A 72089-nucleotide genomic window follows, 5' to 3' on the forward strand; every position below is an offset into this window, starting at 1 on the left:
AAGAAGGAACAACCCCTAAAAGACCCTTAACAGAGTGTGGTCCTGTTTGAGAGTGGGCTGGCAACAGCCTCAAAGAATGTGTAACTCTGCCAGAGGGTTTGGCAGAAACTTTTCTGGTCTTTGGTACCCTGTGTTCTTTTCCCTAGGGGAATAGGAGCTATCTTTACTTGGTTGGGTCTTTATCATAATCCTTGGGGGCTTCCCTGTACTCAGTTTCTCCTTTTTTAACCAATGGGCTCTTTGCATGGGACATGTAGAAAGAGATGACTAAAAGATTGTAGCCCAATCAGTGGACCTAACTACAAAGGGTGTCTCTTTTATCCTCACATAGTCAGTTTATAGTTACAAGGAGTGAATTAATTACACTCCTGTGGGTTCAAGCACCATCAGAACCAAGGAAAGATAAATGCACAGAGACTGGATTTAAAGGGACTTAGAGGTGGTAGAGATGTATAAAACATCCTTGAGGCAAGTTACCTGCACACAGGTTCAATTGGACGAAGTTGGAAAAGAGAAAAGATGGTTTCCTGTCAGAGGACCTTTGCCTCTCTTGCAGCTAAGAGCTGGTCTAACTGTTAGCACTACGAAAAGCTATTGCTTGCAGGAATTTTGGGTTAGGTACCCTTTGAGGGTCCACAAGCTGCCTTGAATGGTTCAGGGAAAGACATGGGGTGCTTTGAATCTGGGGATGTACTTGGTTAATTCCTCTTTGGGTGTCTTGAAGCTAAGGAAGAGGAAGAGTGAGGGAAAAAAAATCAGCACCAAGCCAAGCTGGAAAACTGAACAGAGGGTGAGGTCTACAGGTCCAGCTTCACTCATAGGACTGCGTTCCCACTTTGGGAAGATACTGAAGAGGGAAGAGAAGTTGATGAGCACTCCTTTATCACCTATGACATCCTAAACCACCGCCCAGAACAACTATCCTCAGAGTGTCCACACTGTATTAGCCCCAAGAACTGCTCTGGAGGTCACTTAGCGTTTACCAGACGAGACACCACTTCATAATGACATTCGCGGATGTCTGCATGGAAGGTCCTGGAATGAGGAACAAATGTTCCAGTATTTGGTACACATGTTTAAAGAGTATAGACCTAGCCTAGACTTCTCAAATTCTAGAGCTAGAACACAGGAACCTTAGCTGAAACACAGACTCCCGGGCCCAGTTTTGAGATTCTGGGTTAGCATACTGGAGTTGGAGTCGAGGGATCGGTACTTGTTAGCAAGTTACTCATTTGATTTGGATCGGTGGCTCTTAGACTACCCTGGCTGTTTTAGTCTCTCTCAAAGTTAGCATGTCAACAAATGAGAGGCTTTACCAGTAACATAAACAACACAGAATGTTCTTGTTTGTGACGTCATAGACATATTTATATATGAGCGCCTTCTATGGGAAAGAATACATATTTGTCTCCTTGTTATTGCTCTCTCATCAGTTCCTTTCTCATCTTCTGCCCGTTTGCTGTTGTTGTTGCACTAGGATTTGCCTTGGCATTCTTTGTCCCTTAATGTGACCCGGAATTAGAGCTATTGGAAGCAACAATACTACAAACTGCAGACCAACTTCTCCAGCAAAAGCTGGAGGGAAGCTGCCTGAGCTTTACATAGGTGGGGAGGGACAGGTGGGAGGGAATTTGCAAAATAGTCTTTTCCTTTCAAACTTCCTTTTGATTTTTCCTTCTAGATTTGAAGATGCTGCAAATTTCTTCCAGAGGCAAATTAATGGAGCCCCAAAGACCCACAACGTTTATTAGAAATGTGTACCACTGTTAAATATATTTTATATTACAGTACACACACATATACCAATTCACATACACATGCATGTGCACACACACATGCAGCATGTGTGTCTTTATGTACAAATGAATGGGAAATGGAATTAATCTCATTTTCTTTCTCATTACTTAAAATTCTATTGTGTCTACTAGTACATGGTGCTGTTACATTCTCTTTCCATTCAAGAATCTATTGTACATTGAGCGCATCCCCTTCATGCTTCTCACCTGCCCATTTCTCCTTCTCTTTCCATCCCTCTGGTCCTCTCTGCTTCTCTAGACAGTTTCTCTTCTGTTTCCTAATTTTTCCTTCCTTCTTCTTCAGACAGCAACTCCCTTGATCCATCCGTTGTCTGAGCTCATGAAGTATCTACACCTTGTTGAGAAGCTTTCACTGTCTCAAAGGTTGGTCATTTAGAAAAGTACTAAAATGTTCTTTGGGAAACATCCAACGGAAGAGCCGTGCTTGCCTCCTAACAGCCTGATCTCTGCGGTCCCACACTTGGCAAGTTTAGGCCTCTTTATCTGTTAAACTGAAATTCTAGCTGCCATCCAGTCATTCTCTTTGCCTCCTCCTCTTACCCTCAGCACTGATTTCCCCTGTCTTGAAGGGTAATAAAGGCATAGCTGTGGTGGGGGGAGGGTACACAGGTCCTTTGCCCTGCTTAGGCAGGTGTAACCCATATCAAAGGAAAGACAGACACTGCTGTATGCAACTGAAGTTGTGATTTTCAGTATTTGGAAATGAACTAAGAGACTTAAACACTCAAGGTTTCTCATAAGCAGCTTTTTAAAATTTATTTATTAATTTTATGTTATGTGTGAGTGTTTTGCTTGCAGGTGTGTCTCTCACTTCCCTGAATCTGGAGTTATGGATGGCTGTAGACTACCCACAGTAGGGTGGCTGGGAATCAAACCTGGGCCCTCTGTGAGAGCAGCCAGTGCTCTTATCCACTGAGTCATCTCTCCAGTCCCACAATCAGTTTTGTTTATCCAGCTAACACGTTTCAACTTCATTGCAACTGTTTTATTCTGTGCACTAAACTATGATTGTAATTTTGTTTGCTACTCTTAACTAAGTATTTTATATATCTTTAAAACTAGCAATGAAAGAAACCAACTTTCTGGATCACATTTTATTACCAGAGGGAAAAAGTCGCTTTATCCCTAATTCTGACACCTTTAAATCTCCATAAAGAAAACCAACAGGCTTGGGGATGTAGCTCAGTGGCAAAGCACTTGCCAAAAGCAAAAAGCACAATTCAACCCAGATTACATTCTTAACACTACCCAGCCTCTTCCCCACACATCTTACTAAAAATATCTTCCCTGGCATTTTTTTCTTCTTCTTCAACCATCAAGCACTTGGCAAATTAACTCTCCTCCAAGACATAGTCATTATATTTGTTTAATGGTAAAAATATGCAACTCTAGGTTTTTGTGCAGCTCTAAAGCAAAGAATTGGCCTTCCCTTAGTTATTTTGAATATGTCATCTACTGAATTTCAGAAAGAAAAGATCCATCAAAGACAACTGGGACCATGTCCCAAGGAAGACTCGCTCTGACTGAAGAGGGAAAACTATGAGCACTAAGAAAATAAACGCAGCAGGATCCTGAGGCACAGCAGACAGTGACAGAGAGACCGAGCTACACCAGAGTTCGTAAAGATGCACCAGAAAAGGAAGCCATTCGTTACCTCTCGAGCTTGCAGGGATTCCAACTTATTTGTTCTGAAAATTAACAAGGAAAAGGTGAAGTAGGCATTCAAATGAATTGCCTGATGACATGGTTGGTACTTCCATGCAGGTTCTGCGTGGCCAAAGTAGATCTCATCGTATGCATTGTAAGGCTTCAGTGAAATTTCCTATGATGAGACTTTTGCCTTGGGAACGATTCTGAGGCTAACCCTGCTTAGTTTAGTCTGCTTTTCCTGTAATTTTGTACAAATGAAATCACCCACCGCCGTGTCTTGTACTGACTTTCATTTTGCTTTTGCTACTTATCTGAGCAGGGATAGCTCATTTCTTTGATGCAGAGTAATACTCCATTGTACGGATTTATCATGACTTGCTCGCCCATTCACTGGCTTTTTTCCTGCAGCTGTTAAGATGACCTCACTCCTTGTTACAGTCACATGCTGATGACACGGACTGATTTTCAGATGTTAGACTAATTCTGTGTTCCCAGGGCCAACTCCCTGGTTATGTATTATCTTCTTAATGCTGTTGAATTTGATTTGCTAAATTTTTGTACATGTCTTTGTGCCTATGTTTATAAAGAGTGTTGATCTAAAATTTTCCCTCAACCCCACCACTGAGGTCCTTCACCAGGATGAAACTGACCCTTATAAAACAAATTCAGAAATGTATATTTTGCAATTCTTTATAGAACTTTGAGCAACATTACACTATACATGAAAGGTAACTTGGCAGGTGTTGTTTAAATGTATATACTTAAAATATAAATTTGTTCTTCCTTTTCCGATTTCTCCCTAATCCCCATAACAAACACACTATATCCATTTTCACACAGAATGGCCAAATTTGTATGCGACTTGTAATCGTAGATTAAAATAAATAATAATAACAACAATAATAACAAATCACAATTAGACCGAGGCATTTTTCTGTTTGTTAGAGGTGAGACCGAGAGCCCCAGAAACTGTAAGACTTCCTTAGCAAAGGTCCTTCCTATCCTGTACAGATCTGCACCATGAACACCCATTACAAGTTTTTATGAGTAACCAGTGTACAAGATACCCTGTGTTCCTACTTACATTATAAAGTCAACATGTCAGTACTTAACGTTTCTTTTCTACAAAGGTGCATTCTGCTCTAACCCAAAGAAGGCGCGTGAAGCAATGAAACTCTAAGATAGTGGCCTGAAGCCTACTAGTTCAACTGGGCATGCTCAGTCGCCAGGCAGATTATTTTTTTCTTTTCTTTTTTTCCCAGTGAAGTAGAAACTACAACTGCGCGTACTGGGTGAGCGGGGGTGGGCGTGCCCTCGTGGAATTTAGAACGTTCCCTCAGCCAATGGGGCCTCGCGACCGGCTGGCGGGGCTCGCCATTGGGGGACCAGGATGCGAGCGAGTGGAGCGCCGGGGGAGGAAGCGGAGGTGCAGGTCGGAGAGGCCGGGCTAGCCGAGCCCATTGCAGGAGCAGCTGCAGCAGCTAGGCAACATCCAGCGGCGTGCCAGGCGGCCCAGCCCGTTGCTTTACTTTTTGCTGCACCAACGTAGTCATTATGCCGAAGAGAAAGGTAAGTCCTGCTGAAAAAAATTGCCCGCAGGCCCTCGAGTGTGCTCGGAGCAAGCCCCCGGCGTTGGCGATGGACGTAGCGATGCGCCTAGTAACTCAGGCACCGGGCACCGCTGCTGCCCGCTCCTTTTGCAGATGCCTGTTGCAGACCTCGCTGTTCCCGCACCGAGCTCCGAGTGTTACTTTCCCTCCAGGGTCGTGTCCTCCCCTCTCCATCAACTCCTGGCTGGAATGGTTTCCACCTCTTGTCAACAGCAGCCAGGGCGAGTGTCCATCCCCCTCTCAGGACTTTCCTCTTGGCAAACTCCAGGTTGTTCTCAGGGTGGAGGGAAAACACCTGGAAGAGTCTCCCAGGTCAGGGAAATCAAAACCGGTGGGAAGAGTCTGAGGAGCCAGGCGGGGTCAGGAGTGTCCCCCGGGCCATGCCCAGTGCGAGCGATGCGGGCGGAAGGCCGGGAGAGGGAAAGCCATGTTTCTCTACGCCAGCCCTGCTGCGCCGTGGACCCGTATGTACCCACTCCGGTGTCGGTGTCAATCACCGGCCGCGAGGGCGGGCGGGGCAGTGCGCAGCGCGGGGTAGGCGGCGAGGAAGGGGGCTGGTGCCAAGCACACCGACCCTGGCCAAGGTCAGGGGCCACCAAGCGCTGACCGCTATCCCATCCACCACACCACGCTTGGACAGGCCTGGAACCGGGGTCATTTTAGTGTCTTTTCTGCCCCTTGTGGGTTGTGTCCCCTTCCGCGGAGGGACATCACAAGCCACACGTGGGGTCACACAGCTTCTCAGGGTGGGGCTTCGACTTGTCATTGGACTGGTAAAGGAAGGGCAGATTTTTTTTTAACCCCTCCCTGAGAGAACCGGTGTGTGAGAACTGATTCCTAAAAAAAAAAAAAAAAAGAAAGAAAAGAAAGAAAGAAAAGAAAAAAACAAAAGAAAACAAACAAACAAAAAACCTGCCCCAACGCCACCTGCCCAAAGGATCTAAGTCCACCAGTGTGGCCATTCAAGTTGGAACTTGATAATGCCCTGCTTTCCCCCAAGACTGCAATGATTTGTGTGTGTGGCTGCATTATTTAAAACTATCGAAGCCTTAAATTTTGGAAGGTTTTGCTTTCTTATACATTGTCACTGGAATTTGATTGTAAACGCTTCCACTCCTTTCAAATTTATTTTTATTACATTCATTTATTTTGTGTGTGTGCTGGGGACGCACCGGCACCCACATGACAGTAGTAGATTCTCTTCTGCCATGTGGCTTGTGGGTTGTGGGAATCGACAGCAAGAGTCTTTACTCCTTGAGCCATCTCCCCAAGCTCCAGGCATCTCCATTCTTTAAAAGAAAACCAATCATATTAATTAGAAGGTCATTCTTCGAGTTTAATGAGAACCTACCCTGTGTCTCATGCTGGGTGGAGTCCGGTGTGCATTATCTCATTGAATCCTCCTAACCACACAACTATTTTCGACTCACTGAGCAGGGTCTGAAGCCGGATTGCCCAACATTTCATGAGCCATGGGTTTATACTGGAGCTGCTATCCATGCAAAGGTATTATTGGCCACCATGGACAATTCTTCTCTTCATTTAGAGATGGGTAGGGGCCGGGAGAGTTTAGGAAATCGAGAGCCTGTAGTTGAAGAAGCTCGTGGCATGCTAAGAGTAGGAGCTCTTGAGTCTCGTTGTCCAAGCTTCATGTGATGGCAGCATTGTTTTTCCAGCACTGTTGGACTAGAATGATGTCACTGTTTGCAGCCTTTTATCTGAGGTTAGTGACGAGCTGGGAATTCTAGCGGAATCAGAGGAACTAATTATCGAGACATGAGTTACAGAGGAAGTTGAGGCTAACTCTTTTCCTGGGGATTACTAACACGGTTTGGTAAGCAGCAGGTCACATACACCGTTTATGAATAATGGCTCCTGGTTTGGGGGAACTCTTCCTTGATCAGGGGCCACTGCTGGTGAAACCGTCGCTCATATTTTCTGACACTATCCATCTCTAAAGGAAAAGGGAAGAAAAGAATGGAGGAGAAACTGGCTTCGTGTTTTACATCTTTGAAAGGCAGGAACCCTTTATGGAGTTAGCTAGTACTCAGTTCTTGAACTAGGGGCAAACGGGGTCCTTGATTAACAAGTCTTTTTAATGCTATCTGGAGGCCAAACACCTGATTTGCTACCTGAGTAGGAGCAGCCACAGATCACATGACTGTGCTAACCATCCCACCTAGTCATCAAGCCTTAGTGGAGTCTTGGAGTTCCTTGGAACTGACATTAGAAACCATTGTCCCCAGGTGAAGCCTGCACAGCTGTGCAAGAAAGGGACTAGAGACAATCCATGCATAGGCCTTAGAGGTCTATAAAGCCAGGTGATTGCTGAAGGATTTGCATACTATAATCACCATATTTCCTTGTCTAAAGAACTACCTATTCTGCTTTGTAAATTAAATTGTGTCTGCATACACATGCAGATATGCACACACACATACACATGCAGATGTGTGTGCGCGCACACACACACACACACATGTCACATGGGTGGGAGTGAGAGCCCAAAGTTGGCTACCTACCTCAATTCCTTTCAGTCTTTGACTGAGCCTCGACCTCGTTGATTTGGCTAGACTGACTCTCACTACCTCTCTAGCACTAGAACTATGCACATGCAGGCATCTGACTTTTATGTGTGTGCTGGGAATAAAACCCATGCTTGAGGGGCAGGCACTTGACTCACTGAGCCATCTCCCCAGCATGGTGATCAGGTTTAGAAGTCCCACATCATATTTTCCTTGCCATCTCTGCCCCATGTTTCACTGTTTCATAGAGATGTTACTTAGCAGACTTCTACATCCTGCAGATCAAAAAGTCAGTGAAAACATCTGAAGACCTAGCACTGTCTAAATATTGTAGGGACACAGTTTGTTCTCCAAGAGCTTATATTTAATTCAATGAAGTGATAAGATTAGCAGACAGAAAAAGAGTTAACTGACATTTGGGCTTATAGAGGTTACAGAATGTGCTGTTCAGATTGAAAGACCAAGGATAGATAAAAAGACAGGTTGAATTTGGGCTGGTTGGTCTTGAAAGTGTAGGTAGGACTCAAGGTAAAATTGAGCATCATTTTCTGTTAGCAGGAATTTGGCTGCCTCTTCTTATTATACCCTAACACAATTAGGCCTCAGCTATACAACTTCAAGGCCACAATAGCATCTATATTATTATAAACTATTCTTAAGATACTTCTTTGTAAGTTTTACACACACACACACACACACACACACACACACACACACACACACGTTTATTAATGGCATTAAACCAATTTTTAAATGACCTCAATTTATTTTGATTTAAGCAGTGCAACCCTTAACACTGTAATGTCTTTCTAATATTTAAATGAAGTTAAATATTTTTAAGATTTAATTTTAATAATTTAAATTATTAAATTATAATTGTATATTAAATTATACAATTATATCATTGTATAATAGTATTGTATTATACAATGGATGGTGAGTGAGCAAACTCTCATGGACTCAGGTGGTGGTGGGACAATGACTGACTGAGTTCTAGACTGTTCTGCCCTGACAGCCACAAATGCCAGCAGAGGTCATGTTGTGATCTCATGTTCTATACAGAAGCATTACCAGCAAGGCCTGGATTCAGTCCTGGCTTGGTCAACAAGCCCATTTTCACATCCTTTTTGTTTCCGATTCCTTAGCCCTACATTTGCTGTGTCTTCCACATCATGCCAGAAGTTGTCTAGTACAATATTGTCCACAAAGTGGACCTGATGTGCACAGTGATCTCTTTTCAGAAAGGAAAGTCTGTCTATTCCTCACCATATCAGCTGTAGGAGTTCCCCGGTGGCATTTTTCAGGTCATTTATGTGTATTATCGTATCATCTGCAAATAATAGCACTTTGACTTCTTTCTTTTCAATTTGTAGCTCCTTGATCTCTTTCAGTTGTCTTATTGCTCTAGCTAGGACTTCATGTACTATATTGAATAGTTATAGAGAGAGTGAACAACTTTGTTTTGTTCCTGATTTTGGTGAAATTGCTTTGAGTTTCTCCCCATTTATTTTGATGTTAGCTATAGGCTTGCTGTAGATTACCTTTATTATGTTCATGTTTGTCTCTTGTATCCCTACTCTCTCCGAGACTTTTGTCATGAATAGGTGCTGGATTTTGTCAAAGACCTTTTCTGCATCTAATGAGATGATCTTGTGGTTTGTGTCTTTCAGTTTGTTTATATGGTAGATTGCATTTATTGATTTTTTTGTATGTTGTAAACATATCCCTGTATTTCTGAGATAAAGCCTTCTTGATCATGAATGGTCTTTTTGATATGTTCTTGGATTTGGTTTGCAAGTATTTTGTTGAGTATTATTGCATCTATGTTCATAGGGGAAACTGGTCTGCAGTTCTCTTTGTTGAGTCTTTTTGTGGTTTGGACATCAGAGTAACTGTGGCCTCATAAAATGAATTGGGTAATCTTCCTTCTGTTTCTATTTTGTGGAATAATTTGAGGAGTATTGATGCTAACTCTTCTTTAAAAGTCTGATAGAACTCTGTGCTAAAACCATCTGGTACCAGACTTTTTTGATTGGGAGAGTTGTATGTAATGACTGTTTCTGTTTCACTAGGGGTTATATGTCTGTTTAAATTGTTCATCTGATCTTGATTTGACTTTGGTAAAATTGAGAAAATTATCAATTTCTTTTAAATTTCCGATTTTGTGGAGTACTGGTTTTTAAAGTATGTCTTTATGATTCTCTGTATTTCCTCGGTGTCTGTTGTTATGTCCTTTTTGTTTCTGATTTTATTAATTTGGATATTTTGTTAGTTTGGAAAAGGATTTGTCTCTTTTGCTGATTTTCTCAAAGAACCACTCTTTGTTTCATTGATTCTTTGTAGTGTCTTCTTTGTTTCTATTTTATTGGTTTCAGTCCTCAGTTTGGTTATTTCTTGCCATCTACTTCTCCTCTTGGGTGAGCTTGCTTCTTTTGGTTCTAGAGCTTTTAGGTGTTCTAATATGACATCTCTCCAAATGTGTGTGTGTGTGTGTGTGTGTGTGTGTGTGTGTGTGTGTAAGCATTTAGCTCTATGAATGACTTTCATTGTGTCCCCTAAGTTTGGGTATGCAATATATTCATTTTCATTGAATTCTAGAAAGTCTTTAATTTGTTTCTTATTTCTGTCTTGACCCATTTTTCATTCAGTAGACAGTTGTTCCTTTACAATGCATTTGTAAGCTTTTTGTTGTTGTTTATATACTGGTTTTTGTTTTAGTTTTGTTTTTGAGACAGGGTTTCTCTGTGTAGCTTTATAGCCTGTTCTGGAACTTGCTCTGTACACCAGACTAGCCTTGAACTCACAGAGAGCTGACTGTCTCTGCCTCCCAAATGATGGGACCAAAGGTGTGTGCCACCACTGCCCAACGATTTCCACTTTAATTCTTGGTGGTCTGGTAGAATAAAGGGGGTTATTTCAATTTTCTTGTATCTATTGAGATTTGCTTTGTATCCAAGTATGTAGTCAGTTTTGGAGAAAGTGCTAAAAAGAATGTATAGTCTTTTGTGTTTGGGTGAAATGCTCGATAAATATCTATTAAGTTCATTTGTTTTATGATGTCTGTAGGCTCCAGTATTTCTCTGTTTAGTTTTTGTCTCGATGACCTGTTGGCTATTTTCTCTATTTCTTTTACAAAAGTGGGTGCCCTTGTAATTGGGGCATAGAGGTTAAGAACTGTAATGTCATCTTAGTGGATTATGAAGTGTCCTTCCTAATCTCTTTTGATTAGTTTTGGTTTGAAGTCTATTTTACTAGATATTAAAATGGCTATACCAGCTTGCCTCTTAGGTTCATTTGCTTGGAATACTTTTTTTTTTTAAGAGTCTATTCAGGCTCTTCTGGCTTTTAGAGTCTCTATTGAGAAGTGTGGTGTAATTCTGATCAGTCTGCCTTTATATGTTCCTTGCTCTTTTCCCCTTGCAGCTAGCTCTTAGTATTCTTTCTCTGTTTTGTATGCTTAGTGTTTTGATTGTTATGTGGTGGAGAACTTTCTTTTCTGGTCCAATTTGTTTGTTATTCTGTATGCTTTTTATACCTTATAAGCATGTCCTTCTTTAGGTTAGGAAAATTTTCTTATGATTTTGTTGAAAATATTTTCTAGGCCTTTGAGCTGGGATTCTCCTCTATTCCTAATACTCTTAGGTTTGGTCTTTTCATTAGTGTTCCAGATTTCCTGGATGTTTTGTGTCAGGAATTCTTTAGATTTAACATTTTCTTTAACCAATGGTATCCATTTCTTCTATTGTATCTTCAGTGCCTGAGATTCTCTCTTCCATCTCTTGTATTCTCTTGGTGATGCTTACATTTGTAGTTCTGATTTGCTTACCTAGGTTTTCCATTTCCAGAATTCCCCCAGTTTGTGTTTTCTTTATTGCTTCTATTTCCATTTTCAGGTCTTGAATAGTTTTATTCATTTTCTTTAACTGTTTGTTTGTTTGTTTGTTTCTTGACTTTCTTTAAGGGATTTATTCATTTCCTCCCATTGTTTGTGTTTTCTTGGCTTTCTTCAAGGGATTTATTCATTTTATCAAGTTATTCATTTATGCTTTCCTGTGTTTCTTTAAGGGATTTATTCATTTCCTCTTTAAGTACCTCCATCCTCTTCATATAGTTGATTTTAAGGTCTTTTTCTTGCGCTTCAGCTTTGTTGGACTATTCAGGGCCTGCTGTGATAGGATAGGTGGGCTCTAGTGGAGACATCTTGCCTTGGCTGTTACTGATTGTGTTCTGAGGCTGGCATCTAGGCATCTGGTCTTGGGGTGATTCTAGGTCTCAGTGCTGATTTCTGGGTTTTTCTCTGTTGGGTGGGTGGATTTCCAGAGAATGTGGTGGTTGTATGTTGCGATTTTCCTGGCCTGCTAGACTGGTGTGTTCACAAGGAATGCCTGCTGGTGTTTGGGGCTAGGATGCAAGAATGAGTGGGGTAAGGAGGTCAGGAGGCGATGGTCTGTGGGACCACATGAGGTGTGGACAAGGAGGAAGGGAGGCTGCAGCTGCTATTCTGTTGTGGAGCTATGGATGACCCTAAGGACTGAGTCTGAGTGAAGAAAGAAAAGTGGAGAAGATCTGCCCATCCATCGTTAGGGCAGCTTACCTGGTCTTTTGGAAGGCACAGCTTGTGGTTGAGCAGTGGGTATCCACCCACGTAGAGGCCTGGGATGAAGTCCAGGGGGATCAGTAGGGTGTGGTTTGTGGAATCCACAGAAGGTGTGTGGTGAGAGCTGCAGCTGGCATTCTGTTGAAATACTAGGGTTGACCCTGAGAGGACTGGTCTGAGGGAACAGAGAGCTATTAAAATTTGAGGTTTTAATTTGAGGGGTTTTTTTTTTGTTTGTTTTTTGAGGTGTTTTTTTTTTCCTTTAATGGAAGGGCCCAATAGCATTGGACCTGGAATGAGAGAGGCATAATTAACAGTACTCAAGGTTTCAAAGTGTGTATTTCAAAAGACTGTCCCTTATTATAACAACAAAGATGGAGACTATAGATGAAATGTTGATAAATTTGTCTACATATGGATAAATATTTCAATGTGGGAAAATTACTAAAAATTTAAAATATGTGAATAAAAAAAAGGAAAAAATATCTGTACCAAGTAGCACTGAAAGGAAGAGGTTTGCTATCTTGAAGAGAGTGTCTCGCATGTCCTTATAGAGATGATAGATATTGTTATAGGAAAAACATGCTCAAATAAAAGTAGTCACTCTGAGGGCTGTAACTGCTCTTGCAGAGAACCTGAGTTCATTTCCTAGCACCAATGTCTGGCAGCTCACAACCACCTGTAATTCCAGCTCCGGGGAATCTGCTGCCTTCTTTTGGCCTCTATGGGCATCTGCATGTAACACGCACATACACACACACACACACACACAGTTTAAAAAATAAGTAAGTCTTTAAAAATATTTACATGTACTAGAAATCAGAGGTATGTATATGTTTGTAATTGACAAGATGTGGTTTTCTTTAAATGATCAGACTAAAAGAAGCAAGATTCCCTCCTGATGAAGCATTACAGATCCCTTATACAAAGATTTATTGAAATTGGCTTCCTTCCCATTCATCTGGAGGGCACAATTCAGTGACTCTTCAGTGAATTGCACAGCCATGCAACCGTTCCCACTATCCAGTTTCGAAGCTCAAAAAGATACCCTACAAAAAAGCATGCTAACTCCCACCGTCTTTTTTCTTCCTAGAGTTCACTTTTCTGGAAATTTCATATAAAAGACTTACAGTTTATAGTGTTTTGTTTCTGACTTGTGTCATATTTTTGAGGTTTCTATATGTGGTAGTATGTGCCATGCTCCATTGCTTTATTGTCTATTCATACTCCACTGTATGGATCTACTGCCTTCTTGCTCATCTCTTCAAAAGGTGAAAAACATTCAGATTGTCTCAACTTTTGTCCACTATAGATAATTCTGCATATATTTGTGTATAAGTCATTGCATGGATACATAATTTTTAATCATAATTTTTTTATCTTGGTATTATTTCAGAGAGTGGAAATGGAGTGTTCTTTTGCACACATACTTTGTACCATGCAGGTGTTTGCTTATGAATTTTAACTTAAAGCCTCATGAGCTTTAACTTACATTTCTATAGTCAGCGATGATGACCATCTATTCATGTGTGTGTGTGTTTTCCTGGAGTGCCTCAGATCAAAACCAGGGTCTTGCATATCTCATGTTCTGCTTCTGATCAGCAAAGCCTGTTCAGATGTTTTCGTCCATTCTTAAATTGGGTTGTGTCTCAGTTTGCTTTTTATTTCTATGCTAAAACCCCATGACCAAAAGCAGCTGGGAAGGAGGGTTACTTGGTTTTTAGGTCACAGTCCTTCATCAGGAGAAGCCAAGACAGGAGCTCATGGCAGGACTGAAGAAGAGACCACTGAGGAATTACTGGCGTTCTTCCCACAGCTTGCTGGCTTTTTAATACCCACATCAGTCATTAGTCAGTGTGGACTTGCCCCACAGACTTGTCTAGAAGCTAGTCTATGGAAGCGTCTTCTAACTTCAGGGTTCCTCTTCCCATATGGCTCTAGATTGTGTCAGGTTGACACACACACAAGCTCAGGTTGTTTGTCATCATATAGACTTGTAAGAATTTTTATGTATTCAAGTTCAATTTTTTATTTGGTTTGGTTTTTTTTTTTTTTCCAGAGAGGGATTCTCTGTGTAGTGTTGTGTGAGAGGACCTGCTTTTGGTCCCAGTTGCCCTGGTCCCAGCAGCCCTGCTAGCTTACACCCGAAATAATCACACAGAAATTGTATTAATTAAATTACTGCCTGGTCCATTACCTCTAGCCTCTTCTTGGCTAACTCTCACATCTTGATTTCTAATAATCTGTATCGCCACTTGACTGTGGCTTACCAGCATGAGTCTAACCAGTGTCCGTCTCCGGCAGGAGAACCACGGCATCTGCCACACTGTCCTTCTAACCCAGAATTCTGTTCTGTGATGGAGGAAGGTCATTGGCTAATAAAGGAACTGCCTTGGCCCATTTTATTGGTTAGAGCATAGGTAGGTGGAGTAAACAGAACAGAACGCTGGGAGGAAGAGGAAGTGAGCTCAGATTCCACAGCTCTCCTCTCCAGAGCAGACGCCTCAGAGAGACGCCATGCCCCAGCTCCGACCCAGGATGGACTTAGGCTAGAATCTTCCCGGTAAGACCGGTGCTCACAGATTGTTAGAGATGGATTGATTGGGATATCAGAATTAGCCAGTAAGGGCTAGAGCTAAAGGGCCAAGCAGTGATTAAAAGAATACAGTGTCCATGTAATTATTTCGGGGCATAAGCTAGCCGAGCAGGCGGCTGGGGTGTTGGGGACACAGCCCCACCGCTCATATTACTACAGTTCTGTCTTCCCTGCCTACCTGAGTTCCGCCCTGTCAACTAGGCCAAGGCAGTTTCCTTAATAACCAATGAAAGCAGCACAAATACAGAAGGACCTCCGACAGTGTAGCCCTGGCTATCCTGGAACTCTCTCCATAGACCAGGCTGACCTCAAACTCACAGGGAGCCTCCTGCATCTGCCTCCTGAGTGTTGGAATTAAAGGCATGTGCCACCACCGCATGGCTAAGAATTTTTATATATTCAAAATATAAGGTTTTTATCAGGTATGTGGTTCTTAGATATTTGCTACCACCTTAGGTTGTAAGGCTTGACAGTATACACCTTCCCCAGGGAGCTGTCTGGCGAACCCTGCCCTGACAGACACCTTTCCCCTGGAGTTGTCTGGCAAACCTTGTCCTCTTTATTTTTTTCAAGGTTGTTGTCTATCACCTTGTATCTAAATCAACATGGTTATTTGATTATGTTTTCAAATTAACTTTGTTTTGAAATCCTTCTAATTTTATAGAGCCATGAAATCCCTTATTCCCCCAGAGCACCGGACAGAGGTACTATATATGTTTCTTGAACAAGTGGATCAATTAATTGTTTTTAAGGGAGGAAAATAGATAAATTTAATTATTTCAGACTTGTGGGGGAAGATGCCTAATGGGATGCTCGTATTCATTGTTTGCTGGCCGTGTGATTTGGTGCGGTTTACCTAGCCCCTTCTTCCTTAGCATCTTTATCTTTATCATTTTCTAGGGCTCGGTTTCCTAGTGTGTAAGGCCAGGATAATAATATATTCTGCCTCACTGGGAATTAATTGAGCTGGTGAGAGTACTTTGCTGGCATGAAGGGGGGGCAGTCATCACTGAGATGGTGGTAGTACTAGTACAGTGTCAGGATGGGGGGACAGTCATCACTGAGATGCTGATAGTACTTAATACAGTGTCAGGATGGGGGGACAGTCATCACTGAGATGCTGATAGTACTTAATACAGTGTCAGGATGGGGGGACAGTCATCACTGAGATGCTGATAGTACTTAATACAGTGTCAGGATGGGGGGACAGTCATCACTGAGATGCTGATAGTACTTAATACAGTGTCAGGATGGGGGGACAGTCATCACTGAAATGGTAAGAGTACTTAGTACAGTGTCAGGATGGGGGAACAGTTATCACTGAGATGCTGATAGTACTTAATACAGTATCAGGATGGGGACAGTCATCACTGAGATGCTGATAGTACTTAATACAGTGTCAGGATGGGGGGACAGTCATCACTGAGATGCTGATAGTACTTAATACAGTGTCAGGATGGGGGGACAGTCATCACTGAAATGGTAAGAGTACTTAGTACAGTATCAGGATGGGGACAGTCATCACTGAGATGCTGATAGTACTTAATACAGTATCAGGATGGGGACAGTCATCACTGAAATGGTAAGAGTACTTAGTACAGTGTCAGGATGGGGGAACAGTTATCACTGAGATGCTGATAGTACTTAATACAGTATCAGGATGGGGACAGTCATCACTGAGATGCTGATAGTACTTAATACAGTGTCAGGATGGGGGGACAGTCATCACTGAAATGGTAAGAGTACTTAGTACAGTGTCAGGATGGGGGAACAGTTATCACTGAGATGCTGATAGTACTTAATACAGTATCAGGATGGGGACAGTCATCACTGAGATGCTGATAGTACTTAATACAGTGTCAGGATGGGGGGACAGTCATCACTGAAATGGTAAGAGTACTTAGTACAGTGTCAGGATGGGGGAACAGTTATCACTGAGATGGTGAGAGTACTTAGTAAAGTGTCAGGATGGGGGGACAGTTATCACTGAGATGGTGAGAGTACTTAACACAGTGCTGGCATAGCCAGAAGAGTCAAACATGGGTATCATCAAAATGATGAAAATTTAATTATTAATAAAACCATAATGAAATAATGGACATGTCATCAACCCCAGGCTTCCATTTGGGGGCGGGAAGGCCAAGTGGCAGCTGGAGTAGATAGGGAGCAAGCGGTTCTCTCATAGATGGCTGATTAACTGTAGTTAGTGGTGGATGTCCAATAACCAAATCACAAATGCCTGGGTCTAAGAACATACGCTTTAATCTTGGACGTTCTCCTATGATTGCCTTGTCTCACAGAAGAAAATTTCCAAAATATCTCTATATAATTAAGTTTATATTTAAATTTTTAATTTATAATTAAAAATCCCTTAGCAATCAGTTAAATAACCCTCTCCCCTCTATATTTCTCTCTTAAAATGCTGTGTTTGTTGACACCAAAGTTAAGTAGGTTCTGCTTTGCTGTAGGATGCAGTTTGGCAATGGTGACTGAGATAAATGCCATCTAGACAGTCTGCTTTCACAGTACTTAGTATGTTGAAATGTGCCGTTGGTCTCCTGAGTAATTTAAAAATCAGTGTTGAGCATAAACCAAATCAAAATGTTGAGTTTTTTTTTTCACCAGCTACTTATTTATTGTGCATTCCACTGTCTTGGAAGAGTTCAGTCCAATCTCTCTGTAGTTGATATTGAAGGTGTTTATTGAGTCCCAGCCTCTTACAGCTTATAGGCATGCTCAGGAGCCTTGTAGGCACATGCTTGGCCACACATGTAGCAAGTGGTGCATCCATTCAGAAAGGGGGAAACAGAGAAAACGATTTCTATCTTCAGAATGGGTTCCAACATTTAATATTTTAGGAGGAATTTATATCAGTAATTAACATGAGCATATGTATCACTGTTCAGATTTAAATAACTAACTAGCATTATTGGATGTTATATGTCTAGTTGTTCTAGATTTGAGCTATGTGTTTTGTGCTTTTTGGGCTCTTTAGTTGTGAAGCTGTGTTATTAGAATAAATACATAGAAGAGGTGCTGTACTGGAGTTTCATCAACAACACAAATGTTTACTGTGGCTGTGACATTCTGTGAGTCAGGTTCTTTTCTTTCACATTGCTTTTGTAAACATAAACCCCTCAACCACTCAGTCAGGTCCTTTCATCTCCCTTGAACACAGTGAAGCACCAAAGGCTGACATTTCCCCCAGGTCCTTGGGAACTGTGACTTCATTCCTACAGGTCTGGCTCCAGAGACTGTGACCTCAGCCACAGAAAGGCAGTATCAGATTCAATGAAGTGAGGGTCTCATCTGGGTCCCACAGCTAGACAATGTGAGGACCAACATTTTAACGTAGAAATTGGAAGTTTCTCACATCTGTTTATTTCCAATAACTTCAGCTTTTAAAATGAAAATGTACACTAAGGGGCCTAAAATGAAATGAGAATTAAATTGCATAAATAATTTATTGCTTATTTGTTTGAAATATTATAGTTACTAAATCCAGACTGTTGCCATCACTTCTAGGCACCAGTCATAGGAAGTTACTAGCCAAGTTGTGATTATCTCTGCCTGAGCGGAAGGCTTGCTCCAGAGTCCAGGCCTGAGCCTGGGGGAGAAAACACATCATCACCAAACCGAGATATTTCAGTAACTACTGGTCCATAAGTAGAGGTATACACAAGATAAACACTCACACACTTCCCCACCAGTGTATTGGTTTCTTTGAATATGGAAAAATATAAGTCTTTTTATTTTCTCATATTCTACAGTAAACTGATTTTGTATGTCCAAGATACACTGCTTGTGCCTTAGTTTGTTATATGTAGCTAGAAAGGTTTTTCGCTGTGGCTAGGAACATGAAAATACACTTGATTACTTTACACTGGAGTCAGAGATTGCAGTATGAAGTAAAGTACCATTACTTAGATGTTGGATTTAGAAAATGGAAAGGTATTTTTAGTTTTAGAACGCACCAAATAATAGTGAAATAGATTAATCTCTATGAAAATATGTTAGACCTAGATAGAACTGGATGGATTTTTATTCTAATTTTTCTGGATTACCATGGCAGTAATAACAAACATAAATTTAAAAATAGACAAAGTAATATTGCTTTTGAATTATGTAATTAAATGACCACACATACACAAAGAAATACAAACTTTATACTGAAACGTGGTTTTTTTTAAATCTTTTTTTCTTTCCTTTTGAGGTGTAAGTTATACTTAAAAAAAACACTTTATTTATTACTAATATTATTATGGGGAAATGCCACATCCTGTGTGTGGACCTCAGAGAACAATTTTATGTTGGTTCTCTCCACCTTTACATGGGCTCCGGAGACCAGATTTACATTCTCAGACTAGCCAGTTAAGCACCTTTACCCACGGAGCCATCTTGCAGGTCCCAGCCCCTTGCTGCTGCTGCTGCTGCTGCTGCTGCTGCTGCTGCTGCTGCTGATGATGATGATGATGATGATGATGATGATGATGATGATGATGATGATGGCGGTGGTGGTGGTGATAATGATGATGATGGTGGTGATGATGATGCCTCTGTTTCTGCTTCTGCTTTTGTTGCTTTTTCTTCCTCCTCCTTTTCTTCCCTTTCTCCTCCCCCCATGCTCCTCCTTCCACTCCTTCTTCTTCTTTGAAATCTTTATTTTTCACAATTATTTAAATTCTGTAGGGAGCCATGAATACTAGACCTTGTTTCTCATTTATGTACTAATGGGGTTTAATTAAGATCTGAGGGGTAACAAATCTGCTCACAACGGGAATCGTCTGTCCACGTGTCTTTAGTCTTCTCTGTATCCTTATTCTTCCTTGTTCTCTGGTTCTACATTTGTTCTTAGTTCTACATCATTCTACACTTTTCATAGTTCTACAAACATTCCCAGGCATACATATCCTTAAAACCAGCAATTCCCCAGCCCTAGCAGGTTCCAGGACCGGAATTATCTCGCCCCATAGGAAATCCGATAAGGGTTTTCACACTCACACACATGTAGACCCGTGGAAGTGGCTAGTACACATCCGGTGAACTTCTTAATGGAGAAAGTTAGTTAAGAAAGGAATTAAATCATCGGGGGATTCTTAGGAGGTAAGATTAGTGCACTATATTATTAGGTGATAGATAAAAAAAAGCTAAAAGATTTATTTTCAGTAAATTATGAATAGGGAACGGATTGTTTTTTATATTAGCACACCACTACTTTTCTCCCAGCAAGCATAGAGGCTACCAGGTAATCAGGCAACCTACATAGTCAGGGAGAAGCTGATGGTTCTTGATCAGATAGCACACCAGATGCTGCAGATTCTACGGGTCTAGGTCTGGAGTTAGACTTACTGCTCTAAGCTAAAATCCAGGCCTCTAAATTATCAGCTCCAGGCTATGCTGTTATCAGCCATTCTGATCGTGGGTGTTGTGGGTCTTTCTCTGGGTTGTAGTTAATTATCCCTTCTGCTGTCCTTGAGAGTCCTGAACTAAAGTCATCAGTGAAAGTGAGCATCAGGAGTTAAAAATCTTTGAAGTGGGGTAAAACCCGAGCAGCAGCTTGGGCGGGTAGTAATTTTGTGTCCTTGGAGATCTGTGAATGTCTTAAATGGGATTTTTTTTTGCCTAAACACTGACCCAATGCCTGCTGATGAAGATAATTGTAGGAAGGCAGATCTCTGCACTTACCTAAGAGAGAGGAACAAGGCCTGGGAGTGGGGAACTGTTCTAAACTAGGGAATTAATTCCCAAACACGTAACAGAAAGGGAGTCCAGCTACAGTGAAAAATCTACAGCAAAGGACAGCCACTCTATTCACAAAGCAATAACGTGAAAAAGCCTTGCCTTTGGATTTAGCCTTTACCAGATCCCTCGGTTCTGATGAGTCGCTCGTGAAAAGATGGCTGAGCAATTACTGTGTAATGTTGCAGCTTGTAGCAATACTAAAGACTTGAGGTGATCAGAATGTTTTAGAGGTGGCCTCTGGAGGAGCAGGGCAACATCCCCATTTAATGCCAGCACTCTGGCAGCAGATGCCTGAGACTACCAAGCTCAAGACCTGTAGGGTGTCATTGAAACAATAGCTCACAAAACAACAACAAAGCTCCCAACAAAACCCTTCTTTCCTCTCCAGTTCTGTGTGTGTGCAATATGTAGAGTTTTTAAACCACATGTTGCAGTCTGGTTTTGCTTTATTACCTCCTAACAGTACATTTAATTTTATTATTCTCGTTTAGCAATCATGTATAGATTTCATCATAGTTAACTGATATTTTTTTTAAAAAAACAAATAGAAGGTCATAATTGTTTGCTATTTTCTAGGAGTTGGTTCATGTCTGGGCAAAGGAGAAAATAGAATTAACTATCTAGTAACATCTCTGAGAGCCCTGGTGTAAGTGTTGAAAGATTGCCACTCTACCTGGACAAGGCTGCTTGACCTCTTGGAATCGTTCATCAGCTTTAAGATGGAAATAGTGAGGCTGCCCCTGTTTGGTTGGCAATGCTGAGAGGATCAAACTCAACAACAGAGCAAAAGCGTATCAAAGCTGTAAAGTGCTCTAAAATGACAGAGCCATGCTAGGGGTGTGGCTCAGTCAGCAGAATGCTTACCTGGTATGCATGAAGCCCTGTGTTCAATCCCCAGCACTGCATAAACTAGACACAGTGGCACATGTCTGTAATCCCAGCACTCTGGAAGTGGGGGTACAAGGATTAAAAGTTCAATGTCATCCCCAGCTACATAGGAGTTCAAGGCCAGCTTGCAATACAGGAGAGGCTACCTCAAAAACAAACAAACCAACTAAAAACAAACAAACAAACAAAAAGGGATGATTTACTGTTTTTTCTTTAGCTAGCATAGTGAGGTTTTAAAAAAGAAAAAGTTATTATCTATATATATGATCATTAATCTGAGCATTTGGAAGGTGGACCTAGGAGCATCATTAGTTCAAGGCCAGACTTGCAATACCATAAGTTCAAAGCCAGCCTGAGAGTCTCAAACAAAAACATGAACACCTCAACAGCTATGCTTTATTGGGGTACTGTTTGTTGTTATCTCAAGAAGCTGTGCCTGGAGGGCAGATGGAAATGTCTGTGATATATCACGTGTTCCTTGGTTAGGCTATATTTGAATTGTTTCCTTGAGAGCTCTTTGCTATCTGCATCCCAGGCCAGCAGCCATTTTGAATGCAGCTTCTTTGAACAATAAATATACTGTAGAGAATATGAGACCTGAGTCAGTCCACCTGCATTTTGGTCCCAGCGCTTTTACTTACCAGCAAGACTCCCAAACAGAATCATCGTGAACAAGTCACTTGGCCTCTGGCATCAAAGTCTCATCTGTAACATGGCTGTAATAGTGTTTCACCAGCCTCGTGAGACTGTGGTGAAAACCAAGCCATTTAATCATTGCTCTGGACTCCACCATCATCCTCTGCACTGCTGTCCTCATCTTTCCTGTGTGCTCGGTACCCCTGTAGTGTGTAGGACTTGTCTGCAGTGTAGCCAGCGAGTGAGCCCCTAAGTCAGGTCTCTCTTTGTTGTACTAGTGAATAAATGCATATGCAGCACGAACGTGAGCCAGCCTAGAATCCAGACTTCTAATTTAGGCAAGACCTTTCCCCACCATCCTGTATGCACAAAACTAGAAATATCAGAAAGGGTAACCTTGGACAAAGAGACCACAGATGAAAAAGCTGTAGAATATTCTAAGTTATTTCTTTTGTATCGAGTTATATATTTTTAAACTCATGAAATTGACTATGCATACATGAAAAAGGTATTTGTTTCTTTTTGGTTATCATTCATGTTTTGTTATTTATAAAATATTTTTACCTTTCAAGAGAGCTTAGAAGATGGGTGTTTACTTTAGTTCATCCAGGCTTCTGAACAGATGAACAGAGTTCTTTCTCAGCTACTTTGATCTTAACAGAACATTTAAGGAAGACATGCTATCCTGCTGTGACCTTAATCACTGTGGGTAGCTGAAGCACAGGCAGGGCAAGAGGTGGGTTTGATCATTAATGTTGTGAATGTGGTCCCTCAGTTCCGAGTGTAGAGTATTTCATGGTGACTGTACAAAGCAGCCCAGTGCAGGCTGGGAAGATAGCTCCATTATAAACTGCTTGCCCTGCAAGCACAAGACAGATTCCCCAGGACCCACGAAAATCCAGGCACACCACTGTGTGTCTGCAGTCCTGGTGTTCCTATGGGGAGATGGAGGCAGAAGCCAGGCACAAGCAGACCGTCTCAGACCAGGCAGAAGGCAAGGGCCAACCCCTGAGGTTGTCCCTTTGACTTTGATGTGTACCATGGCACATGTGCCCACATGCCCACACATACGACAGGTGCACATGCGCACACACACACACATGAAGATTGCAAATAAAATAAAAAAGAGTAAGGCTTGGGAGTGTCTCAAACTTGGAGCTACAGAATGAACAAAAACAACCACAACAGCGTTAAACATAAAGTCTTGTGGCTTTGAACAAAACTTCAGTGTATTTCATGTCATAGAAAATTATTTCAGTTTCAGGAATTTTCTTTTTACTTAAGAAATTGTTGTGCCAGTTTTATTGCTAGTACCCTCATTTGTGGGGGGAAATGGTCTGGTGTCAGTCTATGTAAGTGTTTGCTGAGGCGGACAGGGTGAGAGAGAGGCACCCGTCTGCCTTTCTCTTTGTCGCTTATTTCCATTTTAAAGCTCCAGAATGGCTTTCCACTGCATTCCAGTTCTATTGGCCCGATTTTCTTCCCGCGGTGAATTTAAGACAAAGAAAAGTGCAGGTTAATCTATAAAGAAAATTGGAATAATGAAATATTCTTTAAAGTATCGACCAGTACATTGGAGGAGCCACCCAGTCTACTCAGTGGGTGAGGAGACGTGATTAGTAGCCTATTTCTATTCCGTGTCTCCTCTCAGCTTTAACCTATGGGTACAGACAGCCTAGGGGGAAATGGTTTGGCGCATGAAGCGCTTGCTGCGCAAGCGTGAGGACCTGGGTTCTGGTCTTCAGCAGTCATGTAAAAAGCCAGTGCATGAGCATGGACTTGTAATCTCATAGCTGGGAGAAGCAGGGGGTGGTGCGGAGACCTCTCTAGCCATTTGATGAGCTCCAGGTTCAGTGAGAGAACTGGTCTCAAAAAATGAGGAGAGAGCAATACAGAAAGACACCTAACATCTGTCTCCAGCTCTGTCAGTGCCTGTATGCGTGCACGCGCGCGCCACAGGTCCGGCAATCCCTAATAAGAATTCTTAGCCTTCTTCTTCTGTGTAGCTCATGACCCTGCACCAGGAAACAGACCTTATTCTCTGTGGCTTCTCGCCACAGCCTCCGGAGCTTTCTCTGAATCACAGATCCTCAGTCTGATGCCATCTGCAACAGTTCCAAACACATGACGAAAGGGGAAAGGATTTCCTCATCTCCTCGGACCTCCTGACTTTGGTGGGCAAAAAGTGGTTCACTAACAGGGTGGTCGCCACCATTTATGCTCCGTGAAGGTCAGCGTTGCCTGTTGGGTGGGTGGTCTGTGGACCAGAAGCAGCAAGTTTCTTGGCTTTTCTGCTGGAAGGATTTATGGAATGCGCAATGTATTCCCTGCATTGTACTTGCGTGAATGCTCGTCAGACCCCAGACTCCTTTTGAGACCCTTGGTCAGTGGCTAATGGTAGCCATGCTCCCTCTGCCAGCTCCTCATACCCCAGCTGGAGAGGAATTCCTAATCCAGTTCCTTCCTTTACGACAGTGAAGAAATGATATATGTTGAACAGGAAAGCTGCCAATGTATGAACCAGACTGATAGCATGTATTAGAAAAACAAAAATGCTAGCCGTCACCAGGGATTTGTGTCAGGGAAGAGGCATGGCATTATTAAATGGGACCTAATACAACAAAATGGTTTTAATTTTTCTTCCCAATATGAGTAGCATTTTTTTTATTTAGAAACATTTTAAAACAAGAATCCAGGAAACAATAGAACATACCTATTTATCCACTGCCCAGATTTCACAAATTAGAATATTCTGTCTCTTTGCTTCAGGTCCTCCCCCTTGAAAAGCAAACCCATATGGAGAAATTTTCCGTGTCCGCTGGCTCTGTGGCCCTCCCTGGAGGTGACCACTACCATGGTTTGGGTACATTCTTCCTGTACATGTGTTATGCTTTTACAGTTCATTCATATCTACATTTCCAGTATTAACCTGTACATGGTGTGAAATTTACAATTAAGTGGGTGTCCTCTGTTTAACCTCATCAGAGTTAGTGATAAACTGAGCTTTTCCTAATGACATAGCATATGTTTTCTGTTCATCGTGTGATTTTGAGGTTTTTCTCTTCTGCCTTACCAGCCAGAATTGCCTCATTCACCTTTCTGATTTGGGTGTTCATAGCTGAGACTTTTAATAACAATCATTACATCTTATTATAAGAGAGTCAGACATATTTTTGTGTCTGTTACCTTCCAAATCAATGCCAGCCCCCCAGTTGATTGAATTCTTATCCTTCACCCCCTTTCTCATCTCCTGAGGTTGTTACTGCCTAGAGACACCCCCAAGTCCTCCCCACTCCCCCCCCCAGCCTTGTTTGGTGGTTACAGGCTGAAGGAGATTATTGAACGTGTAAAAAAGAAAAGAACCTGAATTTCCCATTTGGGTTATATTTAATCAATGTATACTTACAAACTGAAAAAAAAAATCCTAGTATTGGGAAATTTTAAGTGGTTTTTTTTAATAATCCAGGTAAAAGTATGATTTTTTTGAATTCTAAATGCACATCAGGTATTTGCAATGAAAGTTTAGTGTTTGGTGGAGCTGGTCTGTTAAGTGTAAAATATAAAGGATTTAATACAAAAATGTGCAATACCACATTAATAATTCGTATACGGGCTACAAAGTAAAATGGCACAATGTTATACATCCAGTCGACTAAGGCATCATGCATGGCCCTGTTTCTTTTTGCTTTGTTAATGTAGCCCTCAGAAAATCTAAAATTACAGATGCTGTTTGTAACGTGATATAGGTTGGCGCTGGTCCCAGATTTCTGGTAAGACATTTAAAAACAAAACAAATAGTGGGATCATCTGTGCACAATAATCACATTTACCAGGATACTTCTTTTAATTTTTTTTCTTACCTGCCTGCCTTCCATGTAGATTCATTTTTCCCGTTTCTGAATTTGACCCTTCAGTAACAGAGCCATGCTGAAAGAAAGGCATTGTTGGTTGTGAACTCTGTGTTTGTCATCTGAACCAGTTCTGGAATGGCAGCAAGGTGGATTCTAGGTTGACACGGTGCCTAGACGCTGTGAACAGTACTGGCTGATATGTACAATTGCTGGTGAGCAGTCTCTCCTTGCAGATAGCCTGCCTTTTAACTAAGTTCTTCTCCAGATTTTCTTGTTTCTCTGTCCTTTTGTTATAGTTTGCCTTGTACTCAGCCCGTGCGACTTTGCTCTCTTCTCCGTACCACTTTTTTCTACCTCTGAGCTGTCTTAGAGAGAGTTCAAGTCTATTTCTTTCTCTCCCCCCTGCTGTCAGTCTTTATTGTTCTTTTTTGCATTCTGGGATATTTGCTCCGTGGCAATCAATCATTTTTCTTGTTGACTTCACTTAGAGTTTATGTATGGTTTGGTTTTTTTTTTTATTTCAGAATCTGTGAGCTGCTTTTCTTTTTCAAAATTTGTAAATGAAAGAAAATAAAATTTGTTTTCCCTTCTTGCCTGTTTGGTTCAGAACTTATTATAGTTCTACAAACATAGTTTAATATAGAATATGTACATTATCAGTATCTATTTATCTATCTATTATCATTTATCTATTTATCATCTATCCATTTACCCACCTACCCATCATCCATCTATCTATCCTCTATCTATCTATCTATATCTATCTATCTATCTATCTATCTACCTATCTATCATCTATCATTTATCCATCTACCCACCCACCCATCTATCCATCACCTATCATATATCTGTCTATCTTCTATCCTTCCACCCAACCATCCATTATCTATCTATCTATCTATCTATCTATCTATCTATCATCTATCCATCTATCCACCCATCCATCTTTAAGTAAAAATAGTAAGCCAATGTGGTTCTCATCCATCTTATGAAGTACAACCTTTGCCAGTGAATTTGTTTTTCCCACTTTTCTCCCAAAAGTAATGTGGTTTGAGTTGGTGGTTTTCCTTTGCTCTTCTTACAGGCTAAGCACTTACATGTAGTTTTAAACTTTGTTTCAAATCATTTGATACCTTTTTTTAGTTCACCACTGTTGTGAGATTTATGCATTATGACATGCCTACCCGTAGTTTGTTTTCACTACTGCATATTGTTTTAGTGTGTACTAGTGTGTATTTTAGTGCCTTCCTGATGTAGATTGGCTCTAGTGTTTAATTAAACACAGCAATGTGTGTGATGATTTGTTTATTCCTTCATTGTTGGTGCTGAAATTCAACTCTGTTCATGGACATGGAGTTAGGTTCGTAGCTCTCAAATATATTTTTACATTCCTTATTTTCATGCTTTCTGTATTCTTAGAGTTTTTAGTGTTTATCTTTTTGGAGGGGTGGTATGCAAGTCTAAATACATGTTAACTACATCTAAATTGTTTATTTTATTGTTTCTAAGCTTTTAAATCTGACCAAGCAAGCAAGCACTCCTCCCTTAGCCCTACCCCATTTGTTTTCCTTCTTGAGAAATGATAGAGATTCTTGGAAACATCCCAGGGCGAAATCATAGAGGCACTATCTTTACATAAACAATTACTACAAGAAGCTAACACCCTTTGCAGAGACGAAGCACATGCGTAGGCGCGCGCGCACACACACACAAATGGATTGCCCATGTTGGCCTTACCACTGAATGTTGAGGGAAAAAGATGTTTTATCCCTGATATGTAGCCATGTAGTATACCATTCCTGTCCTGACAAATTGTAACCCTAAGCTCTAATAGTAGCAAAAGGGATAATTTATCTTGGCATAATACATCAGCTATTGAGGAAGCCGGTCTTCAGTTGAGAAGTCAACCCTCCCACAGTAAGAGGGTCTCCTGTGACATTTGTTCTTTAGATGCCTTAGAACTTCTGGGTCATGGAACAAATGCCTGGGATTAGCACAGCTCTAAGGCACATGGCGGTGCCTATCAGATTCCTACCCTGCTCATCCTGCAGAGGGCGATCTTGTTCAGCTCCAGTCATACAGCACAGTATCTGGCTTATCTCCCACCAACAGTACCTGCTCTTTTGAGATGAGCAGTGCTCCCTCAAAATAATTTTCCCGTGCCTTCTGGCTGAGTCGTCCTGATCTAGTCACTGGGGATTCAGTGAGTGATCCCTCTGCCTCTGACTGGACACAAGATCAACTAGCATTGATGCTTTGACCTGTGAGACCCTCTGTTGTGCCCACCTCCTAGCCATCCTGAATATCTCCAACCTTCCTTGCTAGTTCTTGCTTGCTGGGAGTTGAAGGAGCCTTGAAGATGTGCATGCGACCTTTGTTTGACCATGGTTCTCATGCTCTTGGGTGTTCTTGGTTCTCACCGGATTCACATACGCCTGGTGTCCACCAGACAGTGAAGCAGGAACCTATTTGCCTGGCATTCCTTGCAGCCCGTGAAACGCACCTCGCCTTGCACCTCTACCCACTAGAAGTCACCTGAATATGCCTCTAACCCTCTGTCTCCTTTCTTTGTCCTTATTTCACACAATCCCCTGGTGCAGTATGCTTCAGTTCCTTCACAGTTACAGTGCTGAGGCGTGCAGTAAGACAACCGTAATGAAGGTCTTCCCAAAGCAGAACACCCGGTCATTGCAAGCAACAGATGATGGCCATTCGCAGAGAATCTGCATCTAAGGAAATGTGCGCATCTAAGGCTCCCCTGGATGGACCTTTACATTTCATAATTCAAAAGATTCTTTAAGGTCACCTTCACCTTCTATCGTACAATATCTGCATAGCAGTCGAATTCCCGAGCAGCTTTCTCTAACCTCTGGCTAAGGGATAATAAGCATGACCCTTCTTTACATTAGATGGCATTGTTAAATCATTGATGTAGACTGATGTAGACTGAGCCTCTGACCACGTTGCCGGACCCAGGTCTTGGAACCAGGATACCAGGCAGAGTTTTGAGCCCACAGCTTGTAATCAGGCTGCTGAAGCATGTTGACCCCAGAGAAAACATCAGGTGCTCCTAACTGGAAATGTGTCTGAGCTTGATAATAAAAACCCCTGTGGAGAGACTGCCGAGCAGCCAGCCTTGTCTGGAGCTGTACTTTGCCGCATCTGTAATCAGTTTGCTCATCGGAAAGCATTAGCATGTTCATTCTTCATGCCTTTTTAACTCAGTGTCTTTTGTTGCATCTAATAGAAACATCATTAGTGGTATGCCCAGATCCATGGAGTCTCCCCAAACCAAGAAGGAGACCGAGTCCCATATGTAAAAGCAAAGAGCCTTTATTTTATGCAAGTTTGCAAACTTGGTCTCTCCGCTTGTCCAATGTATTAGAATAAATGGAGAGCCCCGAGCTCAGTTAGAGTTGAGTTTTTATAGTAGTAAAGGTGGGGGCGAGGGGTTTCTGAGGTTCAAGACCCTTGATTGGCTGACATTTGTCTAAGGGTGTCTTGATGAGTGTGTGCTGGCAGGTGATCCTATCTACAATGGTTGGAATGTTAGGCATTTCCTTCTGATGGTCTGTCCTTGGGTGGTGCTCAGGTAATCTCAGTTTGTGTTCTTCCTGCAACCCGGTATTGCTTCAGGGTAAACTACTGAGACTCAGGCCTCCATTAAACTTATCGATGGCTGAGTCCTACTCTGGCCGGTGATAATTGTTGGAAGTTAAGAACTTCCTTTGGGTGGTCTGTTTCTATTTAGCTTATCATGGCTCGCTCCTACAATTAGATCTGTGTTTAGAGATTGATGTCTTGATAATATTGCCTGCTAATGCATGGCATATAACATTGAAGGCAGTGTTATGAATGTTGAGTTTATATAATGTTAATATTTTCGTGGTGTGTGTGTCTCCTTGGTTAGGGTTTCCTCTGCTTTGATAAACACCATGACCAAGAGTAAGCTGGAGAGAGCAGGGTGTGTTTCGCCTTACAACTCTCACATCATCTCATCACTGAGAGGAACTTGGGGCCAGGGTGGGAGCCTGAAGGTAGAAACCATAGAAGAACTCTGCTTTCTGGCTTCCTCCGCAGGGCTTGCTCAGCTTGCTTTCTTACACATTTTCTTACCAGTAGCCTCAGGTTGGCACTGCCCGCAGTGAGATGGGCCTGCCCACATCAATCATTAATCACATTAATTGAGAAAATAATCCACAGGCTTGCACATAGGACAGTGGGGGCATTTTCTCAACTGAGATTTCCCTTTTTCTGCGACAAGCTGAAAAACTAAGCAGGATATGTTTATATGTTGTAGACATTTATATAGTACCAGCATACTTCTTTCTTAGCCATTTATCAGTTACAAGTAGAGGCATCCCTGATTGACAGCCACTGACTGGCCTGACCATCAGAAAATCTGGATGGATGGAAGCACTGAGTTTGTATAACCTAGGGGGTTGGGAAAACCAATGCCTTCTGTCGAAGCTGTCATACTATCGGACTTGCTGAGATGTTGGTGTCTAGAACTCAGCTAACAGATACAACACAAGGGCTCTGAATCTGGCTTCCCTGTACAAGGGTAGACGACAGAAAAGAGAATGTTATGTTTCCCTTCAGGACAGGGGAGGTTCTGTTTGGAGGAGAGAACAATTAGTCAAGAGTGGGAAAGGGGCTCTAACCTTGTAAGCAAGGGAGCTGCTAGAAGATGAGAAACCACATGTGACAAAGATCAGGGGACAGAGAGTATTCCCTGTGACCTTTGCCTCGAAATGTTTCATTCCCCAAAGACTATTTGCAATTTTTACATTTTACTCATTATTTTATTACCTAATTTTTATAAATGTATCATTAGTTTATGTAAATCTTTAGTCTCTTATTTTATGCCTATTCTGATCTCACTATGTTAATAGTTATAGTTTGGTTTTGAGATTTGTTTTATTTTTTTATGTGTATGTCTTGAGTATTTATGCACATGTGTGCATGTACCTGTGGAGGCCAGAAGAGGGCACTGGATCCCCTGAAACTGGAGTTACAGGTGGTTCTGAGTCACCCCAACATGGATGCTTGAAATTGAAGTTGGGTCCTTTGAAATAGCAGCAAGTGCTCTTAGTCACCAAGTCATCTCCCTATATGTAGTTTAAATAGCTCCTAACTATTTATTGAGCTTGCATATTATTTCCAACTATGCCATATTAGGTATAATAGAAATACAACAATCTTTTTTTTTTTTTTTACAAAGAATTACTGGGTTGTAGATCGCCTTGGTGGGTCACTCAGTCTAGGGGCTGTAACCTGCCTGGCTGGTCAGTTATTCCAGGGTCCCGGAGAGGAGCTATCTGGAAGATATCGGGGGGAGAGAGAAAGAAGGCCATGCTAGGTTTGTCAGAGTCTCCGTTTATTAGAGTCATGGTTACAGCTTATATAGGATGAGGAATTTGGGGGGGGGGGGGGCGCAGGGGCATGACTAGAGCAGGAAGGGATCTTGTAGCGTGGTCCAAGCCAGTCACGAGGTCGTCAGCCAAGAGGTTACAATCGGTCAGGTCACGATTCCTCTGTCAGGAAGTCACAAGTTGACACTCCTAGTTCTCTAGATAACTGGAGTGTGGGGCGGGTGTGTTACCAGCCCTACTAAGCAGCAGTTTTATGATCTACTTATTTTTGTTATCAAATGAGGCATGAATATAGCTGTTTTTTGTGCTAACCCAAATACGGTGATGAATGTGAGTTTGCTATTTTTGTGGGTTTTTTTTCTTTATTTTTATTTTATTTATTATTCGTGTGTGCATGTGCACATATGTTTGCCATGGTGCTTACATGAAGATGAGAAGGTGACCTTTAGGAATTGATTCTCTTTTCCTTTTCTTTTTTTTTAAATTGATTTTTATTGAGCTCTACATTTTTCTCTACTCCCCTCCCTGACTTTCCCCTCCCCTTCAATCCTCCCCCAAGGTCCCCATACTACCAATTTACTCAGGAGATCTTGTCTTTTTCTACTTTCTATGTAGATTAGATCTATGTATGTCTCCTTTAGGGTTCTCATTGTTGTCTAGTTTCTCTGGGATTGTGATTTGTGCACTGGTTTTCTTTGCATTATGTTTAAAAACCACTTATGAGTGAGTACATGTGATAATTGTCTTTCTATGTCTGGGTTACCTCACTCAAAATGATGTTTTCTAGCTCTGTCTATTTGCCTGCAAAATTCAAGATGTCATTATTTTTTCTGCTGTGTAATATTCTGTTGTGTAAATGTACCACATTTTCCTTATTCATTCTTCAGTCAAGGGGCATTTAGGTTGTTTCCAGGTTCTGACTATGACAAACAATGCTGCTATGAACATAGTTGAGCACATGTCCTTGTGGCACGATTGAGCATCCCTGCTATAATCTTTAGGAAAATGGCTCCTGACATATTCATTTGTTCAATTTTCCAATGAGCCTTTTTGTAAGATTTATATTATTTTTATTTTTGTCTCCCTGTGTGTATGTCTCTCTGAAATTCTGTGAAGATGAGCCCAGGTGCCCATGGAGGTCAGAAAAGGGCTTTAGATCCTCTGGGACTGGAATTAAAGGCAGTTGTGAGCCACCGATGTGGGTGCCCAGGTTCAAACTGTCACAGGCGTGTGCAGTGCTGCCTCAAGAAATGGATCAAAATCCGCGAGCACCAGGGCACCGGACTGTCATGCTCAGGGTAGGACTGTAATAAAGACACCAGAAATGATGATGGAAAAATAACAGATAAGTTTATCAAAACATTTCAAAGCATGGTCTAGATATCAAAGTGAAGCAAATGCAGGCTTCTGTGGTGACTGGGGCATTGTTGAGCCCCCTGCCTCTCTTTTTTATTCTTATTATTTTCTTTGATAATTGCATATATAACTACTGTACTACATAATTTCTATCCCTTCCTTCACCCTCCAACTTCTGTGTTTCCCCATTCACTCTCAAATTTATGCTATATAGATGGCATACATATAACATATGTGTATATATAATATATGTGTATACACACACAGACACACACATATATATCCTGCTAAGTTCAGTTCATGTTGCTCATATGTATTTGATAACCTCCAAGGAGTTCAGCCCTGGGGAAGGCTGAATCTCTTATTCTTTGCAGTCATTAATTGCCTATAGTATTTCATCTAGGGGTGTGCAGGGCCTTGTATGATCTCTTCCATCCATGTTGACTAGTGTTGTCATTGTGGTGGCTTCCATCTGCTGCAAAATCCACTGCTTTGATGAGGGTTGAGACCAACACTTAACTGGTTAAAAGGATAAGTATTTAGAATATAGTTATTAATGATACTGATGCATGAAAGTGGCAGTAGGTTCTCCCACACAGTCCATAACCTTGCTAATCTAGGAAGATGGCATGGTTTCCCTCCTGCTGAGTAAGGCTTAAGTCTGCTTAGGCAGCTGTTGGTTGCTGCCAAGATACATACGTATGCCACTATTGCACCTTTGCGCATAACTTGCCGTGCTGGCCATTGCCATGTTGTCATAGCTAGGTAGGACGATAATTGTTTGTCCCCCTTGGCAGGTTAACACCATCAGACACTGTAAGAGCCATCCCTCAGGGAGTTTTCCAGGTCTGTTCCAGAAGGATTCCTTCCAGTCCTGTGTCTGAACTATGTTGTATCTTCAGCAATAAGATCTTACCTTCAAGTTCTGGAATGTAACCAAGGTCATTGGCAATAGCTTCTATTGTTTAGGTAGTCTCTCGGACTCTCCTAATAACTCAAAGGGAGGTTTTGTATGCCTGGAACTGGGACTTTTGCTTTGTCTGTGGCTCTTGATTGAAGTATTATTGCCTCAAGTGATGTCACTTTAGTGTGTGTGTATTTGTATACGTATGCTTTTATAATATCCGTGTTTTTTAAGTACACATGAAATAAGTTTCCCTGTAGCTTTTAAAATCATCCTTAGTGTGACTTAACTTCCTCCCTCTCTTTATAGTGTCCTCTGTCAATTTCCACCCTTCATTTCCCCTCCAACCCCTCATGGCACTTTCATCCTCTGACCTACTTTGTAAAGCAGCAAAGTAACTTGAACAAGGAGGTAAACAAGATGGTGGATTTCAGGTACCCCCCTCCACTCGTCAAGGATAGATGAAAATTGCTTCAGGTGCATTCACATTGCAAAGAAGGATGCATAGTAATTCTTTCCCATTCCCCATAGGGTACGGGGTAGAGAGAGATGGCTCAATGGTTACAAGCACTTCTTATTCTTCCAGAGGACCAGAGTGTGTGTTTGGGGGAGGGGTGGGGATGGCTAGGTAGGTGGATTGTTTGTTGTGAAAATACGAAGACTTGAAATTGGATCACCAGCACCTCCATGAAAGCCATGGACTGCTGCACGTATCTGTATTCCCAGCTCTGGGGGCAGAGATAGGCAATTCCAGAGCTTGCTGAGTGGCCACCCTGGCCAAACTGAGTTCAGTGAGGGACCCTGTTTCAAAAAATAATGCGGACGGCCAGTAGAGGAAGACATCTACTATCGACCTCTGACTTCTATATGTGCACACAGAGCTGAGTACACACACACACACACACACTTAAAATACATATTTAAGAAATGCCTTTTTCCCTGGTCCTAGGCGTCATCATATTACTATGTATGTTTTAATCATTGTTTGCATGATTACAAATTTAAATACACTTCACTAAAATGTTTTCTTTCTAGTCTCCAGAGAATACCGAGGGCAAAGATGGACCCAAACTAACTAAACAGGAGGTAAGCATACCTTTGCATACCGACATAGCCTTGCTATTAAAATGTTTCATGTTCTCTGCATGTGAAGGAATGCCATTGCAAACAAATCCACTGAGGTTAAAAGCCAAAGATTACACGTAGTTCCACTTGGCTTGGACATATTTCATTGAGTACGTTGATGAGGTATTTTCTGATGTTGTTTGTGTTTCTATCTGTTGGTCCTGCTGTCTGTCAAAGTGGGTACTGAGAATTCCTTCTGGGCAGAGAGTAAGATAATAGGTAAATTCATCAAGGAAATCAGAGCCGGCTTTTTATAACAAGAAAATGAAAGGTTGTTGATTTCATAAATTTTCTGCTCCAACGAGTGAATTATGAATTCCTTTTTTGATTCTGAGTATTTACCTAAGAGGATTCATCTCTAAAGACAAAACTATGGAAAGATTCATAATACATCAAAATATTAAAGCTTTTGTTTTAATTAGGAAAATTCTTTAGTTATTCAGATAACAAATTAGTCCATGACTCAAAGATGCTTTGTATTAAAATACAGAAACCTGGAAAGGGGTTAAGAACTTGGAAAACATGCTTATGTCCGACCCTTGATGAGGATACTGAAAAAGATGTCTTAAGAAGTCAGAAGCAAGCAGTATCTATGATGACAGCTATTCCCTTTTGCATAGAGCTTTCCAGAGAGTGGAAAACTTCAGCTCTTACACTCGAACTTATAACCTAAGTGGGGTCACAAGAGAGCAAAAACAATATCCAGTTACAGATTCTTTGATGGGGTGATTCATATTATGGTTAATAATTCAGAGGAATTCATTGTAATATCCAAACCCCCACATAAGCTTTGTACATGGAAATTCATTCTGCCAAGGACGAAATCTTTACCAGAAGCTGTAAAGATGTAATGTAAAAAGAAAGCCGCCTGCCTGCCCTTATCAGCCCTGTACCAACAGTGAGCCTCTGGAGATAATCATCAAGTCAGAAAGCACAGTCAAGCCACCACACACATGCTAGCGTTAAACAAAAACATGAGGAACATCTAGAAAATGGGTAAACGTAATTTCAAAACAGTTGGTGAAGTGTAACCTCAATGTTTTTGGGTCTAGGTACCCCATGCACACAAAGCATTTGGGTTTCTCTCTGAGGGTTGACATTTAACTTGATCAGTCAGAAAGCCTTAAAAACCATTGCTCAGAAGAGACGCTGGACTACAGAAAGCCTTTCCAGTCAGTCCCTCTACGCCAGAAGCAAATCCTGCTGCCTGGGACACATGTAAAAAATAAGCATGAGTTTTATGTATATAATTTAGGTATGTTAGTCCAAGATTTTTCATGCTTTATGCTTTTCTGGTTAGTTATTTTCCAGTATATATTATATACTTTTATATCATTCCTAACAAAAGTATTTTGTAGACAATGCTTTTAAAAAAAACTATCACGTGTCTTCAAGACATCGACACAGTCGTTTGAAAGTAAAAGGTCATCGGTTAGCTTGAGTGTTGACCAGTGCTAAAAACTGCCAGAAGTGCACTGATTGATCTCCTCCACCACCCCCCAAGGTGAATTGAAATTCAGTTCAAACTGAATTTTCCAGTTATGTCACTTCGTATGTCACCAGGATGAACAGCTGCCGGCTACAAAGGGGGCTCTTCTTTTGTAGACTTCCCACTATGGCTGTGATATTTGGAAGGCATTGTACAGAGCCCTGAGCTTCAGGACACTGGACAATAAATGACCTAAACAGTGTATCGAGGCTATTACTCTCTGCCGTTTACAAAGCCTTTTCATTTCCATTCTTGTATCTGAGCTCTTCGATAACCTAAGAAGCATCCCCCTACCCCCCTTTGCTCCCTCCTTGCCGTGGTGGAGATGGGACCCAGCACCTTGTATATACCTGCTCAGCTTTACCACCCTGCTACACCCCTGCCTCACAGCGTTCCTTATCAAAAATGTAGGATCACCTATAAATTCTCCCAGCACTGTGCCAGGCCCTGTGGGTCCCACAGTGAAATGCAAGCATGACTTTGCCTTTCTAATGCCTCTGTCTTAGTATGGAAGAGAGAGTAAAGTAATAGGACATTTGCTATTTAGAACAAAAAATTAGAGAGAAAGTCAGGAGAAGAAATAGCGACTGGCAGGGGAGTACTGGTTCTGATAGCCGACGGGCGGGTGAGTGATCCCTATTTTATGTCAAGGAGAAGAGTTCTTGGAGAAATAATAGAGTTTTCTCCAAATGTCACAACTTGTAATTAGCAGAGTCAGGGAAAACACCTGGTCCCCGGTCCTTATTGCCCTCCACCTTTTGTACAGTGCTTCAGTTGAGTGACCCAGTTCTTACGTCTTCATCTTCTCCACTGCCCAGCCAAGGCTCTCGTTCTTTCTCTGTCTCCCAGTTTTGAAAAGAAGGCTGTTGCTACTGAACTTCTCGTTTGTTTGTTTTTGAGTCTCAAAAGCAACTTGACTTTCAAGTTTTGCTTTAAAAGAACAAGCTGAGGCTCAGAAGCAGAGGGGTGTCTTATAAAAACTAGGTTTGAAGCAATAATCAGCAAAGTCCAGTAATTCTTCTTGGATCTCTCTCTCTCTCTCTTTCTCTCTCTCTCTCTCTCTCTCTCTCTCTCTCTCTCTCTCTCTCTCTCTCACTCTCTCTCTCTCCTTTGTGAGAGTAGATGTCTATGCTGCATGTGCAGCCAGAATGTTGACATAGACCCCATGTCGTTCAGATGGGGGCAATCAGTCAGTCAGTAATTCTTACTGGATAACTCTGACGTCTCCAGTAGCTACAAGCCATGGTAATCTGGCATCTAAACCTCTTTATTCCCTGTCTGAGAGCCAACCACTTTTCCTATGATTTCTCAATCAACAAATTAAAAAAAATTCCTTAACAGCTCCCCTACCCAGTTCTACCAAGTAAGGCTGAGCTTTAAATGAATATTTCAAATGCTTTAAATGTCTCACAGAAGAATAAATAGCAGTCTAGTCTGTTTCGTATCCAATAAATTTAGTCCAATCATTTATAGATGTTAAGGCTGTGGAAGCCGATGGAACTTTCCAGGAAGGCATCTATACTTGCATTCGTAAGTGGTACTGCTGACTGAATGAAAGGTTAGTCTCAGCCTTCACTGCAGTGAAAGAAAAAAAAAAAATCCCTTATGGTGATTGCTGGAAAGGAAGTTAGAAAAGGCTTTTCTTTTATGGCACAGACAAGCTGGTAAATTTTAGGTAGGAAGTCATAAAATAATTTTATGGTAAAGCATCTACATTTTAGTGTCTGGCTGGGTAAGATAGCCTATAGAGACGGATGTAGCATCAATTTCCCAAGCCTTTCTTTTGGAACACTTATTCTGAACCTAAATTAAGACTGTGGATCAGTCAGCTGGAGGCCCGCCCTGTAGAACAAGCTCTGAAGAGACCATCCCCCGGAAGGCCTATTCTGGGTGTGCAGATGTTGATGTGGAGAGGCAGGGTTTCGCAACTGGGACCTCCTTCAACGTGATTTTTACCTCTCTTTAATAAGATTCTGCCAACAGCAACTGGTTGGGAAATGGACAGTTCTGTATCATGGCTAACGTGTTTGGCTCCTTTCCATAAGTAAATTATATATGGATTTCTGGCATTTGCTTCTTCCATTTGCCTCAACACTTACTCAGGGTCCCTGCTAGGCATCGATAATACTGAAATAGAAAAAGATGGTGCTTAGGGGTAGGAGATACAGACGGGAGATGAATGAAGTCACCGGTGAAGTGAAGCCAACAGGATGCTTGTAGGTTGACAGCCAAGCAGGAAGGGATTTGGGTAAGGGTCCATTTGCTTCCCTTCAGCAAGGAAGCCGCCACTCTTCTCCATGGAGAAGGTTGCTTTGCTGCTGGACTTGTTGGATGGTGGGAATGTGTTTTGAGGCTACACAGAAACTTCAGAGCTGAGCTCCCCAGTAATGGGGAGGGAGGGGACAAGGGGGATGCCTTTTTGTTCTTCCACATTCAGAAACCGTGGTGAAGCATATACATGATTTGCACAGCCGTGGGGGGAATGTTGTCTTTTCTTCAGCAATCCTCAATCCGGTTGACCATTCTGTAAAGGGTGGTGGCGGGATTTGATCCTGACTCCTGGGGACTTGTGGGTGTGATTTCACAAGGCTCCCGAGAGAACCCTAGCAGGCATCTTGGTGCTTCCAGTGGGGAATGCCTCCCACATCCTTCTTTACTGACCACAGTTGTGCCTCAGGCTGGGTGCTCCTGCCAACCTGGGTAGTAACTGTGTCCCAGTCAGCAGCTTAACCGGCTTCCTATCCTGTGTAGACCCTGTTAGCTGGACTTAAGGCCAACTCCGATGGTTCCTTAAGACCCCAAGGTTAAAACTATTCATGGAGGCCCTGGCCCTTCATTTCTGTCTGCGGATGAAAGGAAGATGAGTTGAGCTCCGCTTCGACTTTCAGCAAGGAGGTTTTCAGATGCGGTGATGTCAAGAACTATTTCTTCCAGTCTGACCTGACCCACTGACCTAGACTGACTTCAGCAAGGATTCAAGAATTTCTGCAATTCTTCTCAATCATGACACAAGTTCCCACTGACCGTTTTTGCTGACCCACTTAAGAAAAACGATTTGGAAGCATTTAAACTATCAGTGTGAGTCAGAGTCTTGTAAAGCAGTGTGAGTCAGGGAGAAGCTTGAGTTCATCTGCTCAGCCAATGTTCTGGATGTGGCAGGCGGTGTCTGCTCTTCCCCTGGAGATGGAACCTAAGTGAAATGAACAGACCGTATGGAGTAAAGCCTGCAGAGAAAACCAAGTTTGGTTTTAGGAAACTAAATCCCTTTATCCAGGAGAAATAGGTTCTCCTGGATTAGTAAAGAGGGTCCATTTTTTGTGTGTTGGATGCTTGTGTTATTTTGTGTTTTCTTTAGGGTATGATTGGCTTTTAACAGAGGTGATCCTCAAAAGATTTTCTGAAAAACTGAATTCAATCAGTATCTAGCTAATCAATTTCCTAAACTTTTGGGACTAAGAGATTAGTGAAACCTGTTTTGGGTAGATAATTGTGTTGATCTTGTTCTGGATTTGAAAAAAAAATATCTTTCTTGCCTGTGTGAGATTTACAGTCATTGTTTTTCTCAGTGTTGCAAAGATAGGCAAGTCCTGTGTTGGTTTCTGTGTAATTACTAAGTCTCTCTTACTAGCTTGAAGATTTTGATTCTGTTTTAACGAGACCATTTCTTAAGGTAACTCCGTGTTCTGATGTCAGTTTATCACAAAGGGAGCGTTTGGGTTAGAGCGGAGTCAGGACTCCTCTCTTCCCCCTTCTCCCAGTGCTCTTAGCTGGGAGGAACCGGTTGATGGAAGCCAAGCCTGTATCTTGCAGCAGCACTTTCTCTGGAGCACCCAGGAGTCTTGGTGTGATCCATTACGCTAATCTGAGAGGATGATGGGTAGCATACATTTCACCATTTCCACAAAGTAAAATATATCCAGAAAGAATTTTAAAAACCAGCCTGGATGTTTATAATTGCCAAAACAATTTTTTCCCATTCTTTTGTAGCCCACAAGACGGTCAGCCAGATTATCAGCGGTAAGTACCCCTGAGCCCCTCGATGTAGCTTCTTAGGAATGTGTACTCCCTTTGTCCCGAGCAAAAGGATGATTTGCTGGCATTTTCCTTGAGTTAATTTTCCTTTGGGGTCTCAGTTTCTAGAAAATCAGGCCTATGTGGCCAAGCAGTTTACTTGATTGTCTATTTCAGTGAAAAACAGTGGCCAAGTCCGCTATCGAGTATATAAAGCCCGTGCTCATTGAAACTGCTAAATCCCTGAGCAAGAGCATTAGGCAAGTCCTGGTCCCCAAATTCTCCATCTGTTAATATTGAAATGGATCCAGAATGTAGATTCTCTGCCCACAACCCATACTTTTGAGCATTTTATTCCTGGATCAGAATGTTCCTAAATTAATTCATAGGCGTTAGCCGCATTCCAGTCCTGGGACATCTTTGAAAGAGTGGCACTTTCCTTTGTCTCTTTGAGTCTCCTTCAGCCATGTCCAGGGAGAGAATGACTAGAGCTAGGATGTATGGTGGAACTGAGCCTACCCTGACCAGATGTGTGAGCCTGTGCTCCAGCTCCCAGTCAGACCAGATGTGTGAGCCTGTGCTCCAGTCTGGATGTATGAGCCTGTGCTCCAGCTTCCGGCCAGACCAGATGTGTGAGCCTGTGCTCCAGATCAGGTGTGTGAGCCTACCCAGCCCGGATGTGTGAGCCTGTGCTCCAGCCTGGATGTGTGAGCCTGCGCTCCCGCTCCCGGCCAGACCAGATGTGTGAGCCTCTGCTCCAGCCAGGAGGTGCTTCTCTCTGGTTCTTGTGCTCCTCCTTGGTAGTCTGCTCGTCTGTTCTTCCTCATTCTACCACCTAACAAACTCACCTGACTCTGGTAGAGGATTTTGCCCCACCCCCACTCCGAATGTCACAGGCGCTGCTGGGATGTATGTGGAAGTGGATGTTGGCTATGAGTCCATAGAGTAGTAGCGTCAGTCACCAGAAAGACTCAAGAGCGCCTGCAAAGCTCAATCCAGTTAAGAGAATAGCCCTTGGGAGTCAAAAGAAAACCGCAATTTAGAAACCTTTTCGTGAGCACTAGGAGCCAGCACTGTAAGAGCCCTTTGCATGGAGATCATGTCCTGTGGGGTCACCACAGCCTCATCTGAAGCCAGCAGTGCCCCATACTATAAACCTCTAAGGACTGGGGAGATGGCTCCCCGGGTAAGGTGTTTGCCATGCAAGCCTGGGGAACTGGGTATGGATTCCCAGCACCTGCATAAGGAGCCAGGTACAGTAGTGCATCCGTGCACATCCCAGCACTGGAAAGCCGAGGCACGAGGGTTCCTGGAGCAAGCTTTCCAGTCAGCCATGCCCATCAGTGAACGCCAGCTCAGTGGGAGACGCTGACTCAAAATATAAGATGGGGAGTTGTCAGGAGCCATTTCCCCCAAAAAATATTGCAGGGACCATTGTCCTGGGGATGTTTGCAGAGAGCCCCACACCCCAAGTATATCGAAAACTGTTTGTTGGCGGAGCCCACCCCACACCCGACTATCTTGAGAGCTATCTGTTAGCGGAACCTGCCCCACATTCCAACTATCTAGAGAACTGTTTGTGGTTGGAATCACAAAAGGAACGATTCCCCTTGCATAGAGAACACTAGGTGTGTCTCATGACCAAGTGTCCACTCATGACCATTGCTGCCCTGGCAAGATCCCATGCCCCTGCCTTCTGCCCTCATCCCAAGCCAGATTCCTCATCCAAGGGCTATATAAGCTGCTGCCATTATGCTAATAAACGGAGGCTTTGACAAGAGAATTTTGCTTGGCCTCGTTCCCATGTCTTTTCAGATAGCTCCTCTTCGGGACCCTGGAATAACTGACCTGCCAGGCAGGTTACAACCCTAGACTAACTGACCCTCTGGGCGGTTACAGGGAGTGGTTGAGGAACACCATGACACGGACTGCGTGCCTCATCAGGACATGACACCCCCCACTCCCCCTGACACACACACAAGCACACATGCATGCACGCACACAAAATCTTAGTTTCTTAGGACTATCAAAACACTTCTGAGCCAAGGTGAACGTCTGTCTCAAAAAATGATAAAAGTGGAAACAATCAAGAAGACGTCTACACTAGTTTATCAAAACTCACAATAACAAATTTTAAAGTTACGAGACTTCTGAGCCATGAAATCTGTGTTTGGGAAGAAGACTGGAGGTTTAGAGGAATAAGAACACTGGTAAAAACTGTCTTGCTTTTTAAGCGCCACCCTTTTTTAAATTTGATTATTTTTTAAGGGTCATCTTTTTCTTCTCCTTTGTTGAGAAGATAGATAGGGTCATTACATTTATTTACTTGTGTGTTGGGAAGTCAGAGAATAACTTACAGGAATCAGTTCTGTCTTTCCATCCCGTGTGTGCCCCAGGGTTAGAGCCCGGGTTATCGGGTTTGGCAGCTCCTTTACCCTCCTTTTTGTAGCTGAGACTGCCCTCCAACTGATAGCCATCTCCTGCCTCGGTGTCCAGAGTGGGTCAGTATGTCTAGCCTCCCCCTCCCCCCCTTTTTAAACTTTTTTTTTTTTTGTTTTAACAGCTGGTCTTTTGGAACTGAAATGCCTTCAATTAAATTTTACACATAAAGACTATATTCATTATGAACTCTAGATCTTTTACAGACCCTAGAGGGAAACATCTTTCTTCACGGGGGACACCCTGGACAGTGCTTTCTATTTTTAAAACATTCTTTTAGTGCTCAGAGAAATGTACACATTTATTAGAGAAATATTTGACCTGAAATCCCTACAGGAAAAAAATCTTAGCTTTTAATAGACAGACAGGGCACCATAGTTATATACTTAATACAAAGCTCCAGAGACAAAGGGACCCAGTGTCTTGGTGTTAAGCACCGTACTTTAAGCTGACATTGGAGAGGATGAAACAGGAAGAGGCTTGGCTATAAAACCTGAAATCTGTGTCAGGGGAGGGAGCTGGATCTGGCTTTGAAGGACTTCACAGGCCTCAGCTTTGGTGACCGATGGACAGTGAACTTTGCTTGTGATATGCTGTGATTTCTGGTCTGCGGGGAAGGCGGCTGAGAGTGAATTCATCAAGCCATTTAGCCAAGGTCTCTCCTCTTGCAGTGGTGTTGTGTAAAAAGGAAGTACAGGGATATCAGAAAGAGAAACCTAACCCTGCCCCCAGAGAGCTCTACTGGACCAACGCCTAATGAGCTATCTTCTTCTTATCTGCCCATCACTTGCTAACCCAGGATGAACATAGCGCCTGGTACTGAAAGGGCCAGTTCGAGATGCCCAGAGCTGCAGTCAGAACCAGTGTCTTTTTGGCCCGTTTGTCTTCTTTTTGATGCTAATGGTATCAGTTTCAGTATTTGTATGATTTAAATTATTTCCGCAGAAACCTGTTCCGCCAAAACCCGAGCCTAAACCAAGAAAAACAGCTGCTAAGGTAAGTAAGAGGCATTCCCCTCTTCCCTCCCGTGGCTTTCTAAACAATGAATAATTTATTCATTATAATCCCATGCCGAAAAATCATCTGAGGAGAGAGAGAGATCCTGTTTAATGACTCCAGCTAAAATGTGCAGACCAGAAAGTTGTCCCCACCATACGGGCTTTCTTTAAAGATGCAAAGAGCCAGTTTTGTGCATTAGCAGGGATGTGTTTTCCATTTGGTCAGTGAGGTGCAGGGAGCACAGAGCAAGTGGCCCTGGACAGCCTTGTGTGGGGAAGGGCCTGCCAGTGGGCTCAGCACGTGTTCTCAGTCACACGGTGGTCTGGTGGGGTTAGACCTGGCCTTGGACCCCACTGCTGCCACCAGCACCAGAGGTCAGAGAGGGGCTCACAGCCTCATATGACAAACTACTAGTAGATGGCCATTCCCAGACTAGCAATAACAATGTGATCATTTACTCTGGCAAGTAGTGAGCTCTAGCCTGACACTGTGTGAGACCTGTTCTGGGTGCTTTCCTCAGTCACCCTCAGCTCGGTCTACGCTACTGAAATAGATATGAGTATCCTGTTTGGGAGCTGAGAAAACTTGAAGTCCACTAATGCCAATGAACTTGGCCACAGTGACTCTCCCTGTACCGCACCTATCAAAGCACCCACACTCTCTGAAACTGTGTGTGGTAGTGAATACAGATTTCCCAAGCGGAGCTCAGCTCTGTGACTCAGTCATAAAATTAGCAACATTTCTTCATCCAGGCCTTTATTTTCAGTGCCTTTCTGGTTGTGTAAGCTGTGTGGCTCCACATGACTTGTCGCATCGGGGCACAACAGGAAAAGCTACAGCCCCTGGTGGGTGGGTTTTCCCCCCAGGCTTTTCCCCTTTCACCAGGTCCTGTGGCTGCCCTCTCCACAGCAAAACCACTCACGGTAGAAATGGCCCAGGAGTCACCATTGTCCCACAGACTAGAAGAGCTGGTGGGCTCAGCAAGCAAGCAAACTATTCAGTTTTATGGAGGTACAGTGTAGTTCAGGTGACACAGCAAATTCAGGCCCCCAGGGCAGCTGTCATTGCATCTGGCTGGGTTCCAGCAGGGGCTTCTTAATATCACTCAGCACCTAACGCGTTCTGTCTCCTGTGATTCAATCATTAGAAAGAACCTGGAACCAAGATTAGCAGAGGTGCTAAAGGGAAGAAGGAAGAAAAGCAGGAAGCTGGAAAGGAAGGTACTGCACCATCTTCAAATGGTGACACTAAGGCTGAAGAGGTACTTTCCACGACCACCTCCCGCTCACTGACTAGGTGTAGTAAAAGAAATTGCTCGATCCTTCAGCTCTGGATAGCACATTCATGACGTCTCTCTTTATTGCCTGTAATGTTATTGCAGATCCACATCTCTCGCTCAACTGTTAATGTCTCAGCCTGCAGAAGTCCCCCACCCAGCACACTGTCAGTAAAGGGGCAGATTGAAACAGTCAGAGTTAAGGGTACAGTAGACACTCTGCATGTTTGCAGTGACTAGAATCAGGTAGTAGCTTGCTGTTTCTTATTGTGCCCACTGGAGCCCACAGGTAAGGCTGCTGCGGTTGTTTAAATGGCAGAAAGAATCAACGCTGCGAGTCTTGCCGTGATGCCTTCAGGCCTTGTGTGTTTTCCACCCAGAGTCAAAGTGTGTTTTGAAGTAGACCTGGAAGGAAAACTAGGCCACATGCTCAAAAGTGTGTTTCTTGGTGGGTGGATTCACCTTCAGTTCTACTTATTTTAGTGGTAACTATATATTGTTTTCTTTCTTTTTTATTCGCAGGCACGGAGAACTGAATCTCTAGATAAGGAGGGAGAATGAATTGTGGAAAACTGGGGTTGACTTCATGTACCTCTTGGGACAACTTTTAAAAGCTATTTTTACCGAGTATTTTGTAAATGCTAATTTTTTAGGACTCTATTAGTTGGCATAAAATATATAAAGATGGACATTTTATCCTCTTACGGTGGTGTTTTTTGGAAATTTCCATCATCCTCAAGTAAAACAAATACCAATTTAATATCGGAAGCTGCGTGTAAAATGGATTCAGCATTCCATACCCTTGCTTTAAACATTTAGTCCTGTGCATACTGCGGTGTTTTTACTGTGCATATTTGAATTTTTCATGCAATTTTTCTAGAGCAATAATCAGTGGTGCTTTTGTGCCTAGGTTTTATGTGATTTTAATGAAATATGGATAGTTGTGGCCACCTGTTGACTATTTGTGGTTTCAAATAAAAAGGTTTTCTTGTCTGCAAAATGCCTACCTGTTTGTGCCTTTACTAAACTTAAGACGTGATTCGTTTGATTAATGAAGATGACGTAAAGAATGTCTACAGTTGGTACCACGGTGTTATCACAAGGAAGTCAGACTGTTTCATAATTTTGGGGGCCTTTAGCATTATTATTTTAATTAAACATGTATGACTGCTAGGGTAGAAGAATCACATATATCTCACTTTGTAACAGGCATGGCCAATAATGATTGTCGTGTATAATAAAGCTTAATATAATATTGACGTTCATAAAGTCCTTAAAAACAAGTAGAGTTCCACTAAACTGTAACTAGAAAAAAATAAATAAAAACAAGCTGAATGGGGTGGCATGTGCGAGGGAGAAACAGGAGAGAGAGAGAGAGAGGGAGAGAGGGAGGGAGGGAGGGAGGGAGGGAGGGAGGGAGGGAGGGAGGGAGGGAGAGAAGCAGGAAGAGGAGGAAAGGGGAGGGGAGGAAGAGAAGAGAAAAACAAAATAAATCTGGGCTCATCTTTTAATGCCTCCCACTTTCAGAATAGCACCACATCAGATTTGTATAGGAGTGCTTTCCCTTGTGTGAGAACATCAGGGCTGCGAATGCTCTTGGTCCCGTACGGCCACGCTGCAGCCTGTGTCAGCCCAAGAGGAACACTGGCCAGCATGTTATTAGAGCTCCTTTGTAGGTGAGGAAATGGGAGTGCCTGACATAAAGGAACGGGAGAATCCAGGCTTGACTTACTGATTCTCAAATAATGTCTTTCTGTCCGTGGAAGGGCATAGCAATGTCAGGGACAAAGGAGCTATTCTAAATGTAACTTATTGTTTATGGTCCCCAAATGTGAGCCCCACCCCCGGAAAGCTGAATGCTCAGGATTCTGCTTAGCTGGAAACATCTTGTAAGATGGAAAATAGTGGCTACATAGCTCAGGGACTTGTGGAAAGAGACTCTTGGTCCTCAAGACCTTACACGTCCACAAAACAGAGACCCCTCCTGCCATGTGCATTTTGGGCTAAGCACTTAAACTTGTATCATTGTCCGAAATCCATCATTAGTTAATTACAAGTATGAACCCCATTGTGTTAACAATGATCTCATGACTAGTATTCCTTGACTTCTTTCTGTGAAATGCGCCTGAATGCATGAGTTTGGGTTGTGCCAAAAGCGGCTTTCCCCTTAGAGAGAAGCGCCTGCTACCCTGTGGGTACTTTACAAAATATGTGTTCAGCAATATGTTAATGCTCAACTGAAGCCCTTTGCTGGCTGGTGTCCAGTTCAGGACTGGACTAGCATGCCCATAAGTTGACGTTTGAAGAATTATAGGGTGGTAGAGATGATTTTAAAAATACTAGGCATTACAGTAATACACGGAGAAGTGATTGTGTGTGACTCTTTCCTCACGTCTGTGTCACAGAGGCAACCGCTGTGCATTTGTCATGCAGTGTTTAAAAGAGAGAACCTTACTAGGCTTCCATTTATTCAGCTAGTAAAGTATAATTGAAGATAGATCTCTCTGGCTCCATTTCTAAGGTTGCGCAATAACACCCTAGACACAGAATGTCTAAATCAAAGAAAATATATATTTGACATCTTTTGGCTGTTGCCCAAAAATGACACTAATTTCCACTCTTGCCAGTGGTATATGAACGGCATGCTCTCGGCTTTGCCAACCTCTCACTTTGTCCAATCTAGTAAGTGAAAATTATCCTCTGGTGTTTCAATTTGAACTTTTTGATGTTTAGTATCCATTTAAATCACTTCTGGAAATCCCGTTTTTGTCTTTCTGTTGAGACGTCGCTCTATTCTAAGTCATCCTTCATAATAACTATCAATGATATGTGTCTTAAGTGTGGGTACGCTCACCCCTCACATCATCCACAACTTCTGGGAGTGCTGTGGAGCTAATGGCTACCAGAGTAACCTCAGAGCCACGGGTGAGTTTCCTAGCACCTGACGACTCGTGTCCACTGGGGCACAGTAAGGACACACTGCCCGAGATCACATGCCAAGTGTAGGAATGCCCACTGCTACCTCTTAGACTAGTTGTTAGACTTTAGAAAAGAGTTCCACTTCTCCCGGATGCCTGTGGGTTGATTTGCTTGAAAGGCATCCATTCTGTGAATCTTGGAAGACTGAATCAAACAGTGCCCCGTGTAGGTGAGTTACATTATGTAAACAATCGTGAGTGCACACTTAGAATTGCATTATGTACAGTCACGACTGCACACTTAGAAATCTCCCTTGAGGCTGCCCCGTGGGACTCTAGTGAGTTAGAGTGGGCTTTAGAGGCACACAGTCCTGAAATGCGCTATTACTTGCTCTGTGATGAAGCAACGCATGGATCAGGGTCTAACAATAGATAAACACTCTTTAGTGCACATTAACATAGATAATACGTTTGTAAAATGATTTATTTTTTTTCTCAAGTGTTGCAAGACTTTGCTTTTCTGTCTGCAGATTTAAATGTTCTTTAGTTTGTTAGCCGAACAGCAATAGGGAAGCCATCTCAGCTAAGCTACTCACATGGTAATGTCTTTGAATGTTTTTCTTTTAAGCGTGAATTCCAAACTTTTATTATTTTCTGTTAGTTTATTTAGAACATTGACTTTTAAATCTCTTAATAATTATAGTGATTAAGATAATAGATAGAATGTATTCAATGTCCTGTAATAAACACGACATATAAATTATTAATTTGGGAGATAATTATGTCCTGTAATACCATGATCTACCCTCTAGTAAGAAATAAGCCCAGTTTTCCAGCAAGAAATGGAGGGTCTGGCTCACTTTAAGCTGCATAATGCGTCTCGTGGGAGAAGGGAAAGTTTAAAAATGATCTTTTTACGTCACATTTCCTGACCTTTAAATGGGCAAGATCTCTTGAATATGAAACCAAGAGCACAAGAAATCAAATCAAAGAAATGGATGACATCTAAATTTAAAACTCTCAGGACAATGGATATAACCCACAGAATGGGAGAGAAACATTTCAAGTTATCAATCTCGTATGGGTTTTGGAATACATTAATGTATTCCAAGATACATTTTAAAAAGCCACTTTAGAAAGTGGGGAGGTGATCTGAATAGACATTTTTTAGCACATACTCATGGTCATAGGCTGTGAAGGGATGGTCAGTATCCTAGTCAGGGTTCCAATTGCTGTGATGAAACGTCATGCCCAATGCAACTTGGGGAAGAAAGTTCCTTCGTCATTGAAGGAAGTCAGGACAGGAACTCAAACAGTGCAGGGACCTGGAACCAGAAGCTGAAACACAGGCCATGGGGGAGTGCTGCTTACTGGCTTGCTCCTCATCGCTTGTTCAGTGTCCTCTTATTTAGAGCCTATGGCCACCCAGCCCAGGACTGACCCCACCCACAATGAGATGAGCCCACCCACATCAATCACTAATTAAGAACATGCCCTACAGGCTTGCCTACAGCCTAATCTTTCGGAGGCATTTTCTCAGTTGAGGTTCCCTCCTCTCAGATGACTCTAGCTTGGGTCAAGTTGACATAAAACTAGCCAGGACACCTTTCTGAACCTCAATGCCATCAGGGAAGGAAAGAAACAAGTTCAGCAGAGAGTATGGAGAAATGTGAGCATTCACAGATGTGTGAAATGGGAAAATGGTGTAGGGTTTTGGGGGGAAAAAGTTTGGTTTGTCCTCAAAAAGTTCAACAAGGAGCTCTCACCCATCAGTGCCACTCCTAGGTCTAAACGGAAAAAGACTGAACACATGTTCAGACAAAAGCTTGTGTCTGAATTTTCATAGAAGTATATTTCCTAATAGCTCCCAAGTGGAACATTCCACGTGTCTGTCAATTTATGAAAAGGTAAAAAATTAAGACTCTGAAATATAATAGTATCCAGCTATAGAGAGGGACATACTATCACACAATGAACCCTGGAAATATGATGCCATATTAAAGAAGACGCACATGATCTGGGTGGTGGTGGCACACGCCTTTAATCTTAGCTCTTGGGAGGCAGAGGCAGGTGAATCTGTGAATTTGAGGCCAGCCTGGTCTACAAGAGCTAGTTCCAGGATAGGTTACAAAGCTACAGAAAAACCCTGTCTCAGAAAACGAAAAAAAAAAAGAGAGAGAAGAAAAGAAAGAAAAAGACACAAAGGCTACACGTTCCCATTTATGTGACATACTGAGGGTAGACGCATCTATAGGAACACAGATTAGACTAGCTGCCAGAAGCTGGGGAAGAACGGGATGGTAGTGGCTGCTAATGGGTACAAGGATCTACGGGGAATGATGGAATGCAAAACTCACGTTAGCACAACCTTTCAGTTTATCAATAGCCACTGGCTTACAGTTTACAGAGAAATACAATTTACAAGGCTATTGAAAGCTCATGATTTCGGAATCAGAAGATATGGGTTTAAAACATTTTAGATGGATTTGTTTATTTTTTTATGTGTGTGACTGAGTCTTGCCTGCATGTAGGTGTGTGTACCATATGCATACTTTGTGTCTACTGACATCAGAGGAGGATGTCAGATCCCCTAGAATTGGAGTTACAGATTGTTGTGAGCTGCCATATGGATGCTGGGAACAGAACTTGGGTCTTTTGCAAGAGCAAATGCTCTTAGCCTCTGAACCATTTCTCCAGCATTTAAGATCTGAGTTTTCAATCCCAAAGTTACTCCTCAGGAATTGTATGAACTCAGACAGGTGATTTCACATCTACTTATCAATTTACTCATATCTACCACAGAGATGATATCAGCGTGACAAAGCTATTACGATTGAATGAAAGACCATGAAATCAACTAGTATAAGTGCCTAAAATGCAATCGATCATAAATATCAGTTGAACTACACAGCCTTTGGAGGTAGGCTCAGGTAGAAAGAAGACTCAGGCTTCACCTTAAAGACAGTATACTGCAATAGTCAGGCCATGAACTCTGCAGCCATGCTGCTACTAATTCAATCTTTTGTATTACTCACTGCCTACATGTCAATGAGCAATTCAATCAGTTCTTCTCTACCTTAGTGTTTCTATCGATAAATCGGAGTAAAAGTATTTTTTCTCAATAGGGCATTATAAATCAGTGACTAGGCCATATCGACCCTGTTAATTGAAATGAGAAGTGAGCCATCATTTCCTAGATGATGGGAAGGCAGAGTTGTTCCATTCTCCCTGTATCTCTTGAGCTTAAAATGTTACAGAGTAAATGCATGCTGTGCTGAACTGAATGTCCTCCTCAATGGACAGGGAAGCGACATTCTTGTAACCACTGCTGTGTCCATTTCATTTGGTTACTGCTTATGTAGACTTTTAAAACATTAATGCCATAACCTTAAGAACATCTTTCTGTTGGTTGTGGTCCTATTCTTGTGACATATTTATTTAGTCTCTGTACTTACAGATTTATTTTAGATCTAGCCCCAACTTTTTTCTATAAATATAAACTGTGATTTGTGATACCTTTCATTTTAGGTCATAAACTACTTTACTAGTAAACACAGAATATTCCCTTAGAGATACTATACCTGAACCTAGATTAATGGGTCTCATGAGTTCTTTAAGCCTGGCCATAAACTTGAAAGTTGGGAAGAATCCCTGAGATCGTCTGCTCCCTCTCTGATATGCCTCAACACGCCCCCTCCCTCTTAAAATAAGGCTAAGCAAGAGCTTCTCAGATTCACAAAAGGATTTGTCTACCAAAAGTCAGCTTTGGTGGCCCATGACGAGAATCCCAATTGGAAGGTAGAGGCAGGAGGATAAGAAGTTCAAGACCAGCCTGGATGACATGAAAGCCCATATGCATACACACACACATGCAGTTATTACCAGAACAACAATAGCAGTTATAAAGTACTTTGAAAAAAATACATTAATCTCAATCTTAACATTTTAAAAGATGTATTTGTTTTATTTGTGTGCATGTATGTTTCTTTGTACACATGAGTATATATGCTCATGAAGGCTAGGAGAGGCCATCAGATTCTCTAGAGCTGAAGCTACAAGCAGTTATGAGCCCCCCCTCCCCAATTAGGTGCTGGGAATTGAAGTGGGACCCTCTGTAAGAGCAGCATGAGCATTTAATCACTGAACCATCTCTCCAAATTCATAAAGGACCTTTTAAGTCCTGAGTCACTTCCGGTTATTAATCCCAGTTCTGTTAGGATTCAAGCTTATGACCTAAGTCAACTCTGCCTTCTTGAGCACCTGAAGACACTACCAAGCTATCCAAAGCACTGTCATTCACCCACCCTCAGGGATTACGGTAATAAAACAGGTGTCTCTTTTTAAATGTGCTGTATTTAAACAAGCCTTTCAAATTCAGATATTTGAGCAATGAGAAAAGGTTTTCAAAAACAATCATATTCTGGTTAAACAGAAGAAATGCTTATTTTCCTATTCTGAGCCTACAAAACTGGCTCGAAGGGCCTATACCCACATTTTCCTCCCGTTTCCTCCCTGCCTTCCTAATTTTATGATATCTTATGTGAGTTCATTCCAAACTCTAGCTGAAAGATATTTTTCCTCGGCAGAGCACTCCAGGATTACATCAAAGTCATATTGTTAATAAAAATATAATGTCTGTATATCAAGCATTTTGCAAGATAACGTGGAAATGTGCAATAGTGAGGTCAGTCTCTCTACGCTGATGGGCTTCGATTCTAGTGGAGAAGCCAACATTCATTATGTAGTAACACAAATAATGCACACTGCAGGAGCCATTACAGAATCCTAACCTCTCCACACTAACTCTGTCAGCCCTCTAATGGATTTTATTTCGATTATCTCATGGCCCTAACAGATGTAAGCCATAAACAAACCAGCAGAAACTCAGTAAGTTAACTTTCTGAATAACATTTTTAAAGTATTATTCATTGGGTTACCATAAAGTTCCTGCCAAAAAAAAAATGACAATTTGGGTTTGGTATGATAAATCTTTATTTGTACTTCTAAGAAATAATTAACCATATTTCTTATGGCTAGTCCCCTGATGACCCTGAGAGTTTGAACAGCTGAACAGGTAAAATAGAGCTTTCTGGTTCGTAGATATAGCAGAGAGGTGGCTTCATATATAGAACTCACAGAGCTGGGACTGCCCGTGGAGATGACAGGGTATATTTTTGTTTTTAGAGATGAGGCTCCTTTAGATTCCAAAAGGATTATTTCCTTTTCCTGAGACACTTGTGAGCTCTTCTAGAGTAGGAACTAAATCAGAATAAGGTGATTTTAAAATGATCTTTCAGCTAGGCATGGTGGCATACTCTCTCTGTATTCCCAGCATGTGGAAGATAGAACTAGGAAGAGAAGGATCCAAGAACACCATCAGCTACAGAGAGAATTCCAAGCCAGCCTAGGCTATGAGAGACTGTGGGGGACCAACTTAGAAAATGGGGATTAGAAAAATAAGAGAACAAACACATGAGTAAAAATAATAAAACAGAACTATAATAATAATAATAAAAAAACAGAAACAGAGGATAGTACCGGGAGGGAGTTCCAGTGAATACTTAAATTCCCCTCATCTAATTTTCCATACTTTTTTATACCCTAATACAACAGAGGAGAAGAAGACAAAAGACTGTCTTAACATGATACAAAGGACAACTAGAACAGATACTTGCTTCAATACTTGAGACATCAAGCCATTAAGTCATGAGAAAAACTTTCTGTTGTTTAGGCTGTGAACCCACCCTAGACCAAGTATCGTAAAGGTAGCCACTCCTTAGGTCAAACCTCCTAATTCAAAAGGAGCAGAAGCATGCTAGAATTCTCTGACCTTTGGCCGGGGTGGAGTGGACCTACCTGTATGGGCCATCTTAATGTTTAAACCACCAAGTAACCAAACCCTAGGTCAGGGTGTGTAGCCACGTTTGTTAACAACTTTGAGCAAGCTGAAACTCTCTGACCTTCAGACAAGGTGGAAAAGGCTCACTTTGTTGAACCTCAGCAAGAGACTCTGCCTTGATGATGATGATGATGATGATGATGATGATGATGATGATGATGATAACAGTAAGAAAATAAATTACCTTTTTACTCTGATGGAATAGTGTAAGAAACTGGGAATGAGTGATCCTCTTAAACACTGGTTTACACTTTAGACATACTAGCACCCCAGCTATATAGAAGACTGAGCCAGAAAAATCCACAATACAAAATCACCCCAGGTAACTTAAAGAGACCCTGCCCCAAAATAAAATCACACTTTAAGTCCTAGGTTCAATCCCCATTGCAGAAAAACAAACAAACAACTGAAATAGTTTGAACAATAATCAATAAAGTCGCTGATTTATGGAGTCCTTTGCTCCAGAGAAACCACAACTCTAAGAGACATAGTTCTTTGGCTTTGCTCTTGGGATGCAAGATAAGTCCTTGATCATAGACCTTCCTGAATGTTTCTTTAAACAGTTAAAGATTAATATTAACTCATTAAAACTGAAATGGTACAAAATTTCCTGTCAATCAACAAGTACCTAAAGTGAGCCCTGCACTGGATAAGGGCAAACCTTCTCTATCATTTCCATCACACTGAGTTACATTTCCTTCTGAATCTTCTTCTCACCCTTCTGTGGACAGGACACTCTGCCTCTGGCCAGATGCAACAGAGCCAAGGATTGCAGGCTGAAATCTCAGAAACTATGAGTCAAAATCTTTCCTCCCCATAAGATATTGAAGTCAGATATATTGTCACGGCAATGAGAAAAGAAATTGCAGACTCTATGGAGCATGCTCTTGACCATCACCTCACCCTCGAGGTGGTCCCTAGAGCTCATTATTGAACCAGGGGACCACTCTTGGCTCGGGTGACAGAAAAGCTCCTCCCAACAGTCCAAAAGCACAAATTGATCAGAAAGACACAGAGATGCCATGACTGAAATTGGCGTGGGGGCGTCGGTGTTGAGAAGCTGTGGAAATGAAGACGGACAGTATGCCTCACCATACAGGCATATACCAATCTCAGGAACTATTGCACAAGCATATGTGGGAATATGTGAGGCACACACAGTGCAGGACAACCCCACCAGTATTTGGGCTTGATTGAGGAAGAAATAAGAAATCCAATTTCTTCCACATGAGAGAAACAGGAAGAATATGTTTTCTGGGAAAAGGAGTCTGGCAACTAACCAGGTCCCTCAATTAGTTCATATTTCCTTTTTATTTAGCATATAGACTATCCAGACTATTACATATTAGGAGATTATTGTTAGCTGTCTAATTAATGGCATCATGGTTATTAATATGAAGTGCATATCAGAGTTTTCAAAAGATTAATGGTTATCATAGCTGTTAGTTATTATCAAAATTATATACGTAATGGTAAAACACTGCATAGTTCCCCAAGGGACACAGCGGGCCACTGTGGGTGGTTTAGGGTAGCAGCATGTGGGAGACCACAGCAGGTCATAAGGGGCAACTGGTCCCACCACCTGAGGCTTCTGTGGGTTCCAGGTGGGTGGGAGGCAGCAGGTAAGAGACAGAGACGGATAGGCATGCCATGCAGAGAAAGTAGGTATTTATTTAGTGGGTTATGGAAAGGAATGGAAAGGGGGAGGAGAGAAGGGGGAAGAGCAGAGAGAGGCAAAGGGAGAGAGAGAGAGAGAGAGAGAGAGAGAGAGAGAGAGAGAGAGAGAGAGAGAGAGATATGGGGGGAGAGGAGAGGAGAAGCTACCTCTTCAAGAAAGAGATGGAAAAGAAAGAGCTCAGGCTGGAAACAGAAGGAATATCTGCTTGCCTCAGCAGGTGGGGGAGGGAGTGGGTAGAGCTTGTCTCTTAAAGAGACAGGATAGACCATTACAATATAGACACACACACATATATATAGATAAAAAATGTTGATATAATGTTGTCAGATTTAGTGATGGTGTATAGGTATTTCTTACACTATTTGTAACATACATTTTTATAATAAAAATGAAGCTGAAAAAATGTTGTACTTGGATCTTCTTATAGAAGGAAGAAGACCACTGATAATAACAGTCATACACAGTAACAGATCACTTACTCTGTGCCAACTGTATGCTAATAGTTTTGGTCTGACTCAGACCGGGGTGCAGCTCAGCTGGTAGAGTGCTTGTCTAGCATGCAGGAAACCATGGGTTTGATCCTTAGCACTGCAGTCTCTTTGAGTCTCTGTGTCCTTTCTTGAGCATTGACTCTTTCCTGTTATTCAAGTTTCCTCAACAATCTATGCAGAGCCCTCATTCCCTTTTGCACACTATTCTTCTCTCCAGTTATTTCAGCCCACACAACTACATTGCCAACAATCAAAAGGTAGAGACAGGAGGATCAGAAATTTAAAGTCATTCTCAGCTCTACAGGGAATTTGAAGCCTGGCCTATGTGAGACCTTAGCTTTAAAAAAATAAAATAAAATAAAGAAGGGAGAAAGGGAGACAGAGGGTGGGGAAAATGAATTTGGCCTCAAAGAAATGTCTAATTTTTGTTTCTGTTTGACAGTCTGTGCTAACACAGCTATACCTGGGCAGCCCCTGAGGTCATGTAGTATCTCACCCAAGCCAGTGTGTCTCCATAAAAAATGTGAACACTGAAGATCAGGAGAGCATTCCAGGTTGCCACACCCACACCTATTACCACACATTGATATTCAGAGAAGAGAAATTTTGAGGACAAAAGAAAGATCAGAAAAAAAAATTGAAAAAAGAAAGATTGGAATCCCCCTCAGTTCTGCCCTGTGTCTCCACCTTTAGGGAGTTCTTATTGTAGTGGCATCCTTTTACACAACAAACGGTGGCCATGGACGAAATGGAATGGCTTTAACTGCATTCACTAACTGTTTGGAAGTGGTTTGGAAAACCTTTAGCTTGCAGAAGCTGTCAAAGACTGCCCCCAGGACAGTCTTGGTAATTGTGCCTTCAAGCCTTTGCACTTTGACTAACTCCAGGTATTCTCCTTGATGCCATTGTATGAACAATGAATATATACCATGAACATTAATGGTCATGCTAAATCTTACTAGTTTACCTGCATTACAAATCAGAAGAGACTTGGAAATAGAGTACCAAATTATTGCCTAATATTATTCAGTGAATAAATGGTGGAACTAGAATTTAAACAGGCAGAGTGGAAACGTATTTGGGAAATCAGAAGTGAATAGAATTCCTTAGTAGGTAGATTCAGGGAGAGCTGGGGCGGGGGCGGTTGGCCCTGTCCCTTCTGCCCTGTAACTAGCGTTCTCTGTAATAATGCACTACAGAACGAGACACGGAGCACAGCTCTCTGGAAGAGACCCTCAGTAGTTTTAGCAGTACACTCATTGTTTTCCAAGGCCATTAAGTGGACTGATTAATTTTACAAAGAAACCGAAGAGCTCAAAGAGAATGGGCGTCTTCATTAACTCTTCCCTTTCCTGACTAGCCAGAGCTCCACACTGTCTGAACCTGCTAGTTCATAGCAAGCTTGCTGTAGAATTCCAGTGGCCTGGGAAAATGTTTGAAAGGGGAGAACAGCCTTGCACCTCTCCGCTAATTGATAGTTGACAATAGTCCAAACCTAAATGGCATGGGCTTCAGAATTTCAAAACAGCGTGGTAAAATTGTCTTGCCTGAAAGAAATTATATGAGGTAAGACCCATCCAATTATCACAGTTTCTGTTTTTGCCCCTTGGTGAAATACCAAGTGTTTCAGCCAGAGCGCTCTCAATTTAACAGACAGCGGGTTCCAAGGCTTTGCAAGCAGTTTGGTAATCCTTCTAAACCGACTCGCCGGATCTAGACTGCGTTTTGACAAAATTCACACAAAAGCTTACAGATGGAGGGTACTAACTACACAGGTGCAAGCAGGGACTGTGGATGGCCCCAGACTGTAGCCACCACGGCTGGGTGTTACTCTCTGAAGTGTACCTCCATGTGTTAACAAGACCTTTACCCAGGTTAAGGGTACCACTCTTCTCTTACCATGACCAAACCCTGGAGGTAAGCAATTTACCAGAAAGAAGAAATTTGCCCATGTCAGGAGTCTGTGAAAGCAAGAGGAATTTAAGGCCCCAAACCCATGATGTCACCTTATTCTGCTAAATTGGGCCTAATGACTAAATAAATCCTTAAACAGGTTTAGTCTATGCCCTTCTGTGAGAGGCTTTAAGTAGCTCTTATCTCACCTACAACAACAATATCAAAAAAGAGATAATTTTAAACCCTGTGCTTTGAAATATTCTTTGGTCTGGTCACTACCACGGTGTTTTCAATCATTAAAGAACTTGATTGTAAAACACAATTGTGTATTGTTCCAAAAACCTGTTTTCAGGGGAGGAAATGAAACAACAAATTTAAAACATTAAGGAAGGAAAACAGCTAATAATTTTTTTATATTTCAACATCTGTAAAATTAAGTAAACCATACAAGACCCATGTGTGTGTTTGGTGGGGGGGTCAGTTGGCACCAGCAAACCTGTTCGGTGTCCCCAACAAGCCAGTGCTAGAGGCCATGCTGGAGACAGAGTGGGCGAAATGTGTTTCCAGCAAGTCCCAGCTAAGTGTGGCATCCTTCCGTTTATTTTCATCCTATGAGGTTTTGATATCTGCATTCTTTGAAGTTTGCCTCAAGGGAAAAATTTGAATTGGGGCTCTGTGACTAGAATCTTTGGCCTGGAAGGTTGGCGCCTTCAGCTATTTCTCGTGCCAAGCTTTTGAGATTCCATTCCCATTCCAAAAGCTGACAGGAGCTTCCTTGCAAGTTCCCCTGAAAGAAATGAATGAGACAAAAGTCCAACAGATTTCTGCCTTTATTGGCCCTTAACTAGCTTAATTAGCCTGGTGAGTTAGCAGCGCTGACGGCAGATTGCGGGCTGCACGGAGTCCCACTCAGAGGTGAAGGCACAGGGTCCCACAGCTCGCACACCAGACAGGATGGATCATCCAGCCGCTGGAGCAGTCACAGGAAGAGACTGCAGAAAAGCTGCTGTCGTCCTTGCCTAGTTCCACAGGAAATGAGGAGTTTTTGAACTTTGAGACAGGCAAAATTACATTGATTCCCAGAAAAGACTTAATGATGCCAAAACCAGTGGGCAAAGGATGTTGCATCATGGACACCTTTGGATCCAAAGGAAGGAAAACTTTAAGGTGGTTCTGAGTAACTCCTTTCCAAAGAGAGGTAAGAAAAAAATGATTGAAAACTTCAAATGGTATTAAATAACTCAGGAGAGATCCAGATCAACCTGGGGAATCTCCAGCTCTTCCGACAGGAGGTATAGCCGTTGGCAGCGTGCCTTTTCAGAAAGGGTGCACAGTGCATGTTAAAGTTCCAAACTAAACAGAGTTTAAAGCCAAAAAATATCAGAATACTCAATATGTATATCCTTTTTAAAAGTTGGGCTCTAGACTCAAATACTATAAATGGGATATATTTTTAAATCTATCAGGCCTACAATCTAATGTGGCAAATATATGCTCAGCCCATCTTTATTATCTAGGTATACAACTCATAGATATACACTGACTTTCATACATAATTTTAAAACCCCAGTGCTCTGCGTTAAATGTGAATGAGAATTCAGAGAAAAATAATGTATAATAACCTATGTACATACGTACATGGCTTTGCCGGAGGATACACTGGAGCAGGTAGGTGCACAGAATAGACCAGGAGTTAAGAAAAAGAATATTTTATGAGTTATTAATGTTTTCCCATTCTAGTTGAAGTTCTGAAATAGCAGTGCAATTATTTGGTCATTGTTGTACCAGAAACCCAAACACTACAAGGCTGTTGGCAGTGTGATTTTGCAGAAAGGGGAACAGTGCGCATTAGAGTTCTGAACTAAACCAAGTTTAAAGCCGGAGGAAAACAATCAGAATACTCAATATGTATACTATTTTAAAGTATCCTCTAGGCTTAGATACTATAAATGGGCTGTGTCTTTAAATCTACATGAGTGTTTAGTGGGATATGAAGTCATGAGAAGTGCAGGACAGTTGCATATTTCCATAGAGAGGTCTGACCATGGCTGCGTGGGATGCTGACGCGTGCCTAGGAAATGCCAGTGCCTCATCCCAGAGTCTCCCCGACTCACTTCTGTGCCGCATCATTGCGACAGCTAGCAATGACTTCTCAGCAAACCCTAACACCCTTGAAGACAGGAGATCCACTCAGAATTAGCACTCTAGACTCCAGGTTCCCTCCCATTCCAAAGGAATTTGACATCAGCTCCAAAGCACAGAATCTGTGCCTTCTGTTGGCTATACTACAACAGTGAACTCAAGGTGACAAGGAAACATCCTTCTCTGCTCTTCTTCCTTTTGACTGAGTTTTACTTGTTTTAAAGTAAAATTTTAGAAGTACACGCAGAAATGCACACACACTAAGACAAACACAACCGCTTCAAAAGGAATAAGCTTTTTGTGGCTATGTGATGAGCCAGGAGGGGGATTTAGAAAGAAACCAATGGGAGCTCATGAACATAAGAAGATGAAGAGCAGCTAAGACATCGCGGGGGCGAAGAAAGGAGATGGGCTGGAGGTGGGAGCCATTCTTCCATGGGCAGCTGAGAAGCTATGGCAATGAACACACAGCAGGCACTGCCACGTGTGAGACACAGGCTGTGTCCACAAATGCCACCAAAAGGTATTGGAACTGTCAGCCACACACCTGTTTTATTTTCTAACTTGGAAGTGGGGGAGGGCTCTCACTGATGGTCATGACTAACGGCAGTTGTAAAGAAATACGCATAAACCTACAGATCCAGTGTATAATTCTAACCACAGATATAACTTAACAAATAACTATGAAGAGACAACCTGTTTCTGAAACCAAGGAACATATTTCTGGTTCTTATTGCTTCCACACGGACAGCCGGATGGGCGATACGCACTAAGACCTGAGTCTTCTCATAAAGGGAACAGATTTGATTCTGTTGTTGAATGGAAAGTTGCCAAAAGATAAATCTCTCTTTGCCCTCAGACAACAAGGCCCTATTTATAGAAAACCTTAAGATGTAGACACCTAAGAAGAAAAGCTTTTAATAACTACTACATTTAAAGTGCAGTAAGATCTCAGCGTCTGATATATTGAAGATCAACTACATCTCAATATGCTAGCAGCGTGCACTACAAAATGTTCTAAGACTCTACTTGGTAGTAATGTAACTTGGCAAATTTACCCACAAAACAGCTGAATTTTATGCTGAAGAGACACTAGTGTTATGTAATTTTTTTCTCCATAAAGTCTTTCTAATGTGTATATGTGTGTGTGTGTGTGTGAATATATGCGTGTTCATATTCATATGAACGCCTGTGTAGGCCAGAAGAGAGTGTTGGATCTCCCGGAGCTGGGATTGGAGGCAGCTGTGAGCTGCCTGGAATGGGTGCTCAGAACTGAACTCAGGTCCTCTACAAGAGCAGTATGTTTCCTTACCAGCTGGGCCACATCTCCAGGCCCTCACAAAGTCTTAAAAATGGAGAGACTTGGCTTTTGAGGGCTTTTTTTTTGGGGGGGGGGTATTTTGATCATTAGTAAAATGATGAAGAACATCTTTTCCACAAAAGAGGGATTTTACTCAGCACATATGCCCATGTCTGTGTTGTAATCTCTGGTGTCAAACACTTTGACCTTAAGAATTTTCAGGAAGAGATCACCCAGTTCGGGTATTTCCAGACCTTTAGACCTCTGCAGACAGAAGTGAAATGCTCCATTGTTATCCTAGCCCCAATACACACACACACACACACACACACACACACACACACACACACACACACGAGCACACACACATGCACACACACACACGACTTTGGCAGTCACACTTGATACTGTTTAAGCAGCAGAGCATCAAGCACAGTGGGGTCTGCTTTCAGCCACCAGGTGAAGTGAGAGGTCCTGGCCCATCACAGCTAGGAGCTGTCAGAGTCCTTATTTCCTGGATTGGGGACTTCTCAGCTCCTGAGACCTAGTCAGTACCTCCAACCATGGTAGAGATGCTGCCTTTGAGAACTTGAACCAACAGAACGCTCAGAACTCTCCCTCCTCCAGTCACCTCTCAGTATCTCTGCAGACACAGATGAAAACACATTCCTGAGGCTCTGTAAATGACTACTGTAGAAAATTCTAGAGTCTAATTCCTACCTCGGCCCTCTTTGGCTTTCTCAGACTCCCCTAACCCCATTATAATTTAAGTTACATAAACATAAAATGCTTTCAGTAACAATTATAAAATATTTAATACTTGGGTGACTAAAATAAATAGGTGTTCAACAGAAATGAAATCTTTATTATTATTATTATTATTATCATTATTATTTTCAATGACCATTCCATCTCGAATGTTCTGGATGTTGGCAGATCTCAGAGACCCCAGGTGAGCATCTGCCTGGGAAGACAGAGTGCAATAAACTTAAAACGCTTGCCCCCTGTCACGCCCCATTTTAAGGCAAGATAAAACTTACTAGATGATTCTGTGGAGTTAGGTCTATAGCCATTTTCACTTACATTTTGGTATTTTGAATCTATTGATTTTCAGAAAATATTTAAAGACTTATGAGAAGAGAATAGTCTTTTGTCATTTCAGGAACACTGAGCCAAGAACTCTAGCTTAAGAGAACTGACTGCTTACAAAGACAAGTCGATGCAAAATGCAGCTTCTTCCTCGAAGGGAGTACAACTTGGTTTATTCTAAACCAAACATGTGTGACTGTGACCCAGGAACAGGGATTCAGGTCACCCAGATGATGAGTGTCACTATGGAAGAAGTCATGGACATCAACTGGATGAGTACACCAGAGGGGACATCGGTCTAGGCAGATGGCAGAAAAGTATGCACATGGCTTCTACAGCTTTCTGGTAGTGCGAATTTCATGTCATCACATAATAACCATGGAATTCCAACCCGCCCATGGCTCTGCCCTCGAGTCTCCAGCACAGGTGAGGCCTTTTTAGGGACCTTCTTTCGCGATAGTAAAGATCATGGGCATAATAATAGCCTTGGCTGTATTAGATCTTGACAGGAACTCATCTTATTGCTAAAACATCTCAGAGAGAAAACAGAAGAAACTTGCTATGGCAACAGGTAGCAACTCCCTGGATTTCTAGTGTGATAGCACAGGGCTGTGAATTCTAATCTATGATCCTCTAGCACTCGTAAATGTCAGGGGAGAAACTTTCATCGCTCTTATTTTGCAGAAGAAAACAAGGACCTAGGAATCATGCTTGCCAAGAGATACTCATAAAAGCTGCAGCTAACATCTCAACAGCATCAACCTGTGGTCAAGCAGACCATGGCCTCTCCTCTACGTGGTACCTTGTGACTTGAGAAAGATGCAACCCAAGGGATGCAGGAGCAGTCATATAAAATGGTTTTCGCAGTATTTTTCAAAAGCCATTTCCATTGTCTGGTGTGAAAAGGCACCACCCTTATCATCCTTGATAGCAAACCTCTGCCTTCCCCGGAAAAGCCCCCCAATCTCATCAATGCTATTTTGAGGTTGGGAATTCCTATTGTGAGACAAGTGAGTGATCACTCCAGATTCAGAACATTAGCGCAGGAGGAGGAGCAGTGAAAGGAAACAATTTCATGTCTACAGTGCAAGGCAGGGGCGGCGAAAAGGCAACTGGTTACTAAAAGGCAGACTGAATGGATTTCAAGGTGAAGTAACGACTCTTAAATTAGGCTTTTTATGTCTTGAATAAAGTGACCATATACAGTTTTGTTCAAATTTTCTTCTTTTATTTTGGCGTTTGTTTCAGCATAGCCAGTTATTTATCTTTTAGTTGGCTCCTGAAATTAAATAGATTTTCAAAGAGAAGGTTTTATTAATTTTTTAAAAATCAAAATACAAATACACTGTCTCTCCCTTTTCTTTCTTTCCTATAACTCCTTCCATACATACACCCCACCTCTCAAATTCACAACCTAAAAGAGAAGGTTTTAATGAGATTATTTCTGACATTACCCACAGATTGTGTCCTCGTGGACTCCAAGACGTAAAGAGTATTTAGGGGCTGTGTGTCTTTAGGCAGTCATCAAAGCAATAGGGTCAGCAGAGAGCCAAATAGCCTTTTCTGAATTAGCACAAGAGAAAAGGAACGTGGGCTTGTTACCCTGTGACTTAGAGGCCACATTTTGCTGCTGAGCAGACACGTCTCTCTGGAGCCAGATTCATCTTTAACAGTGGAACTCTTTTCGAGTTCCTTCGGAAATTCCCACCACATTCCTGGTCATCATGGGCACCACAGTGAAGCTCATGCACACTGAGCATCTTCCAAACACCATGCTTTCGGGCATGTTGTGTCCTCCCCAAGAAACCTCGTGGGACATTGATTTCCTTAGAATTCATTGTGGGGAAAAAGGAGCAATTTTAGCCTGGCCAGGATATAATATAAGGAATTAACATTTGTTAAATTGTTAGAAGGACAAGAGAAATGGCTTTTAGAGAGAAACTGTGAAATTCATTTTTATATTGATGTTCATGCATAACTTGTGGTAACATCTTTTCTCATCAAAGAATCAGTAGGTACCAAATGAGACCTGACAAAGCTGCCACTCTCAAGGTTAACTGTCATGCAAAAACACAACTTCCACCTCAAAGGGAATAATGAAGAGTTTATTCTGAGCCAAACATAAGTAGCCATGACCCAGGAGCATGGCTTGAGGCTACTGCAAATACCGTATTCCAAGTGATAACAGTGTCATGACTTTTTTTTTTATGGTTACTGAATAGAAAAAAAAATCATAAATCAAAGCACTTCTCAAACAGTCGTGAGCATGTCGTGTCATTCTTAAAGCAATCTGGAGAGTCCTTGCTACAGGTCTCGGATGGGTTCACCAACCTTTGGGTTGGTGAAAGTTATGATCCGTTAGTAACATCCCACAAGTTTGCATGTCATAATTCCAAAATGTTAGGTCAGCTGTAGAGGTGGACAATAAATGGCTGCTAAGGATGCCACAGAGAATTCATAATTTGGCTGTCATCTGTACCACTGCATCTCTCCACAATCAAGTTCTAATCAGTCAGTCCGCTTGCAGACTCTGATCACAGATGAAGCTTTTTTTTTCTTTCTGGGAACTTCATTTCATAGTCAGGCAAGCTATTAAATTAAACAAACAAACAAACACATCACAAGGCAGGAATCCAGATTCAAGAATCTGCACAGATGTTGCGGATTCTGCCTTTGGTGCTCAGGAAGCTAACAAAGGATGCCGGAACCCAACTGCAGTTTAAACCTCACCCCACAGCCTCTGGTTCGCCAGCAGAAAAACAGCCCAGTGAAGCAAGACGATGGCTTCTTCATATCTGCTTCCAGATTTCAAACAAATTCATCAAAATGACAGAATCAAAATCTAACCAATTCCAACTGCCTTTGAGAAAGGCATCTTTTTGCTCACCGGTCACTGCTGGAGAGGTCCCCTGAAGCGTGGGAGAATGCAGGCTAAGTTAGGAAAGCCACACGAGTTAGCGAGTATAATTTTGGCCCTCAAGCATCCCCCAATGGCTGAGGAAACTAAGGCATGAAGTAAACAGTCAAGGTCATACAATGTCATCTGCTCCTGAGCCTGGGCTCTCCCCAAGATGGTCAGATGCCTCACAAGGAGTCTAGGGACTAGATGGCGATCCCAGTAGGATGGTTTGCCAAGTGAGAAATTTTCCCATGCTGATGATGGCAATGATTTTGATGATGATGTGGATGGTACTGATCTCTCAACAAGGTTTGGAATGTAGAGCAGTGGTAGAGTACTTGCCTAACATGCTCAAGTCCCTACGACTGACAGAGGATGGCATCAGGAAAGCCGCTAAGCCTTGGTACTTGATAGGACTTCAATGACTTATAGAACACCAAGCAAAAAATCCAAGGGAACTAGTGAAGCTCTTGAACTTCACGGTTTGTAAGTCTCTGGGCCATTAATTCAGATGGAAAGACCCTCGATGAGGACCTTTTTTCGGGAGGAGACCTCCCCAACACCAAGGAACAGGCCAAGACCGCACGGATGCAAATCGCAAGAGGTTTATTGAGTAGACATAGGTACCTGCGGGCGGCAAGATCTCTCGGAAGACTTGCGCACCTGCCAACTGGAAGGCGGGCTTTTTATAGGGGAGAGCAAAAGCAAGTTTACAGAAGCAAAAGCATGTTTATCGGAATGAGGCGGGGGCATGAATGGTTTCCTCTCTCAGCATGGATGCCTGGCCTATCTTATAGATATCCTGTTTTGCAGTCAACCTGCTTTGTTGATGTCCTATCTTATTGATATCCTGCCTTGCAGTCTTCCTATCTCATAGACATCCTGCTCTCTCAAGCACGTGGGATGTTCTTACGAGAGCAGGCTGGCTGCTGATTCAGAGAATTTTTTTTTTTTAAAGCAAACAGAACGTTCCCCCAGGAGCATGCTAACTGCGGGTTTTGAGGAGGGGGTCTGTAGGGTCTTTCAAGATATGCCTATATGTTGTTGAGGTAGAATATTCAGGGGTCAAGCACCAAACAAATCCTCATTAATCTCTAAATAATTCAACACCCAAATCTCAGAATGCATTGCTAAGATGTCACAAGGAAACTCTTTCAGAGACAGTATAACCAAACCCCCAGAAACAATGAGAAAACATTTTTTTTTCCTACCTGTTAGGCTACAAGCTCATTTTATCACCTCCTAAATGTCACTTGCACAGCTTTGGTCATGTGAGTTTTGCCAATGGCATTTGCAGGCAGTGATCCACACTACCTATAGACCAAGCCTCTCCTGTGGTGACTGGACTATTTGTTGGCAATTATGGAGTCACTGTGTGACAGAAGTACTGGTTTCTCCTGAACAACAGACAACCACATTGGGCATTCACCTTTTCCCCAGTCTAAGGCTCTGTGGCCAGGGGCTATTTGGTCACAGAAGTTAGTTGACTGGGCCTTAGGCTACAGATTTCTCTAAGGGTGCAAACTAGCATAAGGAGTAGAGGCAGACCAAGAAGGTTTACGCTGCAGTGTGGAAAGGGTGTCACTCCCAGAAGCCCCTATTTCACGGCTTCCTGCCCACCTTTGCTCAGCAACAGTCGAGTTCTCAGAAGTTCCTTTGCCTTGCTGCTCCCTACACTTGTCTTCGGCCTCTCAGGTCAGAGCTTCTGCTCTGACCACTGCATTAGAGACGGGGAAGAACTGGAATGGGAGGAAAGGGACTTGCCCATGATCCCTGCCTTTAAACTCCCTAGAAAGTCCCAACCACCAAGGCCTGGGAAAAGGCTCAGTGAATACAAGCGCTTGTCATGAAAGTATGACAGACACCTCAAGTTCAATGCCCAGATCTCACTTAAAAAGCTAGATGTAATGGTACACACTTCTTCATCGAGACAGAAGGTGAAGACAGATTTTCCTGGAAGCTCATAGCCCGCCAGCTTGGGAGACATAACACAGCAGAGAACCCACAAGATTGGCCCTGCCTCTCTTGTGAAAGGTAGGTACAAACTTCATACACACAACTCCCCAGACTCCCCACACAAATAAATAAATATTAAAGGAAATTTCCCCATCTGGGAGAAATTCCCCTTGTAAATACTGAAGTAGGATCTGTTTTCCAGTAGGGAGTGGGGGTGAGAACCAGCCCTGGGGGGAAGAGGGACCCAGAAAGAAATAAGGACTTTGTCTTCTAGGATATTGGTGATCAAGGGACAGGGCTCGGAGACCATGATCTCCCTTTTTTCACCATGGACAGATGAACTAGATAAGCCAGATTTTAGCTGCTTAAGAAGAAAGTGTGGGGCTGGAGAGATGGTTCAGAAAAGCACTGTCTGTCTTCCAGAGGGCCCAGGTTTGGCTCCCAGCATCCATATTACCTGACTCCCAACCTCGTTCCTGGGCCTCTCACTCTGTTTTCTGGACCTGGTGAACACTGCATTCATATCGTGCACAAATAGACAAACAGACTCACATAAGCAAAAATTAATTTCATTCTTTTAAAAATTGGTTTTATGTGCACGAGTGTTTTGCCTACTTTTGTGTCTGTGCACCATAAGAGTGCCTGGGGCCTTCAGAGGCCAAAGGAGACGTTCAGGTTCCCTGGGACTGGAATGACAAATGGCCTTGAGATGCTAGCACCTGGGAATCAAACCCCGGTCCTCTGGTAGAGTCGGTTGTGCTCTTTACCACTGCGTCATCTCTCTAGTCCCAAAGAGAAGTCCATTTAAAAGTCACAAAAAGAAGAGCGTTTAAGTGCCTTAAAAGCTCCATTCCTATATCACAGTGGGTGTGCTCGTTGTAAATCCCTCAGCTCTTCATTAAACTGAATTTTCCTAGGAACACTGTGTTCCAATGCTTTGGAAATTAGTCTTTGGTACGTTATGTAATTGGAAACAATAAAACTAAGTGCCAGCTTTATTCTTGTGTAATTTATAAACGGGACACCTAACCTCACACCTCATCTCGGGTTCCTCAATGACCTCCACAGTAATGACAGGAATCTTTGCATTTATTTTATTATTATTCTATGCCATTATTGTGATTTATGTATCTATCATGTATTCTGTAAAATATCTATTCTATTATTATTTGTATCTATTTTATTATTGTTGTTGTTGTTGTTATTATTTTATTTATTATTCATAAGACCTTGCAGAAATGGAGCTTTTAACTTGAAGCTATCTATATGAACTAACTAAATTGATACATCTGTTTTTATAGAAATTAAATCTGTTATGTACAATAATTGATTATCTCAAAGGGTACTTGATGTTGTTCCATGCCATTTGGAAATTCTGAGTAACTGTCATGTAACGTCTTTGGCTACATTAAGTAAGATAGATTAATCATCCTGTAAGACTTTCATGAAGAGGGAAGTTTTAAGAAACAGGCTCACCGAGGGCTAGAGAGATGGCTCGGCAGTAAGAGCACTGGCAGTTCTTCCAGAGGACCCAGGTTCAGTTCCCAGCACCCACATGGCAGCTGAAAACCTTTTGTAACTCCAGTTCCAGGGGATCTGATGTACTGTCACACATTACATGCAGGTAAAACATCATTCAATGCTCATAAAATAAAAATAAAAAGTTTGTTTTTAAAAAAGAAATGTTCTCATTGTTGAAAAGTTATTAACGACAGCTCAACAAGTTAACCAATAAAGGAAGCAGGGCTCCATCCAAGGCCAGGTGACCCCTGAGGACTAGGCCCTCAACTTGCCTCACTAGAAATAAAGAAAATGGTCATTATGGCCACCTACATGATCTTAAGCATCCACGGGAAAGTATAACCAAAGATGACAGTGATTGGCATATTTCTTTAACAGTCCAAAGGATGGCAACTCTACACCTTAGGCTTAAAACCATGTGACATGTTATTTAGACAACCATTTTTCATTTATTTATACCTTGAGAGGGAATATGCTTCTCAGGTATAGGAAGGACATTATGACCTTGGCTCAGTTTGACATTGCACCACATACCTGCAGCCACCAGAGGATCACTACTGTTTTGGCCTAAAGAAAAATCAAGTGATGGTTAACTCTCTTCTCCGGATCTCTAGAAGCCACCTGGGAGGGACCTCACACTGAGATTCTAGACACGTGAACACCATCAAAGTGCCTGAAAGCAGATCCTGGGTTCATCATGCTTGAGTCCAGTCTTGGAAGACAAAGGAAAGAGCAAGGAGGAATCCAACAGATGGATTCTCTTGTGAGCCCATCAAAGGATGCCAAGAGACTTTGACTTGACATTTTAAAGTATTCTGTTGTGGCTTCTTCTGGTTCTCTGCCTAGGACTTGAAATCCCAAAATCCCTGCCTTTTTACTTCTTTCCCACATCTGTCTAGGCACCAGGCACCAGCCGAGGATTTCCATGTCTCCCTACACTTTGCTATTATACAAATGGAACAACCAATACACTCTCGGGGTCTCCCAGATAGCCCTGCTGGAGGGGTCCCCCAACTGTTCGACCTGTTGACCCCACTCAGCTCAAGGAAACCAAGTAGACTGCTGTACCGATGGCCTAAAGAGCAGTTAGAATCACCTGGGCCAGGGGCGAAGAAATGACAGAAAGGGGAGGTAGGCACTTTCAGACAGACTTAGAGACAGGGTCCCCAAGAGCAACAGTTGCAGAAATGGCCTTGGTTTTCTAGCGAGAAATGCCAGAAGGGCACTATGGCTCCTTACCGCCTCCTAAATGACCATCCAACCTGGAAGCTGTTCATGAGGTTAGGAACGTAAAACTCTAGTCCAGACATTAATCTATTCTGGGGAATGGCTTTGGAGCTGAGGCTCTAGATGCTCACGATGAAAACTGATTGTATGCATTCCCCAATTTCAGCCCATCCCCTAAACGATGTTACAGTTAGCTCTTCAAGACGGAATGGTACAGTAGCCTTAATTAGGCTCTAGGAGGCCCATTCTTAAAAAGAAAACAAAAAAAAACAGGGTTTTTTTTTTTTGTTATTTGGGAGTTTTTATTTTGTCTTTTCTTCCTCCTCCTCCTTCTCCTCCTCCTCCTTCTTCTTTGACCTGGGTGGTGGGGGAGACATAACATTCCAAACTACCCAAAAAACATAAGAGTTAATCCATTTGGTCTAGTTATTCACCTGGTCAAGGAACCACCTCTCAGGAAGGTGGGTCCACCTTAAAACATTCTAAAGAGAAAGCTTAAATAATTTGAGATAACGTACTTTTCCTCACAGGGATCCCCACCTCGGCTCTGTTTTGTACAGCTTCGTGAGTTTGCACACTTTAATGAAGTACTCAGAAAAGCCACTAACTTTTCCTCTTCTTCTTCCTCTCCCCATCCCAAGCATTATTTGCCCAACACTTGGGACTTCTTTTATCTTTCCCTAAAGTGCCTCTCTCTGCCTTGTCCGCCCTGTGGCTGACTTCCATGGCTGAACTTAACTAAATCCACATGGTTTTCTCTGTCCTGCCCCCAGGCAGCTGGGGAGATTTATAGCTTGCCTGCTTTCAAAGTTTCTCTTTTAAACTCCAATAAAACTGTCCTTGAATGAAAATAAATTAATTAATTAATTAAAAAAATCTAACCAAAAATCAGAAACATTTACAACATCTTTCAACTACTCAGTGAATAAATAAAACGTAGTAAATCCGTGCAATGAAATGTTATTCAGCCATTTTAAAAAAAAAAAAAAAAAGAGCCAAAAGAGCTGGAAAGGTGGCTCAGCAGCTGAGAGCCCTTCTTGTTCTTACAGAGGACTTGGGTTTGGTCCCCAGCACCCACACAGTGGCTCATAACCATCAGTAGCTCTGGTTTCAGGGAGATCTAACATCCTCTTCAGGCCTCTTTAGACACCAGGTGTGCAGTGGTGTCTATGCATATATGCTTACATACAGGCAAAACACTCATACATATAAAACATAAATAAGAATATTTTAAAGGTGCCCAGAACTGATATATATATATATATATATATATATATATATATATCACCTTTAAAATATTCTTATTTATGTTTATATGTATGAGTGTTTATATATGTATATATATACATATATATGTGTATATATATATATATTACAATAGGTATTAACTTTAAAAAATTATTCTGAATGAAAGAAGCCAACATTAAAAACTGGGGGGAGGGGGTACTGAATGTGTGGCTCCCTTGTTGGCTGCCTGTCATGCAGGAGGCCCTGAGTTCACTAACAGTAGTTGTTTAAGTCTGTGAACATGTGAACAGGCTAAACCTCAGCGAATTGTACATTTTAGTGGGTCAATTTTACAGTATATAAACTATATATCAACAGAGCTGTCAGAAATGTCCAGAGTGCCCCATTTCTCTGTAACTTTACCCCAAATTTGCTTGAATCAGTGAAACATAAGAGGTAGGGAGTAAAATTAGCATCTCAGGTCTTGACAAAGCCAAGCAGCAACTGTATATCCCCTGCCCCCCCGGGGTGGGAGAATGGGAACTCAGCCCTCTCCCATGCACCTTGCCATCTCCTGCACCTGTTCCCTCCTTGCAGCTGAAGCCATGGGATTAGAAAGTGGCTGGCGGGGGGGGGGGGGCGATCTTTAAGGCTTCACACACCTGCACCATCCTATGAGACCAAGCTCACAGGGTCTAGTCCGTCTCCCGGGAGTCCTCACTCCCATCTGCAGCCAGGCTCACCCGACATGAGATCTGTACATTTGATATCTTCTCCTTTGTTTCCTCCGAGGTGCTGGAAAATTTATACAAAAGTCACCAAGAGGCACAGAAGCACTCTCCTAATTACAAGCTGTAAGTCAGTTGTGACATTTTCAGAAAATATATAAAAGCGTCGAGAAGAAACTTCGACTGACCACCACCATCATCTACTAGTAATCTACTGAGGTTCAGTGTGCAT

General features: G+C 42.2%; 1 protein-coding gene across 3 annotated transcripts; it reads left to right on the plus strand.

Moving 5' to 3' along the window:
* The first annotated feature begins 4846 nt into the window (after nucleotides 1-4846).
* On the plus strand, nucleotides 4847-45886 carry Hmgn3 (high mobility group nucleosomal binding domain 3). 3 transcript variants are annotated; one of them, XM_075965111.1, is made up of 7 exons: nucleotides 4847-5036; nucleotides 34583-34633; nucleotides 40149-40178; nucleotides 43557-43607; nucleotides 44758-44871; nucleotides 44992-45091; nucleotides 45409-45886. In XM_075965111.1, exons 1-7 carry the CDS (start codon nucleotides 5022-5024, stop codon nucleotides 45420-45422), a joined length of 375 nt encoding a protein of 124 aa, XP_075821226.1. In that variant the 5' UTR covers nucleotides 4847-5021; the 3' UTR covers nucleotides 45423-45886. The 3 variants fall into 3 exon arrangements, with proteins under 3 accessions (XP_075821226.1, XP_075821227.1, XP_075821228.1); XM_075965112.1 differs by lacking the exon at nucleotides 44992-45091; XM_075965113.1 differs by lacking the exon at nucleotides 44992-45091 and having other exon boundaries at nucleotides 44758-44830.
* The last annotated feature ends 26203 nt before the right edge of the window (nucleotides 45887-72089 follow it).

Source organism: Microtus pennsylvanicus, chromosome 3, assembly GCF_037038515.1.
Source record: "Microtus pennsylvanicus isolate mMicPen1 chromosome 3, mMicPen1.hap1, whole genome shotgun sequence".
Lineage (NCBI taxonomy): Eukaryota > Metazoa > Chordata > Mammalia > Rodentia > Cricetidae > Microtus > Microtus pennsylvanicus.

What these genes read in the sequence shown, in the direction of transcription:
- Hmgn3 (XM_075965111.1), top strand. An exon ending in CCAAACTAACTAAACAGGAG is followed by an intron (nt 34,634 to 40,148) that starts GTAAGCATACCT and finishes ATTCTTTTGTAG; the next exon opens with CCCACAAGACGGTCAGCCAG. An exon ending in GGTCAGCCAGATTATCAGCG is followed by an intron (nt 40,179 to 43,556) that starts GTAAGTACCCCT and finishes TTATTTCCGCAG; the next exon opens with AAACCTGTTCCGCCAAAACC.